At 44.9% G+C, this 71,637-nt stretch overlaps 4 protein-coding genes and 1 long non-coding RNA gene across 5 annotated transcripts; 1 reads left to right on the forward strand and 4 right to left on the reverse strand.

Moving 5' to 3' along the window:
• Positions 1–9,484: 9,484 nt before the first annotated feature.
• On the reverse strand, positions 9,485–14,153 carry LOC130204675 (trace amine-associated receptor 13c-like). Its single transcript, XM_056431577.1, has 3 exons — positions 13,984–14,153; positions 13,548–13,792; positions 9,485–10,059 (listed from the first exon to the last, which is right to left on the reverse strand). Exons 1-3 carry the CDS (start codon positions 14,151–14,153, stop codon positions 9,485–9,487), a joined length of 990 nt encoding a protein of 329 aa, XP_056287552.1.
• A 2,713-nt stretch (positions 14,154–16,866) lies between these two features.
• LOC130209596 (uncharacterized) lies at positions 16,867–18,294 on the forward strand. Its single transcript, XR_008834648.1, has 2 exons — positions 16,867–17,076; positions 18,091–18,294. It is a non-coding gene; the product is annotated as an uncharacterized LOC130209596 (long non-coding RNA).
• A 2,251-nt stretch (positions 18,295–20,545) lies between these two features.
• Positions 20,546–21,707, reverse strand: LOC130206597 (trace amine-associated receptor 13c-like). The gene is made up of 2 exons (XM_056434645.1): positions 21,535–21,707; positions 20,546–21,356 (listed from the first exon to the last, which is right to left on the reverse strand). The coding sequence occupies exons 1-2, from the start codon at positions 21,705–21,707 to the stop codon at positions 20,546–20,548; spliced, it is 984 nt and encodes a 327-aa protein (XP_056290620.1).
• A 10,564-nt stretch (positions 21,708–32,271) lies between these two features.
• LOC130206377 (trace amine-associated receptor 13c-like) lies at positions 32,272–33,434 on the reverse strand. The gene is made up of 2 exons (XM_056434320.1): positions 33,265–33,434; positions 32,272–33,091 (listed from the first exon to the last, which is right to left on the reverse strand). Exons 1-2 carry the CDS (start codon positions 33,432–33,434, stop codon positions 32,272–32,274), a joined length of 990 nt encoding a protein of 329 aa, XP_056290295.1.
• Positions 33,435–51,666: 18,232 nt separating this feature from the next.
• On the reverse strand, positions 51,667–52,751 carry LOC130206384 (trace amine-associated receptor 13c-like). Its single transcript, XM_056434333.1, has 2 exons — positions 52,579–52,751; positions 51,667–52,483 (listed from the first exon to the last, which is right to left on the reverse strand). Exons 1-2 carry the CDS (start codon positions 52,749–52,751, stop codon positions 51,667–51,669), a joined length of 990 nt encoding a protein of 329 aa, XP_056290308.1.
• Between the last annotated feature and the right edge of the window lie 18,886 nt (positions 52,752–71,637).

The following is a 71,637-nucleotide window of genomic DNA, read 5'->3' on the forward strand; positions in this document are numbered from 1 at the left end:
CTCAAGAGCTGTCAAAGGATTTATTAGCGTGTCAATCATTCCCTCGTCAGGGACACACCTATTCACAATGGTCGGTGGATTGGGGTCGTGTCGAGCTAACCATTCATTCAATGCATCCTCAAGAGCTGTCATAGGATTTATTTGCGTGTCAATCATTCCATCGTCAGGGACACACCTATTCACAATGGTCGGTGGATTGGGGTCGTTTCGAGCTAACCATTCATTCCATTCATTCTCAAGAGCTGCCAAAGGATTTATGTGTGTGTGTATAGGGCATGCCTGCTCATCATCATCATCATCATCAGTTGTATCTGATAACCTATCAACAGCAAGGACCTGAGGGCTATAACGACAAACCTTACGTGGTGGCGACATTATGTGAACAAACAATACAGTTGTAACAAAGAAAAAACTACATTAGATCGTAATAGCGTATTAAAATTTTTTTTAAAATGGAAGCAACAAAAAACAAAAAACAACTGTGGCTCCCCCCTGTGGAGGTGGATGGTATAACACTATGGAAGCAACAAAAAAAAAAAAACAACTGTGGCTCCCCCCTGTGGAGGTGGATGGTATAACACTGCAGCAGTCTACACCTGTTCAAACAGGATTGTGTCCTGTGGTTATTAGAGCACGAGTGATGGCGTTGTTGGCATTGCTTCTGTGGACTAACTGTTGTGCAATTCTGACGAGAGTTACACCGAGGGTATTTACCGCATCAATAGTGGTTTTATTCTCGACACGGTAGTAGTCAGACAGACCTACCCCAAGGGCATTGATAGCCTCTAAAAGCCTCGTGCTCACGACGGCCGTTGCTTTATCCGCAGCCCTGTGACGGGCAGATAGGTCTGTGTCTAAGGTATTGAGTGAAGTGTTTAGTGCACTAAACCCCCTGTGTATGTCGGCAGACAGTCCAACAACGTGTGCATTGATGGCCTCTAAAAGTGTAGTGTTAAAGTCGGCCACCGTTTTATCCTCAGACCGGTGACGGGCAGATAGGACGGCTACCAAGTTAATGTGTGATGTGTTTAGCGTACTAATGCACCCCTGTATGTCGCCAAGCAAACCTCTCAATTCTGTATGCTGATTATCGACAACACCCCTCCCATCAAACAGTTGCTCTGGGCATACGCTGGCCATAAGCTCTAACACCTCGGATGGTATATCATAGGCATCTAAACATAGATCTTGTGATGCCTGAACCAGTGGTAAATCATAGGCATCTAAACATAGATCTGTTGATGTATGAACCATATGTTGTATCACAATCTGTGGGGACGTAGCGTCAAAACCTGAATTTATCTCAATGTCATCGGTGAGGAAGTCGTAGGGTGTATTGTTAATGACGTTACTGCTACTGCTGCTGCTGCTGCTGCTGCTGCTGCTGCTGCTGCTGCTGCTGCTGCCTGTGGGGTTGTGGAATTGGGTATTGGAGGCTTTCACAGATCTGTGGAACAATAACAATAAGTTATTATTTTCATTTTGAAAAAAAAAAAAAGATCATTAAAAAAAAAAGGCAACAAGATAATTAAAAACACACCTTTTAACGGCTTTCTTGGGGACGGATTGAATCAGCTGCTTTGTCGGTGTAGCATATGTTGTTGTTGTTGTTGGCTCCTGTGTGGCTTTCACGGATCTGTGGAACAGCAATAATAATAATAAGTTATATTATTACATTTTCATTTTGAAAAAAAATATATATATATATATATATAATACACTGTCAGCAAGATAACTAAAACCCACCTTTTACGGTTTTGAATACCCTGCGTTGTCTGCGTAGCAAGTGTTCTTGTCGTTGGCTCCCGAGGTGTTTGTGTCTCAGAAGAGCATGTATTATCAAAAGGTGTTTGTGTCTCAGAAGAGCATGTATTATTATTATTATTATCAAAAGGTGTTTGTGTCTCAGAAGAGCATGTATCATCAATGGTCTGCGTTTCGACACATAGTATAGACGTCTCCCTTGATAATGGAATCGCCGCTCTATGGGGGGTGAAATAGCATATATATTTTATATATTGTTTATAAACAAATATGACATATCATTATGTCTACCCTTAACAGACCTGTTATGTATCAGCTTCTTCTGCTTCTTCTTCTTTGGCTTTGGTGATGAGGGTGTGTACAATTGAGCACAGCTAAGGGGGTCATCATCTGATGAGGGGGCTGATGCGATGTCTGGTCTGCTCTGAAAATCCTCTGAGAAAACACATATCTACATCTCTCTCTCTATATATATATATATATATATGGCAATAATAACAATAATGCAGTAACAGTATATTACCTGATAGCTGTGTGTAGGTGTCCTGACTGTATGCCACTGGATGTGTCAATATTTTAACACCAACATGCCTCAAAGGGGTCTTTAAAGCCTCTGAGAAAACACATATATATACATATATATCTACATATATATATATACGGAGGTAATAATACAGGTGCAATATATTACCTGATATCTGTGCACCGATGTCCTGACTGTATGCAACAGGATGTGTCAATATTTTAACACCAGGTCTCATAGGAGTCTTGAAAGCTGAAGAAATCACACAAGATAATACCACTTTTTTTAATTTTTATTTTATTTTTTTCACCATACCACACAATATTAACGTATGGATAATTAGGCAGCCATCATGTAATTAAAACAAATACTCACCGCCAACCCCAGGTATACCAGCTATGGCCACAGATAGTTCTGATGCGACGTCATTGATCGGTGGGGCGGGGTCAAACCGCTGTTGAGCACATGTCTCTGGGGGGGTTGCCTTTACGACGGGGGGCGGCCGTCTACGTTTCAGCCTGTCTAAAACAAGATAAATCATACATATAGACCGTAACAAAACGCTATTAGCACATATCATCATCATTACTATAATTATTTAATACTCACTACCGGCACATACAGCAGCTGACGGAGGCATATTTTCGTTGTTACCAGTATTTATATTATCCATGATCTGCTAGTTAATAAAAAACACAACGTCAGTGTATGTTTTATACTAATGAGTGATTGAATATATATTTATATAAAGATGTATTACAATCGAAATATTATACAACAGCATAGTGACCACGTGTGTCCCTGTAGTCCATGGGGATAGCTGTAAGGTAGCTAGCGGACACACTGCGGTACCCTCACTATCAAGTCCACAATACTATTATACAACAGCACCGGGGCTAACGACACTAGACTGCTGAGCCCCGCCATGCGGAACACGACGCTATTAAAATCGAAACATTATACAACAGCCTCGGGACCACGTGTGTCCATATAGCACCGGAGAGGCTAACGGTACGGAGGTTAACGGTTCTAGACTACTGAGCACGGCACTGTACACACACACACACACAACCAACACCATGCGGAACCATCGCCATCCTGGACACAACACTATTACATTCGAAACATTATACAACAGACTTGGGTACACGTGTGTCCCTGTAGCCTCTGGGGCTAGCTGTCCGGAGGCTAACGGCTCTATAGACTACTGAGCACCGGACAAACAACCAGCGACATGCGGAACCATAGCTATCCAGTACACTACACTATTACAATAGATATATTATACACCAGCATTGGGGACTGAGCTAGTCCATATAGTGCCGGAGGGGGTAACGGACCGGAGGCTAACGGCTCTAGACTACTGAGCCCCCGGACACTCAGCCGGCGCCATGCGGAACCCTCGCTATCCTGTACACAACCCTATTACAATAGATATATTATACAACATTTTATCAAACATAACATCACTTACCTTTTTTTTTTTTTTTTTTTTTTTGGAGAAAAATTATTCTCAAGGAATGGTCTGCTCCAACAGGTATAGCGACGTGATCCGCAGGCAGATAACGGTAGACTGTTGATGTGTGAGCGGTTCGCAGAGGTACATTTTTAATGAACACACCTCCTACATGCCCCTCCTCCCCCTCCTATTCATGAGTGGAACGCACCCAATAACATCGTTCCCTACTCCTCCGGACACACCTTTTTTCCCCATCAAACACGCCCCCCCATACCTTAGCTTCCCTCCCCTACCGCTCGTGCATGTATGATGTACAAAGTTACATCCGTGCGTGTGCTGCGGGGGTGACACACCCCTTACAGTCATTTCAGCACATTGATAAACACTTTGTATTATTAAAGACACAGGGAAGGGTTTTATAAATGTTTAAATGGTACAAACAAGAGCTCCTATATATAGGGAATTATTTTATTTTATAGATTTTTAATTTGTGATAATATTTTATATTTTTAAATAATATATTTTAATTTTTATTTAATTTTTTTTTTTTTTCATAAAAAATATGCATAATAGGGACATATATATGCGTGCATGAGAGTGCATGTGAGGTGGCGCGCGTGCACGTACGTATACGCGCATACATGTCCCTATACTACTACTCTTGTGGAATTTTAGAGGCATATTGACAAAATAATTTGGTTAACAAGTGAAATGGTGATGGTGAAATATTACACTCATAAATTGTTTGCCAATTATAGGGGAATTCTGGTGTTCAGAACCCCCTATACATATTTTATGTATTAATTTAAATGTAATCGTGGTCTGGGACATAGCACTGAATGGCTATCCTATTTCTGTTTTCTGCCCCAGAGACGTTTCCTGGAGGTGCTGGTGCTGGTTCTGGTGCTGGCTGGTCCTCTGCTGCCCTCCCAACATCTGCATCTGGCTCCAGCAGGTCACCGTTGGTGAGGCAGATGTTGTGGAGCACAGTGCAGCAGACAATGACCTCTGGCACAAACCTCACATCCACCTCCAGGGCCTTTAAGAAGATGGACCGCCATCGCGGCTTCAGTATCCCGAAGGACCTCTCCACAACAAACCTCGCCTTTGACAGGCAGCAGATGTAGCTTGGAGGTGGTTGTGGACAGGCTGCCTGAAGGGGGTCATGAGGCAGATGGGTTGGGACAGGCAGTCGTAGCCACCATCCCCAAGGATACAGTATCCTGGTGGAGGGGATGACTGCTCATAGAAGATGGGGCTGTTTTTCAGGACCCTGGCATCATGCACTGAGCCTGGGTAGCCCACACAGACATCTATGAATTTGCACTCATCATCACAGATGGCCTGCAGCTGGATGGAATGAAAAAGCTTCCTGTTAAAATAGCAGGCAGCATCCTCCGCTGGGGGCTTCACTCTGACGTGGCAGCCATCAATAGCCCCCACCACTCTGCTGAAGGCTGCCGACCCAGCTAGACGGGCGAAGCGGGCACCTAGGCGTGGGAGTTCCTCTCCTGTAGGGTGGCGGACAACGGTGGACAGGAGCGATCTGCCCACTCATCCTGTGCACCAGCCGGTGTCGAAGGCCCTGGCCACCACCCGATAGGAGGTGGCGCTGGCAAGCCAAAAAATAAAAACTAGACAGGACATCTCGGGGCCCCAACCGTGGTCACAGTCAGTGCCCAGCACAGCCATGAGGGCGTTGAATGATTCTCGGGTGAGCCTGAAGTCCACCCTCATGTCACTGTGGCCATCAAAATACAACGCCAGCAGTGGCATTGCAGCATTGATACGGCAGCGCCGCCTGGGACTGGGTGGCTGCTGTAGAGTGTGTGGGGAGGGGAGGGGAAGATTCTATTAATATGTAAGTCATTTTATCAATAAAATGTGTCATTGAGGTTTTGTAGTCTTTTATTGCGTTTTCTGATTTATATTAGAATTGATGCATGTTTGTAACAATAACTAATATACCTGTGTGTTCAATTGCTAATTGATTCCTGTATCAGGGTGAACTTCACTACAACAGAGATGTGGATAAAAGTACAGTCAGTCAAAGTAGGCCTATTACTGTGTGAATACAAGCAGATGATGCCTATCATTTCAGTGGATAATTCTTAAAACTAATTGGAATCTAGGGACAAACATGTACAGATTTGTCATGTTTTATTTCCATATGGTGTGTATGTGGATTGCAAAGAAGAAGGCTACTTCTGACAAAGATAATTGAGAATTTAGCATACCTAGCGAGGAGAATTTAATTGCAACTACTACATGAAGCTATGCTGTGAAGGTAAGGCAAAATCACACAATTAAATTTACATATACCATCTCGACTTCAGCCAGAAGGCGGAGGCTCCTGCCGCGATTGTGGAGGTATCGCAGTTTCCACATGGGGTGGAGAAAGGGGTAAACAAGGGACAACAAGAGGGCAAGAAGTGCATTCATTTTGTCACTTTAAGGGTTAGGGTATCGCAAGCTGATTTGCGTACGTCACTCCCGGCTTAATTTCGCGGGTGCCGTGAACAGATTTGCATCCGTCACTTCCGCCAAGCGGTTAACGTAAGTGTTCCATTTGATACAGCACTTATCAGCGACGCAGTGCACTACAGATGTCAGTGCACTGTATTGCAGTGTTCTTCGTAAAGTGTGCGGTAGTAGACACAGCCAAGGCAAAGACTGACACAATATATAGGGGGGGAAACAGGTGTACGACAGACAGTAACGAGACAAGAGTGGCTGAGGGCAGGTGCAGGAAATTCAACAATTAAGACAGAAGACACATAGGAGACACGGAACACAGGAGAAACAGAACAGGGTGTTACACAAAGTCTAATACCTGGAGACGCCCATTTCTATTATCATCCAATCACAAATGCTCTTAAAGACTTTATATGCATAGCTAATCTTTTTGAATTTTAGTCTGTCAGGAATTGAGCGAGCGGAGGCCCTTCCTACAGACCCGTGTACACGTATGCAGCTTGTGTGACACTCTGTTGAATAAACCTGATTAAAGTTCAATTAAAATCCTCCTGCAGTACGGCTGGTCTTTCCTGCACGCATGGTCGTGGATTGATTAAATCGCGACAATGTTCTTCCTCGTCGCTCTGAAGCTCTGTTGTCCTCCGCGCTGCTCGCCAAAAGTCCGTTCGCGCCATGTTTTTTTGCTTCCCTGATTGATGGATTGCTAATGAACCTCAGGTGTGTGTTGGGTAGGTCCTTTGTGATTTATTGAGTGTTTATTGGTTGTTTTTTTTCTCAAAATGTCGACAGACAAACGCACTGACAAATCATGGTGAAAGGTTTCGTGTGACGAGTACTTTCAGCGCCACGTCACCCGACACGTCCTCGGTCCTATCTTTCTCTGTGAATCGCGGACGAGCTCACGGGAGGAAGAAGGCGGAAGAGGAAACGCTCCTGATTGATCCAGTACTTTAAACTTATAAATTAATATTTTAGAGGGTTAAGGTCTTTTGCATTCTAGGAATAAAAAGATGATGTAACCTGTGGCTCATTTTTTATAATTTTAACCAAAGTCTACGGTCTCATCACCAGGTTCAGCTACGTAGCTCAATTCATGTGGGAAAAACACCAAATCAAATAGTTCAGTTTTAAGTAAGGGTTTTTACTGAAATGTCCTGTTAGGTTATAATAGTTTATTTTGATAACATCTGCAGAGGTCTTATGTTTTAAATTAATACATATAAAAAGATATTATCATAGAAAATATTAGGGAGAATATTGATATTGTTATTAATGTATTATGAAGCATAGGGGTAATGTTTACTGTATACAAATGTAAATGGCAAGAATTAATGTATGTTGCATGAGAGTGACTGTGTTAGTATTATAGATTGACGAAGCCGGTTGAATTCCGTGAAGTGACTTACAATAAAAAGACGGGACTTTTATTGTGAAAATACTTGTTTAGCGACTTGACCGGAAGTGACGTTTTGACCCGGGGTTCAGTGACATTCGACCCCTCCATTGTTCTAGCGGAACTTTGAACCAATCACTAGGTGTTAAAGGCTGGACTCACCTTTGAGAGAGGATTGGTTGATTTTGAGTCTAAGACTCTGTGGATTAGAGATAGCGGGTCTCTTCAATAGGTATCCCCGACGCCGGAAGGCTGAGGGGCGGAGGAGCCGATGAAGATCACGATCGTGAGGCCTTGAATGTTTGTTCTACACTTCCTGCCATTAAATGTTGATAACTTAATTCACGCGCGTCCGGAAGCCTGTTTTCCATCATTTGCGAAGTGCCAAGTTTCAGAACATCCTTATAGTCCACATAAATCAAGTAACACACACATATTTATTATGAAAAATAAACTTGAGGCAGTGGGTAGTCATCATGTTTATCCAACTTGTGGGTAGCTCGCCATCTGATACAAAGTGGTGGTCATCATCTGACCACCTCAAAAAACCCGACCGCTGTCTGATACCCAATCAAAACCGGAAGTAATCTCCCTTGACCCGGATATTTATCAGGACTCTGGTGATGGATTGGCCAATTAAATGATTTTCCTCCACGAGCCAATCAGTGGGTTACAATTAACATCCTTACAAGGTGATTTAAATGTCAGTTGGAGATAGTGTTATACAACACACTTTATCACACAGCCAGCCTCTCTTTCTCTCCCTCTGTAACAGAAACACACAGATACAATCTATTTATTCCTAGAATGCATAAGACCTAAAGGTCATTGCTTCTTCTCTCCTGATTTCAGAAGTTGGAAGGATTTACAAAATTGAAATTTAAGTAATCATTACTATTGTTCATAAAAAATAAAAAAACATCCCAAAACATCTACATTATTAGTATTTTCTTCTGGCCTAACTGTTAAGCAGGTGTCCCTCATTGAAACATGTGTCTTTCAACCCTGTAAAGCAGTTTTGTTGTACTTGCTGATTCTATACTCGCATTGAGATGGATCAACCAAACAAAAAGAGCATTATATTTGCTCTTTTCAACTCTATACCTGCAAGTCAGCCACTTGTGTCTTTCAAACCTGTGAAGCAGTTGTTGTTTTTAACCTACCGGTTACTTGTATTGAGACCTGTCATATATAACATAAACCAAATAAACAACACACAACATTTTAATATCATTTATTATCTTCTGCTGTTGGATGACAACAACAATCAAAACATGTAGCTACACCCTGTATGTTTTTGGGGGATCCTAAACTAAATACAGAACCCTGACATCTGAATGCACAGAGCAGTGGACACATCACTTGATCAATATTAAAGTTTACAAGATGATACAGCCTAACTTAAAACAATGTAAAGATTAGAGTTGGTGACTTGCAGGTATGTTATGGAAAGGAAGGAATGTAATGTTATTTTCTGAGTCAAGGTACATTGGAGTGATTTGGTAAACTTGTGTAAGGGAGAACATATTTGAATCCACCTCACTCTGCGTGGTCCAACAAAAAGGAGGAGAAGTACAGGAGCTGAACACAGTTTCAAAACTACCTGAAAGGGATCTGAACAAATCTTTGAAAGGCCTTCTTGAATGGAGACAGGCAAGAGTTGTTCGAGAGTAGCTGGAGACATTGTTGTCTTTCTATGACACTGTTGCATTGAAACAGCACACAACGTAAAGACACATTTAAGAACTGCATTTAAAGGTTTGTACACAAGGTGAATCTACCAAGACTTTTACATCTGGTCTTTAATTCTCACCCACATGAAAAAGTCAATTTTTCTGTTAGATTTCAGCCACCATGCAGTGTCTCTCTACATAATGTTGGTCATATATGACCCAGGCTGCAGTATCTTAAACGTGACAATGAACTTGATAGATTTTCTAAACCAGGGGTAAAAAAAGGCATAAATCACAGGGTTAAGACAGGAGTTGAAATTGAACAGACCTGTTACAATCGCAGCAGTTGAGGCATCATGTAAGGTGTCCTCACCGGTAAGTATTGCACTATAATATGGACAGATGCACAATATAAATACAACAATAACAACACCAAGATTCCTAGCTGCTTTCATTTCAGATTTGTTAGCAGTTACAGTCTCTGAACGCTTGAGAGGTAAAGCTACAATATGAGAGCGCATGGCACGAGCCTGAGTCACAGCCACCACAAACACTCTCATGTACAGAACTATGATGACAGTGACAGGGCCAATAAAGGAGAAAAAAAGATCTGCTAGTCCAGCAAAGTAGTTAATCATAATGACACACTCTCCAAAGCAGGAATTATACCTGCCTGGTTGTTCCAGGTTTTCCTTCAGCAGCACAGTCTGAAGGAAAACCGAACATATCCAACACAGACAATTACAGACTTTAACTCTTTTTTGTGTGACTTTGTTGGCAGATAATCACATTGATTTATGTTGCCTAACTGAAACCTGGCTGAGCCATGAAGAATATGTCTGCCTGAATGAATCGACTCCTCCAAGTCATATTAATACTCACATTCCTCGAGGCACCGGTCGAGGAGGTGGAGTAGCAGCCATCTTTGAATCGAGCCTATTAATTAATCCTCAACCAAAATTACACTACACCTCATTTGAAAGCCTTGTTCTTAGTCTTTCACATCCAACCTGGAAAACACTACAGCCAATTCGATTTGTGATTCTGTACCGCCACCAGGTCCATATTCAGAGTTTATATCTGAATTCTCAGAATTTATATCAAGTTTGGTTCTTAAAACCGATAAAGTTATTATTGTTGGAGATTTTAATATCCATGTGGATGTTGATAATGATTGCCTTAGTGCTGCATTCATCTCCTTGTTGGACTCGATTGGCTTCTGTCAGAGAGTACAGAAACCCACTCACAGCTTTGGCCACACGCTTGATCTTGTTCTTACTTATGGCGTTGACATTGAGCATTTGAACGTCTTCCCACAGAATCCTCTTCTGTCAGACCACAACCTCATAACTTTTGAATTTATACTACCGGAGTGTACTCCGTTAGTCAAAAGTTTCTACACCAGATGTCTAACTGACAGTGCTGTAGCTAAATTTAAAGAAGTGATTCCTTCTGTTTTTGATTCGATACCACGTCTCAATCTAACAGAGGACTCCTGGTCTAACTTTAGTCCGTCCCAGATTGATCATCTTGTTGACAGTGCCATAGGCTCTCTGAGAATGACACTGGACTCGATAGCCCCTCTGAAGAAGAAGACAGTGAGGAAGAGGAGGTTTGCTCCCTGGTATAACCCTCAGACCCGCAAACTGAAGCAAACGTCACGAAGCTTGAGCATATGGCGTTCAACTAATCTCGAAGAATCCCGCTTAGTTTGGCGAGATAGTCTTAAAACATATAAGAAGGCCCTCCGTAATGCCAGAGCAGCCTATTACTCATCAGTAATAGAAAAAAATAAAACAACCCCAGGTTTCTCTTCAGCACTGTAGCCAGGCTGACAGAGAGTCACAGCTCTGTGGAGCCGAGCATTCCTATAAACCTCAGTGGTAATGACTTTATGAACTTCTTTAATGAAAAGATTTTAACTATTAGGGACAAGATTAATATTCTCTTGCCCATAACCAGTGCCAATCTGTCCTCAAGTGGAATGGCCTTGGAAACCGCTGTATGCCCTGGTGTATATTTGGAGGCTTTTCTCCCATCAACCGTGACCAATTATCTTCAACGGTTTCTACTTCGAACACGTCTACCTGTCTCTTGGACCCCATCCCGACGAGGCTGCTTAAAGACATTTTGCCTTTAATTGGCGGCTCTCTATTAGATATTATCAATGTGTCTCTGCTAACAGGCCACGTACCACACTCCTTCAAAGTGGCTGTTATTAAACCTCTCCTGAAGAAGCCCACTCTGGATCCAGAGGTGTTGGCTAACTACAGACCGATCTCTAACCTCCCTTTCCTCTCCAAGATCCTTGAGAAAGTGGTCGCAAATCAGTTGTGCGACTTTCTACATCATAATAGTTTATTTGAGAAATTTCAATCAGGATTTAGAAAACACCACAGCACCGAGACGGCACTGGTGAAAATTACAAATGACCTCTTAATGGCAGCAGATAAAGGACTCCTCTCTGTCCTGGTCTGGTTAGACCTTAGTGCTGCATTCGACACCATTGACCATGACATCCTGTTACAGAGACTGGAGCAGTCGATTGGCATTTCAGGCACGGCACTACTTTGGTTTAAATCCTATTTATCAGATCGATCTTAGTTTGTATTTGTAAACGATGACGCCTCGATAACCACCAACGTTAATCACGGAGTTCCACAAGGTTCTGTGCTTGGACCAATTTTATTTACCTTATACATGCTTCCTTTGGGCAATATTATCAGGAAACACTCCATAAACTTTCATTGTTATGCAGATGATACTCAACTATACTTATCGATAAAACCAGAGGAGAGCAACCAACTCGGTAAAATTCAAGCATGTCTTAAAGACATAAAAACATGGATGACCTGCAATTTCTTGATGTTAAACTCAGACAAAACCAAGTAATTTTAATCGGCCCTGAGCACCTCAGAGATCAATTATCTGGTGATGTGGATTCTGTAGACGGCATTGCCCTGGCATCCAACACCACTGTAAAGAATCTTGGCGTTATCTTTGATCGGGACTTGTCCTTTAACTCCCACGTAAAGCAAATCTCAAGGACTGCATTCTTTCATCTACGTAATATTTCAAAATCAGGCACATCTTGTCTCAAAAAGATGCAGAAAAATTGGTTCACGCGTGTAGTAGCCCGAGACTGGATTACTGCAACTCCTTATTATCAGGCTGCTCTAATAAGTCTCTTAGGTCCCTCCAGTTGATCCAGAATGCTGCAGCTCGTGTTCTCACTAAAACTAAGAAAAGAGATCACATCACTCCTGCACTAGCTGCTCTGCACTGGCTCCCAGTAAAATCAAGAATCACTTTTAAAATTCTTCTCTTAACCTACAAAGCTTTGATTGGTGATGCACCATCATATCTTAAGGAGCTTGTAGTACCATATTGCCCCACTAGAGAGCTACGCTCACTAAATGCGGGACTACTTGTAGTTCCTAGAGTCTTAAAAAGTAGAATGGGAGCCAGAGCCTTTAGTTATCAAGCTCCTCTTTTATGGAACCAGCTTCCAATTTCAGTCCGGGAGGCAGACACAGTCACCTCGTTTAAGAGTAGACGTAAGACCTTCCTCTTTGACAGAGCTTATAGTTAGGGCTGAATCAGGTTTGCCCTGGTCCAGCCCCTTGATATGCTGCTATAGGCTTATAGCTGCCGGGGGACGTTTAGGATGCACTGAGTACCTATCTCCTCTTTTTTTCTCTCCTTAAGGATGAATTTTCATCTCTCAATCACACGTTACTAACTCTGCTTTCTCCCCGGAGTCCTTTTGACTTCACGTCTCATGGGGTCATCGGACCCTATGAGACGACATAGATCCTATCTGCCTGATGGATCATCGAGGTATGGGTCGTGGAGTTCCTGCTCCTGACTACGCCACTGTCCTGTTGAGACTCCGCCCACTGTTGAGACTCCGCCCACTCCTCCCCACCGCCATCTGCCTGATGGATCGTGGAGGTCTCCATCGTGGAATATGCCTACTATGAACTATTCATACACTCTGTCATATTCATTGAATGTATTTTAACTCTAAATCTGTCCTTCTGGTCACACGACATCTATTGTTCTGTCCATCCTGGAGAGGGATCCTCCTCTGTTGCTCTCCTGCAGGTTTCTTCCCTTTTTTTTCCCCCTGAAGGGTTATTTGGGAGTTTTTCCTGGTCCGATGTGAGGTTTTGGGGCAGGGATGTCTATGTGTACAGATTGTAAAGCACTCCGAGACAAATTTGTAATTTGTGAAATTGGGCTATACAAATAAACTGAATTGAATTGAATAATGTAGAGGATAACAAATAGCCACATATCGGTCAACTGATATGAGAACCATGGCTCCTATTGAGGCAGCAGTAATACTATACATAAGAACATTATAAAGAGCACACATATGGTCACCAAACAACCAGCAGCCGTCTATGAGCACCATATGAAAGAACATGAGGAATCCCACGAAGAAATCTGAGACAGCCAGAGACAGGAGGAGGAGGTTGGTGGGTGTGTGGAGCTGCCTGGAGAGACAAGAAAACAACAAACTTATCATTACTGGTAGCGTCAATTGTTTTTAAAGAGTTAAATACAATGCCTGAAAGAAAAACATATTTCTTTAACAGTCTGAGATCTGTAATTGAGTTATGTTTCATTCCATTATTTTTATATTTACAGCTACCAGTTAAAATGTAATGATAAAACAAATGAATACCTGAAGTGGGAGATGGAGATGATGACCAGTAGGTTGAGCGTCACAGTGACCACAGAGATGGAGGACATTAAAGTGTAAGTGAGCATAGATAGAGCGTGAGGACGCATGGCCTTCCTGCAGGAGGAGTTGAGATGTGGAAAGCAAAGCTCGGCTTCTTCGAGGGTTTTCATTCTCAGGAGGAGGAGACAAGATGCTGCTGAGCTCGCCAGACAGCTATATTTCAAAGGGAGTGACTAAACTTTGGCCTAACTGTTTCACCTCTATTCATTGGTCTCTTCCCTGTATTTCACCTCCCCTTCTCCTGTTTGTCCTTTAAAAAAACTAAATAATTACAATTGTGTTCCTGCTTTTCACATTGCAGCAAAAACACTTTTCAAACTTTTTGCAATATAAAGCAGTTGACCGAAATAGTTTGAGTTCTAACATTTGTCATAACGTCAAATTGAGAAGTGGAATCTGTGACATGATGAGTTCCAACTTAAAATTAAAGCTGTAAGCAGCACTTCAGGGGTACTAGTAGGCTGGACGCCGGCCCAGATGACTGATCTAGCCGGTCATGGCTGTGGAATGCGTGTCCAGCTTGTGTGGAATGGTGTAGCCGGCCATGGCTAACATTCTGCGCGCGCTGCTTGGATCAATGAAGTAGGCTGCGATGGCGATAATGCTGTGTGCACTGCTTGGATGACAATGTAGCCTGTGATGGCTAGCAGGCTGCCTGTGATGTCTCCTCCTGGTCAATGATTCTCGTGAAGCTGGGCAGGCTGGTGGCAACATCGGTTTTATTCTGCATTCATGAACAAGGGACGGAATAGTTAGTCATCTGCTGTGAGCAACTGCGCATGCTCTGTCGCTCAGGGGATTCCCCACAATCCTGTGCGTCTATTGTAAAAGTGCAGGTACACATTTACCACAGCCGGTGGTGTAATTTTCACTCATTTAACACTGACTCTCGTATGTTACACGCAGACATCTTGGATGCGTGCTGTGGCCCGTGATGGCCAATGGGCTGCGTGCCCTGCTTGGATGCGTGCTGTGGCCCGTGATGGCTAATGGTTGCAAGTATGCTGGGGAAGGGGGGTGAAGGCCCTCGAGCACTAGTTATATGCGATTGCTACGTGGCCGTTGGGTTTTTAGGGATTGTTAAAGGAGCCCTGTCCTGTACTTGGGCTACTGAGGCGTTTTGTTTTCCTCCGGCTTGATGGCTGGACCCGCTCTGGTCTTCTGCTCTTTGCTGTTCGGTCCCGACAATTTCCTCCGACACGTTGAATGTTTTAGAAACGTTTTAATGATGTGAAGTCCGGTATCAAAGAAAACGACAAGCTCACCGCGATACGGTCAAAACCCTTTCCCGTTCCGGGGTCAAAACACCTGCCGTCGCCAATTACCTCTTTATTAATATAGGTGTACAAAAATACCCTCAACAGCGCCACCCAGTGTATACATAAGACATACATGTACCCACACAACATTTGGCTCTTACAGGGATCTTAAGCTTTGATGATGGCCGAGTACGCGTAGGAGGCTTTTTTTCCCCTCCTCTTTTCTCTTCTTATTTTTCCTCCTCTTTTTCCTCTTCTCTTTTTTCCCTCTTATTTTTCCTCTTCTTTTCTCTCCTCTTCTTCTTTCCATCGTTTCTCTAAGAAATGACGGCGACTGATTCGGTGACATTACGTTTGTGTATCTGTTGCTTGCCCGAGGCATGAGAGCTTCATTACCCAAGTGATGAAGGTGGTGATCAGGATATATGTACATGTTGAATGAACGTTGATGTACGGGTCTATAAGTTGTATGGAAGTTACGTGCATGCCGTTTGTCCTAGCTGAAAAGCAAAAGTAGTCTGGTCTCCATGATGCAACATTGCTTGCTACTGGTTTTCATACAAAAGTAAGTGTTGGTTTCGAGCAGAACTATAGTCCATGAGGCCTGTAGAGGCTAAGGAGATAGTGGCTCACAGTGGGGAAAAGTTTGGGGTTTGAGGATGTTTTTTGGGCGACCGCCCCTCTATTGGGTTTATATACTAATTCTCAGGTTCTGTTAAAAAGCATGCTAAATAACAATCTGGAAAAAGGATGAACTATTACACCTAACTGCTGTGGAGTTCAGAGCTAGAAATCACAATTAAAATTGTTTTATCTACTTAAGCCCCATTTGAAATTGTGTTCTAAACTGTCTATAATATTATAATAAACATGAACAAATATATTGATGTTCTACATCAAATTAAAGAAGACAACTTGGGCTACAAGAAACAGTAAGCCATTTCAACACAACTCAAACACCAACTAATATCACCATAACAATTTCATAATCATAATTTTGTCAGGAGTTGGGCCACTCAAAACATCTACGTAGCTAGCGACACGGAGCTCCATGCTCTCAGAAAAAGATAGATGACAAAAAGCAAGAGAACTCCATACAGATGCTAACCATCTTTACAGAATCTATCTGCGCAAAAGCATCACGGAGATGTGACCCAAAGAACACAGCCACATGAATCGCTTTCTCGCTTTACACTCAGCAAATGTTGCTTACCTTTGCTGATTAGAAGAAGACAAAAGAATTCTGGTGGTAAACCCCCACTGATATATCTTCTCCTACTATCCAGTATGTCATTAAAATCTTCCCCGGCAAGAGAAGGGGCCGTGAAAGTAAGTTCTAAGGAAGTCACTATCAGCGTATCAGATTTGACTTTTTAAAAAGGACGACACCGTTCTGTATCCTATTGGCTCACAGTGCTGTCAATCTTCTATTTTTTAGTACCAATCGATTCTATAGGCTCTAAGGAGTCCAATGATGTGTCGCGCTCTTCAATCGGCCCATCCCCCGCTGAGATATTTCCATGCGTACTTGTCAGAAACAAAGAAGAAGGAAATCGCCATTACGCACCGCACCACTTTGTTTACTGCCGTTTTATCACCGTGTTGTTACCATGGAAGGACACAAGAAGAAATGTTATAATGTGGCTGAAGTCCTGGAAATGTTGGACAAGGACGATGATATTCAAGTGGATATTTCGGAACCATCTTCCTCGGATGATGATGATTTGATCGTTGGCCGACACGACAGTGACGACGTTTCTTCATCACCGACATGGTAGGCATTGTCTTATACATTTTATATTTATCGATTGTATATATATTTAGTTTAGGATTAGTGCTGTGAAAAATAACGCGTTAACTCAGTTTATTAAATTACAGGATTAATTAGTTTTGTTTTTTTAACGCATTTAACGCATGCGCAGAATGAGCTTCCAATCCGTCTGTTGTTGGTCGTCTCTACAGCAGCATGTCATTCTGTCTTTACGTGTGGCGTTAACACGACTCCGATCTCCGTCTCGCGCGCCGCAGAACTCGGATGCCGGCGTGTGCGCGCACATCGGGACAATGAAAAAGTCACTTGAAAGTCACTTGCACCCCCCCCCCCCCCCCCGTCGTCAACAACTCTTCTCTTGGCTCGCGCGGCAGAGCTCCGATGCTGGCGTGCGCACTGGTGAGCAAGTTATGTGCCCCCCTGTGTATAAATGCAGGGCTCTCAAGTGTCACGCATTGAGCGTGAGACTCACGCATTTCGGTCTTAACTCACGCACTCCCGCCACACATCGTATTTCTCACGCTGAAAAAAACTCTCGGCTCTTTAATGTTTTAATGCAGGGGTGGTCAATATGTCGATCGCGGTCGCCGCAGAGTTCCGATGCCGGTCTGCGCGCATCGGGACGGAGCAAAGAAAAGTCACTAGCACCCCCCCGTCAACAACTCTTCTCGGAGCTCTTCATCCACCACGGAAGAACTAACTCCTAGTTCTGCGTTATACTAGTTGGGGACATCACACAAACATCGTAACATCTAACGCCCTCTGGGTTCATAAAATCACCATAGCTCACACAGCTCGGTGAATTTCACCGACAGACTACATCTAATTTACTTCCGCTTCCGGTCCTACTCGAGTAGCAGCAGCCAGTTAGATTCACCAATGGCATGACGTCAGTGATGACGGTCGGGTCCCCAGCAGTATTTATTTTTACCACGGTTATTGCTTTTCTGTTTACATGTATTACAATTGCATAACCAGACCACTGAATACATATATTATTTTTTCTTTCACTGTTAGGTTTACAGTTCTGAGGATTGAGGACTCCACCTCTTCAAGCAGCATTTGGACACGGTGATACTAGAGTGCATCAACGGATCAGTATCCACCTCCCCTTCTAGAAGAGTTTAAATACTTTCTAGTGTTTGTACAGTTTGTGTTTTTACAGTTTGTTTGCCTAATAACAGTTTTCTATAATTAAATCTGTTCCATTTGGTCACTTCATTTGTGTCGTTGTCTTGATTCGGAAAATATCTATAATTATTATAATCTTTAGATTTTTTTAATAATATCTTTTTTTTAATTTAAATGTTAAATTTTTTATAAAGCCAAAAACTGCTGTATTTGGATGTATTGAACACTAGGAGTAATATACAAGTGAAATAAATGGTTTGGTACATGAACAAATTCAAATGGCACAGATGGTGCCCAAATGTGCCCAAATGCACATTTTGAAGATCTCGCCTAAAATCTCTTTCTAAAAAACTCTCTAGCTGCTTTATGCTTCACGTTTTCAAGTCAAACTTTGCAGAGAGCCTGTTCACAAGTGGTGTTATTATCTGGGTGATTTTAGGCCTTTGCTGTGCATCCATCCAGGAGATATTCATCCTGAAAGTGCTTTTTTTTTTGGGCGAACCTGAAATTTATATTTTTGCTGTGTTTCCTCTTTATTTATTTCTTAACCAGTAACAAATATACTGATTTTTACACATCTGATGAAAAGCTCACATGTGTTGCCTTTATTATAACACCAACATTATTCAAATAGCTTGTGTGGTTGCAGAGCTACACCCTTTTTAGTTTGGGTATGTCATTTCGAGCAGAAACCTAAAAAATCGGGTGGGGGTCAAGAGGTTAAGACAGGGATTCCCAAAGTGTGGTGCGCGCACCCCTGGGGGTGCGCGAGCTGCCTCTAGGGGGTGCGCGAGAGGAAAAATTTAATGGTGGTCTAATGGTGTAATAATTAATATTAAACATTCTCAGGGCTCTCAAGTGTCATTTCGGTCTTAACTCACGCACTCCCGCCACACATCGTATTTCTTACGCTGAAAAAAACTCTCGGCTATTTAATGTTTGAATGCAGGGGTGCTCAATACGTCGATCGTGGTCGCCGCAGAGCTCCGACGCCGGTCTGCGCGCATCTGGACGGAGCAAAGAAAAAGTCACTCGCACCCCCCCCGTCAACAACTCTTGCATTCTGTTGCGTTTTTTTTTAAGGTGTGGGGGATTGGGGGTGCGTGAACCCGGTCGGGATGCAGAAGGGGGTGCGTGGTCTAAAAAGTTTGGGAACCCCTGGGTTAAGACAACGCCTGAGCTGGGGCCTCAAAGCCTCAGGCGAGAAAACTAAGTTGCGAAACAATGAAAGTATTTTTAGTCGATCATCTTTTCAGGTACTCCACTAAATTGGTTACGGGTGATATACCTTGAATAAAAACAGATTAGCACTTGAATGGCAATTACTTATGGTATTTTTGTAGTTTTGCTTTCTTGAATAAATGTTACTTTCTTGATTCTTGTTGTTCTGAGTTTGTACTCGTGGTTGTGTGTAAGTCTCTTTTGATACAAGCGTCTGCTAAGTCACATGTAATGTAATAAATATTTGTTCATGTAAGAATCAAGCATCCAAGGTTCAACAACAACTTTGGTCTGTGTTTTTCCAAAACATCCAGTTTATTATCTTCGCTATTAACTGTTGAGGAAGTGCCCCTCTTTGAAAAATGTATCTACGGCTATGTACAGCAGGGGGGGGGGGGGGGGGACACAAACAACATTACACTTGTTTATATTACATAACATACCTGCAAATAAGCCACTTCAATCATTACATTGTTCCAAGTTTTGGTGAGACTAGTCAGATGAAGAAAAAAGAATTGCTTGTTATTAACAGATATGTGATGTTAAAGTCTCGATAGATTCTACTTTGTAATCGAGGGCCATCTGGTAAACTTAAATCAACTTTTTCTTTTTAGAAAGATGAACCTGCTAGCATCCTTTGTACGGGCCTTTCACTTAAATGGTCTGCAAACATGTTTAAATTTGACAACCTTTTTATTGATCATATCAGGTACTTGTGAAAAATTTATCAACACCTGTAATTATTTCTCCTCAAGAGTCATGTAGTGTAACTAAAGACATGTTGGTATTAAAAACAAAAGAAAATAGCTTATCTATAATAATTCAAGGGTCCTTGATTTTATTTGTACACAGGAGTCAGGCAACAGTTTTTCTATACTAATCAAACTAACTTTCAATCTATATGTTATATGTTGGCTTCACAGGCGACAGGAAACAGATTTTCAGAGTAGCTAGAGCAGCAGTGGTTTTCTTAGATGCTTCACTGACACATGATCTTCATGTAACAGTGTTCCTACAAAGGTTACTGTATCAATATTTGTACCTATTTTAATAAATTCTCACCAGTGTGACAAAGTTAATTTTTCTGTCTAATTCCAGTCACCATGCAGTGTCTTTCTCTCTACATCATGTCGGTTGCATATGATCCAGGCTGCAGTATCTTAAGAGTAACAATGATATTGATAGATTTTCTAAACCAGGGGTAAAAATAGGCATAAATCACAGGGTTAAGACAGGAGTTGAAATAGAACAGACATATTACAAAAGCAGCAGATGAGGCATTACTCAAGGTGTCCTGGCCTGTGAGTGAAACACAATAATATGGGCAGAGGCACACAAGAAACACAACAATAACAACACCAAGAGTCCTGGCTGCTTTAATTTCAGATTTTTTTGCAGTTACAGTCACTGAACACTTAAGCGAGAAAGCCGCAATTTGAGAGCGCATGGCACGAGCCTGAGTCACAGCCACCATAAAAACTCTCATGTACAGAACTATGATGACAGTGACAGGGCCAATAAAAGTTAAAAACAGATCTGCAAGTCCAGCAATAATAACAACAACACACTCTCCCAGGCAGGAATTATACCTGCCTGGTTGTTGCAGGCTATCTTTCAGCAGCACACTGTTAAGGAAAACAGAACATATCCAACACAGACAAACACAGACTTTAACTCTTTTTTGTGTGACTTTGTTGGCATAATGTAGAGGCTCACAAATAGCCACATATCGGTCAACTGATATGAGAACCATGGCTCCTACTGAGGAAGAAGTAATAATATAGTCCAGAAAATAATAAAGAGTACACATGAGGTCACCAAACAACCAGCAGCCGTCTATGAGCAAAATCTGGAATAACATGAGGAATCCCACAAAGAAATCAGAGACAGCCAGAGAGAGGAGGAGGAGGTTAGTGGGTGTGTGGAGCTGCCTGGAGAGATAAGGAAACAACATGATTATCATTATTGTTGGACACTAAAAGCAATGACTGAAACTCAAAACAATATTTCCTTCAGTGTGAGATTTGATATTCAGTTTTCTTCTATTCTGAGCATTTTTATATTTCTGTACAGCGACCAGTTTTATAAATTGATAACACATTTGAATACCTGAAGTGGGAGATGGAGATGATGACCAGCAGGTTGAGCGTCACAGTGACCACAGAGATGGAGGACAGTAAAATGTAAGTGAGCATAGATAGAGCGTGAGGACGCATGATCTTCCTGCAGGAGGAGTTGAGGAGTTGTGGAAAGCAAAGCTCGGCTTCTTCAAGGGTTTTCATTCTTAGGAAGAGGAGACAAGATGCTGCTGAGCTCGTCAGACAGCTATATTTCAAAGGGAGTGACTAAACTTCGGCCAAACTGTTTCACCTCTATTCATTGGTCTCTCCCCTGTATTTCACCTCCCCCTCTCCTGTTTGTCCTTTAAAAAAATTAAACAATTAAAATGTTCATCCTGCTTATCACATTTCAGCAAAAAACACTTTTCAAACTTTTTGCAATATAAAGCAGTTGACCGAGATAATTTGAGTTCTAACAATGATAAGTTCCAATTTAAAATTAAAACTGTAAGCAGCACTTCAGGGGTACTAGTAGGCTGGACGCCGGCCCACACAGCTGAAAAAGGTCTTTGATCAGACAAAGCGTCCACGATTTAGAGTTTTTTTTTCCTGCATCGAGTGACGCTGGAAATTATACTTTGCAAACAGTTTACCATGTGAGGGTTTGTTTTTGTCTCGACCCAAGCGCAGACACAGCGACAACAAGGTTGGGTGAAGGTAATGATTTATTTAGGGGGACACTGATGAGATGGTACGACAGGAGGGGAATGGAGACGGAATGATGTGTGGCGTGAGCTGCAGCGGCTGGGCACAAGGAGCAGAGGTTAGGATGTCAAAAACACAACAAGAAATCAATCTAAACACAAGAGGCCGAGAGTCTAAAGACCACTGGAAAGGATCAAATAATCTGGCAACTGGTGAGAGGGAAGCCGGGGTGTTTTATCAGAAAGGAATTCATGATTTGATTGAAGACAGGTGCTGGAGATGATGTGCAGCTGTGGAGATGAGGCCAGGTACAGACATACAGACATGTGAGAGGGACCAAACAGAGGACCCAAGAGAGACGTGTAAAAACAATTAAAGGACGATTCACTGCTGAGCCGTGACACACAACTTCCTGTATCCATTGTATGGCAAAAAATAATGTGAGAACACGAGGTGTAATAGCGCTCCTAGCGATTACAGTTGTGTATTATGAGTTTATATGTTGGAGCGTGTGGATGGGATCAGAGCATTGGTAAGAACCCAAGTAGTCCATACACATAAGGAACCAAAACAAATAAGCTCAGAAATTAAATTACGTGTAATAATGTGAAATGACACAGAGAAAAAGTATTGAACACGCTTACTGATATCTATTTAATACTTTGTACAAAAGCCTTTGTTGGCAATGACAGCTTCAAGACGCCTCCTGTATGGAGAAACTAGTCGCATGCATTGCTCAGGTGTGATTTTGGCCCATTCTTCCACACAAACAGTCTTCAAATCGTGAAGGTTCCGTGGGCCTCTTCTATGAATCTTGATCTTCAGTTCTTTCCAAAGATTTTCAATTGGATTCAAGTCAGGTGATTGGCTGGGCCATTCTAGCAGCTTGAATTTCTTTTTCTGAAACCAATTGAGAGTTTCCTTGGCTGTGTGCTTGGGATCATTGTCTTGCTGAAGTGTCCACCTTCATTTCATCTTCATCATCCTGGTAGATGGCAGCAGATTTGTATCAAGAATGTCTCGGTACATTTTTCCATTCATCCTTCCTTCAATGATGTCGAGTTTGCCAGTACCGCCTGCTGAAAAGCAGCCCCACACCATGATGTTCCCACCTCCAAACTTCACTGTTGGTATGGTGTTTTTAGGGTGATGTGCAGTGCCATTTCTCCTCCAAACATGGTGTGTATTATGGCATCCAAAGAGTTACATTTTGCTCTCATCTGACCAGACTATATTTTCCCAGTATTTCACTGGCTTTTCAAATGTTGTGCAGCAAACTTTAGACAAGTTCAACATGCCCTTTTTTCAGCAATGGAGTCTTGCGTGGTGAGCGTGATACAGGCCATGGCGGTTGAGTGCATTACTTACGGTTTTCTTTGGAACAATTGTACCTGCTAATTCCAGGTCTTTCTGAAGCCCTCCACAAGTGGTCCTTGGCTCTTGGACAACTCTTCTGATAATTCGTTTCACTCCTCTGTCAGAAATCTTGCGAGGAGCACCTTGTCGTGTCAAATTTATGGTGAAATGATGATCTTTCCACTTCCGTATTATGGCCCCAACAGTGGTCACTGGAACTTTCAGAAGCTTAGAAATGTGTCTGTACCCAATGCCATCAGAATGTTTTGCAACAATTAGCTTGCGAAGCTTTTTGCGCCTCCCTTTCTTCATGGGTTCAATACTGTAGCAGCTCTACTGCCGCTACCCGTGGGTTTCCCCCAAAAGCTCCAAGGATCAGCCAGGCACACAGAGGTTTCGTTGGAAGACATGTTTAATTGTCGGCACACAACACTCAGCAGACCGCAACACTGCGCCTCTGCTCACTTGCCTTCCTACCTCCAGCTCTGCTGCCCTTTTATATCAGCAGCATCGGCTGCTGACTGATTGCCGATCAGTCAGAGCAGCTGACTGATTACCAACCAGCCAGCAGCCAAGGCCAGATTGGGGACAGCTGCCACATATCACCACCACTTGATTTAGGCCGGGGCTCCATCCGGCCTAACCTACCCCCCCATGAGAGCTTGGGTGGAGGAGGGGCTCTGGGGGACCGGGCACGGGAGGAGGGGGCTCCGGGGGACCGGGCTCGGGATGTGGGGGCTCTGTGGGACCGGGCCCAGGGCGAGGGGGCTCTGGGGTCAACCGAGGCAGGGGGACGGGGAGCCGGGACCGACCGGGATGGCGACGGGGCAAGGGTAACAGGCGGCGCCACCGGGCCCCGGGGATCGGCAGCGACGTCGGGTCACGGGGAACCAGGGTCGGCCTTCCGCCGATGGGTCCCGGGGAACAGGGGTCGTCGGCAGCGCCGCCGGGTCCTTGGGTTCGGGAGCTCCGACGGTTCGGAGGTCGGCAGCTCCGACGGGTCCTGGACCTCGGAGGTCGGCAGCTCCGACGGCTCCGGGGGCTCGGAGGTCAGCAGCTCCGACGGGTCCTGGACCTCGGGGGTCGGCAGCTGCGACGGGTCCTGGACCTCGGGCGTCGGCAGCTCCGACGGGTCCTGGACCTCGGAGGTCGGCAGCTCCGACGGCTCCGGGGGCTCGGAGGTCGGCAGCTCCGACGGGTCCTGGACCTCGGGGGTCGGCAGCTCCGTCGGGTCCTGGGGGTCGGCAGCTCCGACGGGTCCTGGACCTCGGGATTCGGCAGCTCCGACGGGTACTGAGGCTCGGGAGTCGGCCGTGCCGACGGGTCCTGGGGAACGGGGTTCAGCCGCAGCACCGGTGGGTCCAGGAGGGCCTTGAGGAACAGGCGGTTCTCCTCCGCCTATGCCCGCCGCATCTCCTCTATCCGGTCCAGCATCCGCCTCAAGCTGTCGAACAGCTCCTCTTCCAGATCTGGCTGCATCCCTTCCAGGCGCTTTATTCCAGGGGGCCCCACGTTGGGCTCCAGTGTAGCAGCTCTACTGCCGCTACCCGTGGGTTTCCCCCAAAAGCTCCAAGGATCAGCCAGGCACGCAGAGGTTTCATTGGAAGACATGTTTAATTGTCGGCACACAACACTCAGCAGACCGCAACACTGCGCCTCTGCTCACTTGACTTCCTACCTCCAGCTCTGCTGCCCTTTTATATCAGCAGCATCGGCTGCTGACTGATTACCAACCAGCCAGCAGCCGAGGCCAGATTGGGGACAGCTGCCACGAATACTTTTTCCCTGTGTCATCTCACATTATTACACATAACTTACTTCATGAACTTATTTGGTTTGGTTTCTTTGTATATATGGATTACTTGGGTTGTTACCAACATCTGGTGAAAATGTCATGTCAATAGCATCTTTGGAAATATATTTACTGAGAAAATAGGTGACGTGTTCAATACTTATTTTACCCGCTGAATATATATATTTATATATATATATATATAAAACCACTTACCCGCTCTAGTTGCTATGATGCTACTAGTCAAGGCGCTTTATATGGTTATTCGCAGTTGCTGGCGGGCAGGTGCCCTGCTGGATGACTGATCTAGCCGGTCATGGCTGTGGAATGCGTGTCCAGCTTGTGTAGAATGGTGTAGCCGGCCATGGCTAACATTCTGCGCGCGCTGCTTGGATCAATGAAGTAGGCTGCTGTGGCAGCGGGGTGTGCGGAAGCACAGCTGCAGAGTGGGTGAAGCGGGGGTGTGGCTCGAGGAACGGTGCCGGAGTGGCAAAGTGGCCTCAGCTGCACCCAATTAGGTGCATTTTCTGTCCTCTATATATGCAGAGCTAGCGAGTGAGCAGAAAAAGGAGACCTGGCAGCAGAGCAGCAGCGTCCTGAGAGATGGAATATAATAAAACGTTATTCTTCCAGTCAAACCCGCATGTGCGATTCCACTTTGTGCCCATTGACACCCACAGTCGTGCTACAGCTGCGATGGCTATAATGCTGTGTGCACTGCTTGGATGACAATGTAGCCTGTGATGGCTAGCAGGCTGCCTGTGATGTCTCCTCCTGGTCAATGATTCTCGTGAAGCTGGGCAGGCTGGTGGCAACATCGGTTTTATTCTGCATTCATGAACAAGGGACTGAATAGTTAGTCATCTGCTGTGGGTAACTGCGCATGCTCTGTCGCTCAGGGGATTCCCCACAATCCTGTGCATCTATTGTAAAAGTGCAGGTACACATTTAACACAGCTGGTGGTGTAATTTTCACATTTAGCTGGATTTAACACTGACTCTCGTATGTTACGCAGACATCCTGAATGCATGCTGTCGCCCGTGATGGCTTATGGGCTGCGTGCCCTCCTTGGATGCTTGCTTATACCTGTATTAGCCAATGGGCTCCGTGCCCTCCTTGGATGCGTGCTGTGGCCCGTGATGGCTAATGGGCTGCAATTCAATTCAGTTTATATATATATAAATGTATAGCCCATTATCACAAATTTACCTCAAAGGGCTTTGCAATCTGTACACAAAGACATCCCTGTCCCAGAACATCACATCGGATCAGGGAAAACTCCCAAACAACCCTTTCACAGGGAAAAAAGGGAAGACACCTTCAGGAAAGCAACAGAGGATCCCTCTTCAGGATGGACAGGTGCAATTGATGCCATGTGTACAGACGGACTCATTATAGTTAAACACTGCTGGATGCCCTGCTTGGATGCTTGCTGTGGCCCGTGATGGCTAATAGTTGCGAGCCCTGCCTGGATGCGTGTTGATGCGTGCTACGGACTTGCTTAGTTGATGCTAGCTTGAGCGTTATGGTTTAAGTATGCTGGATGTAACACTGATTCTCCTATGTTACACGCGTACTGCTTGGATGCGTGCTGTGGCCCGCGACGGCTAATGGTTGCGAGCCCTGCATGGATGCGTGATGATGTGTGGTACGGCCAATGGGATGCGTGCCCTTCTTGGATGTGTGCTGTGGCCTGTGATGGCTAATGGGCTGCACACCCTGCTTGGATGTGTGCTGTGGCCCCTGATGGCTAATGGGCTGCACACCCTGCTTGGATGTGTGCTTTGGCCTGTGATGGCTAATGGTTGTGAGTATGCTGGGGAGTAGTCGTAGTTACTATACGACTCGTTCATTCATGTCCCGGAACCCCTTTGTTATCCTTCCTACCCGTTCTACTCATACCCAGAACCTCGTCACAGGAGGCCTCTGGAACTATCAGTCAGCCAACCGCAAGGCCGATTTCATCTCTGGCTTTGCTATGGAGCAGTCGCTTGACTTCCTGGCTCTCACTGAGACCTGGATCACAGCAGACAACACGTCTACCTGCTCTCTCCTCGGCCTTCTCCTTTAGCCACACACCCAGACCCTCTGGTCGGGGTGGAGCTACAGGTTTACTCATCTCACCCAAATGGTGTTTCTCTCCCTACCTGCTTCCACTCTTTATCCCACTGACTTTTGAGTTTCATGCTGTGACGGTTATTCATCCGGTTCAACTACACATTGTTGTTCTCTACCACCCCCCTGGTTCTTTGGGAGATTTCTTGGAAGAGCTAGACGCCCTCCTGTCGAACTTCTCGGAACACGGCCCCCCGCTCATCCTTCTGGGTGACTTGAACATCCAGACAGAGAAGTCATGTGATCTTTTACTCTTACTGTCTTCCTTTGACCTCTCACTCAGTCCCTCCCCTCCTATTCACAAAGCCGGCAACCACCGTGACTAGATTTTCACTAGAAACTGCTCTACCTCCAAACTCACTGTAACTCCTCTCCATGTCTCTGACCACTTCTTCATCTCTTACTCTCTGGTTCTGACAACCCACCCATATCTACAGACTCTGCACCTGTACGCCACAACATTCGCACCCTCTGTCCCTCCTCCCTGGCCTCCTCTGTCCTATCTGCTCTCCCCTCAACTGACTGCTTCTCACTCATGCAGCCTAACTCTGCCACAGACACTCTCCTCTCTTCCCTGTCTTCATCTCCTGATTCTCTTTGTCCTTTTAAGACACGACCGGTTCAGAAATCCTCACCGGCTCCGTGGTTGTCGGACTCTGTGCACGCCGTAGAGCCACCCTGCGAGCAACGGAAAGAAAATGGCGCAAATCGAATCAAGCGGAAGACCTGCTCTTCTATCAATCTCTTCTCATTCTCTACCTCTATCTCTACAGCAAAAAGCTCTTTCTATCTGACCAAAATTCAGTCTTCCTTCTCTAACCCCAAAAAACTCTTCTCTATCTTTTCCAACCTCCTTGATCCTCCTTCCACCCTTTTGCCGAGCCACTTTGTCGACTACTTTACAATCAAGATAGACGACATATGCTCCTCCTTTACCAATCCATCTTCTATCACCTCACCAACACTAACTTCTTCATCCCCCTCCCTTTCCTCTTTCACCCCCGTCTCCCAATCAAGTTCTTAGCTTGGTGACCTCCGCTCGACCGACCACCTGCGCCCTTGACCCCGTCCCGTCTCCCATTCTCCAGGCTATTGCTCCTGACCTTCTAACCTTTCTCACCCATCTTATTAACAGCTCCCTCTCAACTGGCTGTTTCCCTAACTCTCTGAAGGAGGCGAGAGTCAACCCTCTCCTGAAGAAACCCACGCTCGACCCGTCTGAAGTCAGCAACTACAGACCGGTCTCTCTTCTTCCCTTTCTCTCCAAAACTCTGGAGCGAGCTATCTTTAACCAAGTGTCCTCCTATCTCCACAGTAACAACCTTCTTGACCCTCACCAGTCTGGATTCAAGGCCGGCCACTCGACAGAGACTGCCCTCCTTGCTGTCTCCGAGCAGCTTAACACTGCTAGAGCAGCCTCTCTCTCCTCTGTCCTTATCCTTCTAGACCTTTCTGCAGCATTTGACACCGTGAACCACTAGATCCTGATCTCTTCTCTTCAGGACCTGGGGATCTCAGGCACTGCACTCGCTCTTTTCTCTTCCTACCGCAACGACCGCACTTACCGGGTAACGTGGAGAGGATCTGTGTCTGATCCTTGTCCTCTCACTACTGGGGTTCCTCAAGGCTCCATCCTGGGTCCCCTCCTCTTCTCTCTGTACACAAATTCTCTCGGCTCTGTCATTCGTTCGCATGGCTTCTCCTACCATAGCTATGCCGATGACACCCAACTGATCTTCTCGTTTCCACCGTCCGAAACACAGGTGGCGGCACAAATCTCTGCCTCTCTGACCGACATCTCTCAGTGGATGTCTGCTCACCACCTGAAAATCAACCCTGACAAGACCGAGCTCCTATTCCTTCCAGGGAAAGGATCCCCGACCCATGACGTGACTACCACCTTCAACAGCTCTGTGTTGGCCCCTACCCTGACTGCCAGGAACCTCGGGGTGACACTAGACAGTCAACTCTCCCTGACGGCCAACATCACTGCGACGACGCGTTCCTGTAGGTACATGCTGCACATCAGGAGAATACGTCCTCTTTTTACTCAGAAGTCGGCACAGGTTCTGGTCCAGGCTCTGGTCATTTCACGTCTTGACTACTGCAACTCCCTCCTGGCTGGTCTACCCGCTAAGGCCATCCGACCTCTGCAGCTCATCCAGAATGCAGCAGCTCGACTGGTCTTCAGTCTCCTGAAATTCACCCACACCACTCCGCTCCTCCGCTCTCTCCACTGGTTACCGGTAGAGCCGCATCCGCTTCAAAACATTGGTTCTGGTGTACCATGCTCTGAACGGATCGGGCCCCGTCTACATCCGGGATATGGTCACACCGTACACCCCGGCACGTTCGCTCCGCTCGGCAACAGCCAATCGACTTGTGCCTCCTGCACCTCGAGCTAACCGCTCTACATCCAGACTGTTTGCTGTCCTGGCTCCTGATTGGTGGAACCAGCTCCCCACTGACATCAGGACAGCAGGAAGTCTCTACATCTTCCGCCGGAGACTGAAAACACACCTTCTCCGACTATATCTGGATTAAAACACAGATTTGCACTTCAGTGGCACTTAAATAGCACTTACTTATGGTACTTTTGTAGTTCGACTATGTTGAGGAAATGTTACTTCCTGTATTCTTGTTGTTCTTAGTTCATACTCTAGGTTGAAATGCACTTATTGTAAGTCGCTTTGGATAAAAGCGTCTGCTAAATGACATGTAATGTAATGGAAAGGGGGTGAAGGCCCTCAAGCAATAGTTATATGCGATTGCTACGTGGCCGTTGGGTTTTTAGGGATCTTAAGCTTTGATGATGGCCGAGCACGTGTAGAAGACCGTATGGTCTTCCACTCTGAACTTGAGCTTTACCTTCATATGGGTTATATAGTGGAAACTATATGCTCAATTTAATAAAACAAACACCTGGCATAATTATCGTGTAATAATAGTTATTTTCTGGATATTTCAATGAACTTTTGTTTATGTTCATACATTGCTTGAGATATATTTATGTAATTAAGTCAAATTCAATGATGAAATAGAGAGGGGTTTTTAGTAAATTATTTATATACACATTGTAAAGAAAGACATATTACAGAAAGACTCAACCACTGAATATTCCAACAGAATGAAGTTTGGATCATATTGCAACATTTAACTTGATTATCATGTATTATAGCTTGACAAATATTTTTCATCATTTTTATAAATACCCACAAACATGGTTATAAAACATCTTATCATCCAATGTTCTGCTATCACACATCTTAACTGCACATTAATAGATCAAGAAAATCATCTTTTTTTCTGGAGGCATGACCCCAGAGCCCCCTTCCAACCTCATTTTTGGGATCCGAGTATATTTATATATGTAAACACATTAATAAAGAGCTTTAAGCTATCCTGCTTATTGTGTAATCAAGGAAATAAAATACATAAATATCTTTTCTGTGAGAACTACACTAAATGAATTGCAATTGTCACTGGTATTTGTAGAGAGTGAAGACTGTTAACATGTGTTACGTCAGCTACGGAAGGGTTGGTAGCCTTCTGGTCAGCAGAACAAAGGAGAGAGATAGTTATTGTATCTGTGTTTCTAAGAGAGGCTGGCTGTGTGATGAAGTGTGTTCTATAACACTATCTCCAATTTACATTTAAATCACATTGTAAGAATTTTAATATTTGTATTCCTAGAATGCACAAGACCTAAAGGTAATCAGTCATTGCTTCTTCTCTCCTGATTTCAGAAGTTGCAAGGATTTACAAACTTGAAATTTAAGTGATCATAACTATTGTTCATTCAAAAGAAAACACATCCCAAAACATCTACATTATTAGTATTTTATTCTGGTATAACTGTTAACCCTTGTGTTGCCTTCGGGTCATTTTGACCCGATTCAATATTTAAGCAGGTGTCACTCATTGAAACATGTGTCTTTCAACCCTGTAAACCCTCTTTTTTTGTACTTGCTGATTCTATACTCACATTGAGACGGATCAACCAAACAAACAGAGCATTATATTTGCTCTTTTTAACTTTATACCTGCAAGTCAGCCACTTGTGTCTTTCAAACCTGTGAAGCAGTTGTTGTTTTTAACCTACCGGTTACTTGTATTGAGACCTGTCATATGTAACAGAAAAACCAAATAAACAACACACAACATTTATATATATATATATATATATATATATGTTTCATTTATTATCTTCTGCTGTTGGATGACAACAACAATCAACAAATGTAGCCATACCCTGTATGTTTTGGGGGATGCTAAACTAAATACAGAACCCTGACATCTGAATGCACAGATATTGTTCAATATTAAAGTTTACAAGATGATACAGCCTAACTTAAAACAATGTAAAGATTAAAGTTGGTGACTTGCAGGTATGTTATGGAAAGGAAGGAATGTAACGTTATTTTCTGAGTCAAGGTACATTGGAGTGATTTGGTAAACTTGTGTAAGGGAGAACATATTTGAATCCACCTCACTCTGCGTGGTCCAACAAAAAGGAGGAGAAGTACAGGAGCTGAACACAGTTTCAAAACTACCTGAAAGAGATCTGAACAAATCTTTGAAAGGCCTTCTTGAATGGAGACAGGCAAGAGTTGTTCTAGAGTAGCTGGAGACATTGTTGTCTTTCTATGACACTGTTGCATTGAAACAGAACACAACGTAAAGACACATTTAAGAACTGCATTTAAAGGTTTGTACACAAGGTGAATCTACCAAGACTTTTACATCTGGTATTTAACTTCCACCCTCATGACAAAGTACATTTTTCCGTTAAATTTCAACCACCATGCAGTGTCTCTCTACATAATGTTGGTCATATATGATCCAGGCTGCAGTATCTTCAATGTGACAATGAACTTCATGGATTTTCTAAACCAGGGGTAAAAAAAGGCATAAATCACAGGGTTCAGTAGGGAGTTGAAATAGAATATACATGTTACAAAAACGGCAGTTGAGGCATTAAGTAAAGTGTCCTGACCAGTAAGTATTGCACTAAAAAATGGGCAGATACACAAAAGAAAAACAACAATAACAACACCAAGATTCCTGGCTGCTTTCAATTCAGATCTTTTCGCAGTTACAGTCACTGAACGCTTGAGAGGTAAAGCTACAATATGAGAGCGCATGGCACGAGCCTGAGTCACAGCCACCACAAACACTCTCATGTACAGAACTATGATGACAGTGACAGGGCCAATAAAGGAGAAAAAAAGATCTGCAATTCCAGCAATGTAGTTAACAACAATGATACACTCTCCCAGGCAGGAATTATACCTGCCTGGTTGTTCCAGGTTTTCCTTCAGCAGCAGACTGTGAAGGAAAGCAGAACATGTCCAACACAGACAATTACAAACTTGAACTCTTTTTTGTGTGACTTTGTTGGCATAATGTAGAGGCTCACAAATAGCCACATATCGGTCAACTGATATGAGAACCATGGTTCCTATTGAGGCAGAGGTATTAATATAGATAAGAACATTATACAGAGCACACATGAGGTCACCAAACAACCAGCAGCCGTCTATGAGCACCATATGAAAGAACATGAGGAATCCCACGAAGAAATCTGAGACAGCCAGAGAGAGGAGGAGGAGGAGGTTGGTGGGTGTGTGGAGCTGCCTGGAGAGACAAGAAAACAATATAATTATCATTACTGGTAGCATCAATTGTTTTTAAAGAGTTAAAAACATATTTCCTTAACAGTCTGGGATCTCTAATTGAGTTGTGTTTTATTCCATTATTTGTATATTTACAGCTACAAGTTAAAATGTATTGATAAGACATTTGAATACCTGAAGTGGGAGATGGAGATGATTACCAGCAGGTTGAGAATCACAGTGAGCAGAGAGATGGAGGACAGTAAAATGTAAGTGAGCATAGATAGAGAGTGAGGACGCATGGGCTTCCTGCAGGAGGAATTGAGATGTGGAAAGCAAAGCTCGGCTTCTTCGAGGGTTTTCATTCTCAGGAAGAGGAGACAAGATGCTGCTGAGCTCGCCAGACAGCTATATTTCAAAGGGAGTGACTAAACTTCGGCCTAACTGTGTCACCTCTATTCATTGGTCTCTCCCCTGTATTTCACCTCCCCCTCTCCTGTTTGTCCTTTAAAAAAACTAAATAATTAAATAATTACAATTTTCATCCTGCTCATCACATTGCAGCCAACACACTTTTCAAACTTTTTGCAATATAAAGCAGTTGTTAAGGTGGGGGCAAGGTTTGGACCCAAAAGCAGCAGGCAGAGTTTACAAAAAACAGGGTTTATTCACTGGCATCAAGCAGGAACATGGAGAAAAACCAGACGGGAACAAAAAACGATCAGACACCGAACAAGCAGAAAGACACAGCCTAAATACATTGGGAAACGAGACACAGGTGGAGACAATCAGGACCGAAACAGACAATCACAAGGAAGGAAGAGCAGGGAAACAGGAAACGAGACGGAGACTTCAAAACAAAACAGGAAACACACAAGATCCTAACAGCAGTTGACCGAGATAGTTTGAGGTCTAACATTTGTCATTACGTCAAACTGAGAAGTGGGATCTGTGAAATGCTAAGTTAAAGCTGTAAGCAGCACTTCAGGGGTACTAGTAGGCTGGACGCCGGCCCACACAGCTGAAAAGGTCTTTGATCATCAGACAAAGCGTCCACGATTTAGACGGTTTTTTCCTGCATCAAGTGACGCTGGAAATGATACTTTGCAAACAGTTTACCAGGTGAGGGTTCAGTTTTTGACGGAGATCACAACTTCCAGGATGCACAAACCTCATAGAGCACCAGATTGAGACACCTCCGGGCGTGACTGTGCGGTTCAGAGGGAATTGGCTGCAATGCTGGAGATGGGGGTAATAGAAGAGTCTCACAGTGCCTGGTGTAGCCCCATTGTTCTTGTGGTAAAGAAGGATGGGTCTATACGGTTCTGCCTGGACTATCGCAGGGTGAATGATGTGTCACGGTTCGATGCTTACCCAATGCCCCGGGTCGACGAACTCCTGGACCGACTGGGCACTGCGCGTTTCTTTACGACCCTGGATTTAACCAAGGGCTACTGGCAGATTCCTCTGTCGCCAGAGTCCAAGGAAAAAACGGCCTTCTCCACTCCGTTTGGTTTATACCCATTCACCACGCTTCCCTTTGGGTTGTTCGGGGCCCCGGCCACCTTTCAGCGCCTCATTTCAAGATTCAAGATGTTTTATTTGTCACATACACACACAGGGTGTGCAGTGAAATGAAAGTGGGTGCTGCGGCCGCACGCTGCATATGCTGCCACCTACTTGGATGATGTGATCATACACAGCACCGCCTGGGCAGAACATGTTTGGCGGGTGGGCGCGGTGCTGGAGTCCCTGAAGCAGGCGGGGCTTACGGCCAACCCGGGGAAGTGTGCAGTTGGACAAAGGGAGGTACGGTATCTGGGGTACCACTTGGGCACCGTGCAGATTCGCCCTCAGATGGACAAAACTGCAGCTATCGCAGCCTGCCCGCAGCCCAAGACTAAAAAAGAGGTGAGGCAGTTTCTGGGGCTGGCGGGTTATTACAGGCGGTTCATCCTGAATATTGCAGAGCTGACCAGCCCCTTGACTGAGGTGACCCGGAATGGTGCCTCAGATCCGGTCCAGTGGACGGAGCAGTTTGAGGAGGTAAAGCAAATTCTTTGTGGGGAACCACTCCTTCACACACCTAACTTCTCTCTCCCTTTTACTCTGCAGACTGATGCGTCGAACAGAGGGCTTGGGGCCCCAGCAGGTCAAAAGGGATGACCGCCCTGTTCTGTACATCAGCCGGAAGCTGTTGGAGAGGGAGGGCAGGTGCAGCACGGTGGAGAAGGAGGGCCTGGCCATCCGGTGGGCGGTCGACCCCCTGCGCTACTACCTCCAGGGACGCTCATTCACCCTCTGGTCGGACCACGCCCCGCTCCAGTGGCTCCACGGCATAAAGATACCAACACCCGGATCAATTGGTGGTAGCTGGCTTGACAGCCTTTTCATTTCAAGGTGATCCATAGGCCGGGGAGACAGATGGTTGTGGCTGACTTCCTCTCCCGCTCTCATGGGGGGGAGGGGGAGTAGGTTCGTACAGATGTTGCCCTGACCTAAGTCGGGCGGTGGGGGTATGTGGCAGCGGGGGGTGTTCTCTGCTGCAGAGTGGTTGGAGTGGGGGTGGGGTTCAGGGAACGGTGTCTGATTGTCCTTAGCTTGTGGCTGATTGGTAATTAGCCCAGCTAAAGGACTATATGCGTGTGTGTATCTATGCGTCGGTCTCCGTAAAGGAGCAGGAGGGACTGAGGAGCGAGAGTGGAGAGCAGAGACACACTCTGGGTGTTGAAAATACTAAAAGATATAACCAAATATTCCTCTGGTTGCTGATCTGTTGGTGCTTAGGGGGGGAACCTACTGGTGACAGCCTGAAGCCTGTTAATTCAATTCAATTTCAGTTTTAATTCAATTCAGTTTATTTGTATTGCCCAATTTCACAAATTAGTCTCGGAGTGCTTTATAATCTGTACACATAGACATCCCTGTCCCAAAACCTCACATCCGATCAGGAAAAACACCCAAATAACCCTTCACGGGAAAAAAAGGGAAGAAACCTTCAGGAGAGCAACAGAGGAGGATCCCTCTCCAGTTACAATGTCATTCTGCTTTAACTTGGTTTTCCCAATGAATCTTTCCTCCCAGCCGAGTCTGGAGGTTCTGTTTGTTCTTTAAGCCTGCCAGCATACTTAGTAGTAATGACTTCATTAACTTCTTTAATGAAAAGATTCTAACTATTAGAGGCACGATTAATAATCTCTTGCCCTCAACCAGTGCCGATCTGTCATCAAGTGGAATGGCCTTGGAAACCGCTGTATGCCCTGGTGTATATTTGGATGTTTTTTCTCCCATCAACCTTGACCAATTATCGTCAACGGTTTCTACTTCAAACACGTCTACCTGTCTCCTGGACCCCATCCTGACGAGGCTGCTTAATGACGTTTTGCCTTTAATTGGCAGCTCTCTATTAGATATTATCAACGTGTCTCTGCTAACAGGCCACGTACCACACTCCTTCAAAGTGGCTGTTATTAAACCTCTCCTGAAGAAGCCCACTCTGGATCCAGAGGTGTTGGCTAACTACAGACCGATCTCTAACCTCCCCTTCCTCTCCAAGATCCTTGAGAAAGTGGTCGCAAATCAGTTGTGTGACTTTCTACATCATAATTGTTTATTTGAGGAGTTTCAGTCAGGATTTAGAAAACACCACAGCACCGAGACAGCACTGGAGCAGTCGATTGGCATTTCAGGCACCGCACTAAGTTGGTTTAAATCCTATTTATCAGATCGATCTCAGTTTGTATTTGTAAACGATGACGCCTCGATAACCACCAACGTTAGTCACGGAGTTCGACAAGGTTCTGTGCTTGGACCAATTTTATTTACCTTATACATGCTTCCTTTGGGCAATATTATCAGGAAACACTCCATAAACTTTCATTGCTATGCAGATGATACTCAACTATATCTATCGATCAAACCAGAGGAAACCAACCAACTAAGTAAAATTCAAGCATGTCTTAAAGACATAAAAACATGGATGACCTGCAACTTCTTGATGTTAAACTCAGACAAAACCGAAGTAATTTTACTCGGCCCTGAGCACCTCAGATCAATTATCTGGTGATATAGTTTCTGTAGACGGCATTGCCCTAGCATCCAACACCACTGTAAAGAATCTTGGTGTTATCTTTGATCGGGACTTGTCCTTTAACTCCCACGTAAAGCAAATCTCAAGGACTGCATTCTTTCATCGACGTAATATTTCAAAAATCAGGCACATCTTGTCTCAAAAGGATGCAGAAAAATTGGTTCACGCGTTCGTTACTTCGAGACTGGATTACTGCAACTCCTTATTATCAGGCTGCTCTAATAAGTCTCTTAGGTCCCTCCAGTTGATCCAGAATGCTGCAGCTCGTGTTCTCACTAAAACTAAGAAAAGAGATCACATCACTCCTGCACTAGCTGCTCTGCACTGGCTCCCAGTAAAATCAAGAATCACTTTAAAATTCTTCTCTTAACCTACAAAGCCTTGATTGGTGATGCTCCATCATATCTTAAGGAGCTTGTAGTACCATATTGCCCCACTAGAGAGCTACGCTCACTAAATGCGGGACTACTTGTAGTTCCTAGAGTCTTAAAAAGTAGAATGGGAGCCAGAGCCTTTAGTTATCAAGCTCCTCTTTTATGGAACCAGCTTCCAATTTCAGTCCGGGAGGCAGACAGTCACCTCGTTTAAGAGTAGACTTAAGACCTTCCTCTTTGACAGAGCTTATAGTTAGGGCTGAATCAGGTTCACCTGGTCCAGCCCCTTGATATGCTGCTATAGGCTTATAGCTGCCGGGGGACGTTTAGGATGCACTGAGTACCTATCTCCTCTTTTTTCTCTCCTTAGGGATGAATTTTCATCTCTCAATCACACGTTACTAACTCTGCTTTCTCCCCGGAGTCCTTTTGACTTCACGTCTCATGGGGTCATCGGACCCTATGAGACGACATATATCCTATCTGATGGATCATCGATGTCTGTGTCGTGGAATTCCTGCTCCTGACTGCGCCACTGTCCTGTTGAGACTCCGCCCACTGTTGAGACTCCGCCCACTCCTCCTCCCCACCGCCATCTGCCTGATGGATTGTGGAGGTCTGGATCGTGGAATATGCCTACTATGAACTATTCATACACTCTGTCATATTCATTGAATGTATTTTAACTCTAAATCTGTCCTTCTGTACACATTACATCTATTGCATCTGTCCATCCTGGAGAGGGATCCTCCTGTTGCTCTCCTGAAGGTTTCTTCAATTTTTTTCCCCCTGAAGGGTTATTTGGGAGTTTTTCCTGGTCCGATGTGAGGTTTTGGGGCAGGGATGTCTGTGTACAGATTGTAAAGCACTCCGAGACAAATTTGTAATTTGTTAAATTGGGCTATACAAATAAACTGAATTGAATTTAATTGAATCCCGACGAGGCTGCTTGAAGACGTTCTGCCTTTAATTGGCAGCTCTCTATTAGATATTATCAATGCGTCTTTGCTAACAGGCCATGTACCACATTACTTCAAAGTAGCTGTTATTAAACCTCTCCTGAAGAAGCCCACTCTGGATCCAGAGGTGTTGGCTAACTACAGACCGATCTTTAACCTCCCCTCCCTTGAGAAAGTGGTCGCAAATCAGTTGTGTGACTTTCTACATCATAATAGTTTATTTGAGGAGTTTTAGTCAGGATTTAGAAAACACAGCACAGAGACAGCACTGGTGGAAATTACAAATGACCTCTGAATAGCATCAGATAAAGGACTCATCGCTGTACTGGTCTTGTTAGACCTTAGTGCTGCATTCGACACCATTGACCATGACATCCTATTACAGAGACTGGATCAGTCGATTGACTTTAAAGGTATCGCACTGTGACAGGTTCCTAGCCTTCACCAGTAGATTCCCCCTTCAAGCACCAAAGAATGAGCAGCCAGAGTGATATTCCGTATAACGTATAACGTTTATTATTTTCGGCCCGCAGACTGTATCTCTGCTCTCCACGCTCCTGGTCTTCCGTCTGTCCAGCTCCTTTATGGAGACAGACTCTCAGATACACAAACACAGATCGTCATCAGCTGGACTGATTACCAATCTGATTACCAATCAGTCCAGCTGATGCCAATCAGACACCGTTCCCTGAACCACACCCCCGCTCCACCCACTCTGCAGCCGAGCCTAAACACACCCCGCTGCCACACGCACTAAGTTGGTTTAAATCCTGTTTATCAGATCGATCTCAGTTTGTATTTGTAAACGATGAAGCCTCGATAACCACCAACATTAGTCAGGGAGTTCCACAAGGTTCTGTGTTTGGACCAATTGTATTTACCTATATATATATATTGCTTCCTTTGGGCAATATTATCAGGAAACACTCCATAAACTTTCATTGTTATGCAGATGATACTCGATTATATCTATCAATCAAACCAGAGGAAAATCAAGAATCACATTTAAAATTCTTCTCTTCACCTACAAAGCCTTGATTGGTGATGCTCCATCATATCTTAAGGAGCTTGTAGTACCATATTGCTCCACTAGAGAGCTATGCTCACTAAATGCGGCGCTACCTGTGATTCCTAAAGTCTTAAAAAGTAGGATGGGAGCCAACGCCTTCAGTTATCAAGCTCTTTTTTTATGGAACCAGCTTCCACCTTCAGTCCGGGAGGCAGACAGTCACCTCATGTAGAGTAGACTTAAGACTTTCCTCTTTGACAGAGCTTATAGTTCGGGCTGAATCACACTGTAAAAAAAGATCCTAATTTTACGGTCAATAACTCTAAATATTTACAGTAGTTTATTTTGAATTTTTATTATATACAAAACTCTGAAATTACAGACATTATCCGTAAATTAACAACCCAACTGTTAATTTAAGTATTATGCTAATAATACAAAATAACATTTTTTTCCCATTTTTGTAAAGAAAAATGACTTATTAATACAGTCTTTTTACAGTTTTCTTAAATGACATACAAATTCATGTAAAATAACAATTATTACCTGTAATTAAATGTGTAGCTCCTTATATGAAGGTTTATGTACATACTAACAATTTAACGATTTTCTTTGTAATTTTAAGGTAGATCATATTATATTTATATTAATGTGTTCTTTTACATTCAAATTCTGTAATTCTAACTCTAAATTTAGCTAACTTTTTTCAATACATTAAACATATTGCAGTTTTTTTAAGAGTACAAAGTAGGAGAAATAATGATAAGTTTTGATACTTGTTCTTTAGGGGAGCATTATAGGGCGACCGTGAGTATTTGCTGTTATGGGTCCAGAGTCCAATAGTTGTAATCAGAACTGATAATAAATTAAAAGAAATTCTGACACACTAAAATCTTTATAAACACACACATGCGCGCACACACACACACACACACACACACACACACACACACACACACACACACACACACACACACACACACACACACACACACACACACACACACACACACACACACACACACACACACACACACACACACAATTCAATTCAATTCAGTTTATTTGTATAGCCCAATTTCACAAATTACAAATTTGTCTCGGAGTGCTTTACACATAGACATCCCTGCCCCAAAACCTCGCATCGGACCAGGAAAAACTCCCAAATAATCCAGAGTGGGCTTCTTCAGGAGAGGTTTAATAACAGCTACTTTGAAGTAATGTGGTACATGGCCTGTTAGCAAAGACGCATTGATAATATCTAATAGAGAGCTGCCAATTAAAGGCAGAACATCTTCAAGCAGCCTCGTCGGGATTCAATTAAATTCAATTCAGTTTATTTGTATAGCCCAATTTAACAAATTACAAATTTGTCTCGGAGTGCTTTACAATCTGTACACAGACATCCCTGCCCCAAAACCTCACATCGGACCAGGAAAAACTCCCAAATAACCCTTCAGGGGGAAAAAAATTGAAGAAACCTTCAGGAGAGCAACAGGAGGATCCCTCTCCAGGATGGACAGATGCAATAGATGTAATGTGTACAGAAGGACAGATTTAGAGTTAAAATACATTCAATGAAAGTGACAGAGTGTATGAATAGTTCATAGTAGGCATATTCCACGATGGAGACCTCCACGATCCATCAGGCAGATGGCGGTCGAGAGGAAGAGTGGGCGGAGTCTCAACAGTGGGCGGAGTCTCAACAGGACAGTGGCGTAGTCAGGAGCAGGAATTCCACGACCCAGACCTCGATGATCAGGCAGATATGATCTATGCCGTCTCATAGGGTCCGATGACTACTTGGCCAACTGACCCTTAACCTCCTAATTGTCTTTAAAATTAATCTTACATATTATATTTACCTAAATATAATACATTGACATCATGGGGTGAAATCGCCTCCAAAAACTTTACAAGAGGAAAATTCTTAAAACCAAACTTGTAGTTAATTTTTCCTACTTTCAACCAACTTAGACATGTGGATCCTCTTCAGATTCAAAGAGGAACATCTGAATATAAATACCATAAAGTTTGGGACTGATAGCTGCAAGTTAAGGGCCTCAAAAAAAGGTCCAAAGGGTCAAATTGGGCCTTATTCTCTTATATTCGCATTGACAAGTGCAAAAATGGTCATAATCTCCTAAATATTAGTCCTGGATATCCAAGATTGAACACAGACACTCACGACAGGGCCTACAATGAGGTGATGGGGTGAAATGTTCCCCAAAACACCCACAAGAGTTAATTGGCTGTCTGAAATCCAGGACTTGAAGAGGGTGTGTGGCTTTGCAAATCTGAGACCCTGTTAAGAGTTTGGGCAGATTTTAGCATCTTTTTTTCGAAACATGTCAGAGCTTAGCTTTCTTTACAAGGTTGTAGCCACTCCCAAATGGGACCCAACCATGTAGGCTGGCAATATCTAGCACTTAGCATCCTTGCTTGGCAGCGGTTTAAAAACCGAGGAAGAAAAAAAATGCACTCCTTCAAAGGTTCACAAGTCCTCAAATGTTTGTAATATGACAAATCTCAATTATGATGTTTTACCAGACTGTTGGACCAGTACTCTGAGAAGTTGGAGATGTTCTACCAGTCTGTTGGACCAGTGCTCTGAACTTCTCCGTACTCTGCTGGCGGAGCAGCATTGTAACTGGAGAAAACCAATCGACTCACTAAACTAGTGTGGAAGGCCAGCTCCATCATTGGCTGCAAAGAGGACGATCCGGAACAGGTGGAGAGGAGGACATGAAGAAATGTTTGTCCATATTGGAGAACCGGACCACCCTCTCCACCACCTACTGCAGGGACAGCGGAGTACGTTCTCCAACAGACTGCTTCAGCTCCGCTTCACAAGGACAGACAGGACAACATTCCTGATACAGGAGAACATTCCTGATAGAGGAGAACATTCATGATACAGGAGAACCTTCCAAATACAGGAGGACATTCCTGAGACATGAGAACATTCCTGACACAGGAGAACCTTCCAGTTACAGGAGAACCTTCCAGATACAGGTGAACCTTCTAGATACAGGAGAGCATTCCTGATACAGGAGAACCTTCCAGATACAGGAGAACCTTCTAGAAACAGGAGAACCTTCCAGATACAGGAGAACATTCCTGATACAGGAGAACCTTCCAGTTACAAGAGAACCTTCCAGAGACAGGAGAACCTTCCTGATACAGGAAAATCTTCCAGATATAGGAGAACATTCCTGGCAACTATTAGACTTTACAATAAATCACCTCTGGCCAGATCCTCCTCAAATTGAACAACATTAATGAACATTGCACGGCTTTCACTTTATATACACTTAGATACACTGTATTTACTTTAATTTTTATTATTTTTTAAATTTCCTTTATTATTTAACTTCATAAATGTAATATGTCCTGTCCTACTATTTTATTGTATTGTATTGTAATCTTCTAAGAATCTAGTTACTAGAGAAGAAAACAGCACAGACAGAGACAGACAGACAGCCCGTCCTACAGAGAGAGAGAGAGTTCAAAGGAGAGGCCAGGTGGCAGTGATCAGACTGATCACAGCAATCAATAAAAAAAAGCAGATTGAACTGTTGAACCCGGTTTCGCGCCTCTTCTCCGCAGTTTGAGCGGCGCGCTGCTCTCCTGCTTCAGTGACTCAGGAAACGCCACAGAAGGAACGACAGCCTCCTGACATGACATCTCTTCTTGAGGTAAGAATGCCAACTTAATTTAATTTCAGAGAGTAACGTTGTATTGAACGGGCAACGTTAGTGGCACTTTAAGGTTTCTACTCGGCTCTCTGGTGAGGAGTTGAGCTAGCCTCGTGTGAGCTAGCGGGTAGCTACTTTTGAATTTGAGTCATGGTGTTCTGCAGTTCTGTGTTGCCTTGGACATCAAGAGTAAATTAACTTGGCTATCTGATAAGTGTGTTCATGTTTCTTTAACATCGTCGATGTAACGTAGGTTGTCGGTTTCTGTGTTGAACGAGCTAACATTAGCTTACTTTACACATGTTAGCCCAAGTAATTTTTAGCTAACGCTCGTGTTATAGGTTCATTACTGTGGCAGGTGGGTTAAGACACCGAGGGGTCACGTGGTTCACACTTTATCTAATAACCACAACTTTATTGAAGTGCTTTGAATCTGGTTCCAAGCAGACATGTATAGACAAGCTCACATATACCGGAGCGGTCAGTCCGGACAGTCACGTGACCAGACACGTTATTGTACAGGTCTGTTCACGTGACGTCGGGACTCTGTTCACGTGACCGCTTTAAACTGCGCTGTGGCATATGCTGTCGGGATGGCTGTTAACGTGACGCTCTTAACGTGATGCTGTTGACGTGGTCGGGACTCTGTTCACGTGACTGTTGTTAACATGACGCTTATAACTGCGCTGTGGTGGACATGACAGCTCACAGCTCCTCAGAAGCTCCGTGAGCTGTCCAGTGAGGGGATGGTTTCATGTTCAAAACTTCATTTACTGTCCACATTATCAGATGAGGACGTCACCAAAGAGTGTCCTTTGAGTCAATGTTTACATTTATGTAATTAATAACATTTAGTTAATCGTAAAATGCTAATTATTTTCTCCTGCCACCTTTCAGACATTGTAATCCAATTTGGATGGAACAACTTCGTGACATTAATGACACCCAGCAACATGGTGAGATTATAATTCATTTAAATGCCAGAAGCATGACATTTTTTAAGATGTTTTTTCTTTATTTGTATTAGAGACGCACACAAGCGCCACAGGGGAGGATCTGCAGCAAAGGGCCCACCGGAAATCAAACCTTGGCCGCTATGATGACGACAACATGTGGCACTTGAGTGTGAATCTAGCCTTTTCATTTTGATTTACAACCTTGGCATTGAAAAGAGCAAAAGTTGATGCTTGAGATGATTTTGGTTTTACTGAAGAGGATGTACGTCTTCCCCTTGTCCTTTATCTCCTTACTCTTTCTTTTTAGGTGTGACTACGACTACCAGCATAAACCTCAACACCTTCTTTGCTGTTCCACTAGTGTGATCCATGATCGGATACAAGTTGTCAAGGATAAACGGTGGTAAGTGGTTTTAAGTTCAGTGTGTTAATTTAACAACAGAATACATTGTTATTGTTAGAACCACCTAGTCATGTTGTAAATGCTATTAAAAGTTATATTATTGTTGATCTTTTCTTTTGTCTTTTTTCTGGCTGTAGAGACAGCCGATTGACCTGTGAGTCTTCAAGCAGTAATGATGACTATGCCTTAAGTTCCAGTTTCCTGAACATCATGGCATGTCTGCAGGAGATTCGGTCCCCACCTGTCTTCAGTCTGGACCTAATGACTCAGACACCAGTCTTGTCGAGGCTAAATCGAGGTAAGCGGTGATGTAGTTCAGTATAGACATGTACTATAAATGTAATGGTAAATGCAGGAGGGCATTGTTTGCAATTGGACTGGGTCTCATTAAAACAATTTAAATGTAAGGCGGAGGAAGATATCAGCTATTGTACACTGAGTATTTCAGTTATACAAATCCACAACAGGCTACAGACGACTGTAATCTAGTTAATCCTTTTTTTGCAATAATAATTGTGTTATTGCTTATAGGGGTACATCAAAAGGTTTTATGTTAGTGTATCTTAAAAAAATACAAACATGTTTTTAAATGATGGAATGAATTGGATGGGCTGTTACCCTGGTTGGAAACCCGAACCACGTGAAACGTGATGATGGTCTTGATTGCCTGAGTGGACTCATCTGTAGGCTGCACGATTACAGACATGTAACGCATTGTAATGATGCCTTTATGCTAAAATATGTCCTTATTCAACATTGAACCTGACTTATTAATATTGTTTAACTATAAAGGTGACTTTATCATTGGAGCTCAGTTTACCAGAAGGCAGTGAATGTGTATCTGTTTCAGCATCATGCTCAAGCACTGCATCAATCTAACTTTGCCTTTGCTTTTTTTTTTGGCTGCAGAGAGGATCACCTGATGTCAACATACGAGTTTTCAAGAAGAACTTCCTGAACTTTGTGTCCGTGTGAGACTCTACCATGCTGGGTGCCCTCTTCAGTCGTCTGGACACAGCGACTCATTGCTTTTAATCAATTCTGGGCAAGTGGCTAATCTTTTGTTTATTCATGGGATATCCTTCATGTCCACATCCTGTTTCTTCAAGATCTCAACAATGCTTTGTGAGTATACAACACATGTGAGTGGATCAGTTCAACCTGTTTTTCACAGAATGTTAGTTTCTTAAGGTTTTCATCAACGATGGTTTGTATCTTGTTTTACAAAAGGTGTTATTAAGATATTTCCATTTGTAATTTACAATAATCAAATGTTGACTGTAAAATCTATGCCAACCTATTGTTATACACTGTACCATGTTTTTGCAAAGGAATTCTGGTAACCATAGTTACCAGCAACTTCCTTTGATCTTTGTAATAAAATACCGTAACTGTAATAAAGTTTACAGTACAACTGTTGTTTTTACAAAATTTACTGTCATGTCTTGTATGTTCACCGTTAATTGGAACTTTTCAATGAAGTACCATAATATATTATACAGTTGTACTGTGTTTTTCATTGGGTTTACAGAAGAACTACACATTTCTAGTATTATATACATTGTCAGATTACTGATTTTAAGCATATTATGGTATTTTTCTCTGTAAATTTCATGGTATTCCAAGAATATTGCATGAGCATTGGATGCTAAATTTAAGGAAACTTTCCTACATATTGAGAAAACAATTCTTAAATTTGTCATTGTATCAAGACGAATGTTCTTGTTTTTAGTGTAACATTACTTATTTTAAGATATATTACCTAACGTATATCCTTATTGCAAGATGATGGTACTTGCATTTTCTGAATTTCAGCACATTTTCCTACAAATTAAGAAAATAATTCTTAAATCGTTTCATTGTATCAAGACAAATCTACTTGTTTTTCATCTGGCTACACTAGTTTTAAGATATTTGTGGGTTCTTCAAGGCTAGATACTTTTACTTGTTTTAAGAAATCTTGGCAAGTAAAATTTTCCTGTTCTGTTGGCAGATAATTTGACTTATTTCAAGTAATATTCCCTCATTTTATTACTTTTTTTTCTTGTTTTTTTAGGCTGAATTTTTGCAGTGTGCCTCTCTGCTGTTTGCAGATGATGTCGTCCTGTTGGCATCATCGGACCATGACTTGAAGCATTCAGTGTGGTGTTTCACAGCCGAGTGTGAAGTGGCAGGGATGAGAGTTAGCACATCCAAATCTGAGGCCATGGTGCTTTGCCGGAAATGGAGGATTGTTCCTTCCAGGGTGGGACAGAGTGTCTACCCCAAGCGAAGGAGGTCGAGTATCTTGGGGTCTTGTTCACGAGTGTTAATATGAATCAGAATTATTGAAGGGACTGTTGTATTCAAGTTCTTGCAAACTCAAAATAAACAGCAAGTAGCTGCTGGATTATGGGTCTGATAAGAAATATTTTGTCCGCCTCTCAAAGTTTAGCTACGCGCTGAACAGATATCAACACTCACTTGTTATCAGCATTTTCACATGAGAAGACCGATGGACGGCCCCCACCTGGGAGAAGGGGTGAACTTTCCTCATACATTAGGCCTAATACGAGGTCAGGGGAATGTGATATGTACCTTTGATGAAATCTGTGTATTAAGAGTTGTACCTTACTTGGGGGAAGACAGTGTTTTGGCCTTCAACCTGCGCGTTTAGAGAGAACTCCCCTTGAAAGCAATCGCTGGTAAGTGTTTGTACTTTGCTTGTGATCAGTGAATAAAGTCTCTAGAAAAGAAGGAAACGAGAGAAAGTCGTTGGCTGAATAATTCCGAAAGCACTTCCAGGCATCCAGCTCTGATACACGCTTTTACGAGTGAGGGTAAAATGGAGCTTGAGATTGACCGGCAGATCGGTGCGGCTTCACCGGACTGTCCTGGTGAAAAGGGAACTAAGCCGAAACGCAATGCTCTCAATTTATTTGTCGCTCTACGCTCCAACCCTCACCTTTGGTCACGAACTGGATTGCGACCGAAAGACAGAGGCCTCGGCCAAAATGAGTTTCCTCCGTAGGGTGGCCGGGCTCAGCCTTAGAGATAGGGTAAGGAGCTCGGACATCAGGAGGGAGCTTGGAGTCGAGCCCTACAGACTTGTGCTTCGGGGATCCTGTCCGGGGCATCAGGGGCAACTCGGCGTTTGAGTTTCGGGCAGTTTGGAGCTTTTTTTGGGGGTGAAATAGGGGTCCAAGTGTGGCTTTTTAATCGAATTTACCCCTTTTTAAAAAAAATGTTGACTCTGAGTGCTTGGGAAGTAATTTTTATTTTATTTAAAGACTGCACTGTTCTGGGCATGACAGCAGCATGAAGGGCCCTGACTCTGGAGGAACCAGGGACCTTCGCATCGAAAAGAGTCAGCTAAAGTGGTTTGGGCATTTGATTCGAATGCCTCCTGGACACCTCCCAGGATAGGTTTTCCAAGCACGCCCCGGGGAAGAACCAGGACACGCTTGGAGGGTTTATATGTCCCGGCTGGCCTGGGAACGCCTCTGGATCCCCCGGAAAGAGCTGGAAAGTGTTGTGGGTGAGAGGGAAGTCTGGATCAGCCTGCTGGGTCTGCTGCCATCGCAACCCGACCCCGGATTATGCGGATGAAAATGGATGGATGTTTGTCATGAAAGACCAATATTGCTTGCAAATCATAGTGTTGGCCTCAGTTAGTAGTTTAGGAGAAGGTTTTATTGCAGTCGGTCTATCCGTTATCCGTGTTTTTTAAAATTTAGGGTCAGGTCACGGTGCGGCAGATGGCATCCCAAACATCTCTTTGTCGAACAGCACTTTCCAGATTTTTGGGGATTTTTGTACTGGGGAACCCCTGAGGTGCCCCTTTCGACCTCAAGGGGCAGCGACTTTACTCTGAGCTCACTCTTCTCGCCCTATCTCCAAAACTGAGCATAGCCACCCTACAAAGGACGGTTCATTTTGCTACTAAGAGGAAGAACATTAGACTGGGTTGAGTCCGTGTTGGGAGATGGAGGAATCGGTGTGTATACCTTTGGCCGGTTCATGAGTGAACTAAAACAAGTTTTTGATCATCCTGTTTGTGCTGAAGATACTTCTAAATGTTTGCTTAATTTAAGACACCACCAAAGGAGTATTGCAGATTACTCTGTGGAGTTCCGGATTGTGGCAGCGGGGTCCGGATGGGGCGACAAGTCTCTACGAGGAGTTTTTCTGCACGGGTTTTCGGAGCAACTCAAGGATGAACTCGCGGTTCATTATGTGCCCGACTCCCTGGACATGGTGATTAATCTGGCGATAAAGTTAGATTATCGTATTCGAGAGAGATGTCGGGAGAGGAACGGCCCTTCCCACTCTTCTGGGAGCATCCATGACACACCACCTTTCGTGAGACCTCCCTCCGGTTTCTCTAACGCCCATGACCCAAACCCCTGTTCGGATTGCATGTCCCCAACCTCCCTGAGGAGGGATGTGTGAGAAGTTCATCAGGAGGTGGGAGTTGAAGACCTCCCAGACAGGATCCTCCACCAGACGTTCCCAGTTCACCAGCACTACGCGTTTGGGGTTGCCAGGTCTTTCTAGCCGACTCCCCGCCATCTGGGTACTGTCGATCATGATCGAAGCTATATCACCTATGTATCAAAAGTTATTTGATACCTCATTAAGATTATGTATGGACCAATGAACCTGTGTGTCTTGTTTTGTTTCACTATTGGGACTAATCACTCCAACCTTGCAGTATATGTGCACATTGCATCCTGTAAAACGCACAATACATCTCCTGCGATTTGAACCAGAGGAGGAGATACACTAATTCGCAAAAGTAGTTTTTTTGCTTTTAGGGATTTCTCCCACAAAAACTTGTCCGATCGACTTCACTCTTCTTCAAGGATGATCTAACGGCCTTGAAGATGAGTAGTGAAAAATAACCTTGACGTTAGGTGGAGCCCAATAAACACCCACTTTCTGCGATTTATTCTGATATAGACTGTTGCTTAAACTAATACAATCCTTCCAAAAATAATCATGCATGATGCCAGTAAAGGCCTGAACAGATTTACATGAATAAACTTTCAATTTTGTCATAGTAACACATACTTACAAAATAAAATGACAAGTTTTAGACCATAATGTTATCTCTATAGTCAGTAAAACCAGCACGATTTTTATCTGATCGGCAGCGCAACATTTTACCAATTTGCTCTGTGATCCAGAGACATGGGTATGATTTAAATCCAGATCTCACAACCCTCCTTCTTTTACACTCTTAGGATTAGCCCTGTGATTACTACAGAAATATATATGCAATTCATAAAGTTCTCACGTTTGCTTCGAGAGAGAAAATTGGGCTCAATTTTACAATAGAGTGCAATGGAGCACAGTAGTGGACTTCCTCCCTCGTTAAGGCTTCTTTAGCTTTTTTTTAATCTGTTGGATTCCAGTGGCCTTCTTGCACAACAAGCATATGATTTGCTACGTTTTGTACTGTAAATATACCTAGAAAACTGCTAGCTATGTCCAATTGGGCAAATTAACTCCAGACTTTTTAATGTTTTAACTTTAATTCATTTCTTTATTTTTAAAGTATGGTGAGTCACTGTGGGCACAAAGATTAGTAATTGTTTCACGGTGAAACCCTATTTAAGTTAATCAAACAATTTTAGCGCCGCTTGACATTTTTCGAGGCTAAGCGTCTGTTGAATCTCTTAGATTCCCGATTAGGCCGCACGTTTTAATGTATTTTTTACGCATGTGCTAGCAACGCCGCCTAACGAGTAGTGCTCCAAAGTTTCAGGCGGATTAATAATAATAAACCCACAGAAGGCCAGTCAGTGTGTCATGCAGCAGCATGGCTGTGTGAGTCTGGCTGTTTCACATAGCCACAACCGATAATGTATACTAATGCCCACTGACATGTTTTTAAAACCTTTGGTTATACTTTATTTGGCTCTTTAACATATTAAAAGTACACATTTAGTTTTTTTGGGTGGTGGGGGCAAGGTCCCTACGCCTCTTGGTGAGCTCTGCTTTTGAATCATTTGCGTGCAAACACAACATTAATGACAGTGAAGCTGTTTTTTGGTGTAAAAAAAAAGTAATAGCTTCTTGTTGAGAACTACACAAAATAAACGCAAATGTGTCAGCAGACCAAAGTTGAAAGGAAAACCTAACCTGAACTGCAACTTAAACAAAGCGATGTGCAGATAAGAGAATGACAGGAAAGAGAGACATACATATTGTATCTGTGTATTTCTGTGACATAGGGAGGGGGAGAGAGATGCAGGCTGTATGTGAGAGTATTAATTACAATTCACATGTAAACCACATTATCAGGATACTTGTCTTTATTCTTAGAATGCATAACACTTAAATGCAATCAGTATGTTTTTGTTTTCTCATTTCAGAAGTTGTAAGGATTTTCAAAACTTTCAGTTCAATTAAATATTATTTTAGAAGGAAACACTGCAGGCCACCATTTGAATGCATTTGCCATCATGCGGTGCACAACACATCTACAGCTTATTTTCTTCAGTATTAACTGTTGAGGATTAGCGATTTTCATTACACTCATTTTCCTTGACATAACATACCTGATAGTCAGCCACTTCAATCTTTAAACTGTTACAAGTTTGTTACGAGTCATCTTTTCAGGTACATTGGAGTGATTTTGTAAACTTGCATAAAAAATAACATTTTAATCCACCTCACACTTTGTGGGCTAATAAAACTGAGAGAAAACTACAGGTATTGATCAGTTTCACAACTGCCTGGAAGAGATGATCAATAAAAAGATCATCTAATTAAAATATTATTGCAGACCATTTGAAAAAGGCTGTTGAAAGAAAGCTGGCTCTCACTAAAGACATGTAGGTATCCAAGAAAAAATTAAAAAAGCATTTCTGTCTGAGGGACTTTCAACTTATTTGTACACAGGATTCAAGCAACAGTTACTCTAGAGTAGCGAGAGTCATTGTGGTTTTCAAACATGCGTCACTAGTGCAATGACACAGTATACGATGTATATACACACATATGACATGCATGTAAAAGTGTTTTTACAAAGGTCACTATCACAATACTTTTTCATCTTTTACTGAATTGTGACCAGTACATTTTTCTGTCTCATTCCAGCCACCATGCAGTGTCTTTATCTCTACATCATGTTGGCTGCATATGATCCAGGCTGCAGTATCTTAAGAGTAACAATCAGTTTGATAGATTTTCTAAACCAGAGGTAAAAAAAGGCATACATCACAGGGTTAAGACAGGAGTTGAAATAGAACAGACATATTACAAAGGCAACAGATGAGACATTACTCAAGGTGTCCTGGCCTGTGAGTGAAACAAAATAAAATGGGCAGATGCACAATAGAAACACAACAACAATAACACCAAGATTCCTGGCAGCTTTCATTTCAGATTTGTTAGCAGTTACAGTCACTGAACACTTGAGAGGTAAAGCTGCAATATGAGAGCGCATGGCACGAGCCTGAGTCACAGCCACCACAAACACTCTCATGTACAGAACTATGATGACAGTGACAGGGCCAATAAAGGAGAAAAAAAGATCTGCAAGTCCAGCAATGTAGTTAATAACAACAACACACTCTCCCAAGCAGGAATTATACCTGCCTGGTTGTTCCAGGTTGTTCATCAACAGCAGACTGTGAAGCAAAGCAGAACATATCCAACACAGACAAATACAGACTTGAACTCTTTTTTGTGTGACTTTGTTGGCATAATGTAGAGGCTCACAAATAGCCACATATCGGTCAACTGATATGAGCACCATGGTTCCTATTGATGCCGAGGTAATGAGGTATGCTAGATAAACCGAAAGAGTACACATGAGGTCACCGAACAACCAGCAGCCGTCTATGAGCAATATATTAAAGAACATGAGGAATCCCACGAAGAAATCTGAGACAGCCAGAGACAGGAGGAGGAGGTTGGTGGGTGTGTGGAGCTGCCTAGAAAGATAAGAGAACATGCTGATCGTTATTAGTAGTGTCAATGGTTATATTAGGACAGAAAAGCAGTGACTGAAACACTAAAAATATTTCACCTGAAGTGGGAGATGGAGATGATGACCAGCAGGTTGAGAGTCACAGTGAACAGAGAGATGGAGGACATTAAAATGTAAGTGAGCATAGATAGAGAGTGAGGACGCATGGTCTTCCTGCAGGAGGAGTTGAGGAGTTGTGGAAAGCAAAGTTCGGCTTCTTCAAGGGTTTTCATTCTCAGGAGGAGACAAGATGCTGCTGAGCTCGTCAGACAACTGATTGATCCCTTTTATTCTTCCACACCCCACCTTCTTCTTTTTCTATGGTGACAACTTTCTTGGGAGTGACTGAACTACGCCCTGACTGTTTCACCTATCTTCATTGGACTTTTCCGTGTGTTTCACCTTTCCCTCCTCCCTTTGTCCTTTAAAAAAAACTAATTACAATTTCCATCCTGTTCTTCAACAGGGAACAGCAAGTCAAATCACAACGAAAGCCAAAGTTGATTTTTTAAGACAATTACATTCAGGACAAGAAGAAAGGGGAGTACAGCTTATGGTTACGAATGCAATGAACCCGAATAAGCTATAGATGAAAGTATATTTTCAAATGTTTTGCAATAAAAAGGATTTTTCTTATTATGTTCTAATTTCATGTATTGTTGAACTCAAGCCATTGCAGATGCGAAAAACCGGGCATGGGAGGAATTCGGGGTGGCCATGGAAAAGGAACTTCGGTTGGCCTTAAGGAGGTTCTGGCAAACCATCTGCAGCCTCAGGAAGGGAAAGCAGAGCATACCCCAGGCTGTTCTCAGCCAGAGGGGGGTCACATCCATATCCCTGGCAGTGGCCGCTAAGGTGGTCAAAAAGTTCTTTGTTGGCAAGGTACCGGGGGTGGATGAGATCCGCCCTGAGATGCTGAAGGCGCTGGACATTGTTGGGCTGTATTGGCTGAAATGTCTCTTCAATGTGGCATGAGGGTTGGGTACAGTGCCCATGAACTGGCAGACCGAGGTGGTGGTTCCCATTTTCAAAAAAGGGGACCGGACAGTGTGCTAGAACAATCGTGGTATCACACTACTCAGCCTCCCGTGGGAAAGCTTATGCCAGGGTGATGGAAAGGAGGCTCTGACCGTTGGTCAAACCTCAGATTCAAGACTAGCAGTGTGGATTCCATCCCGGTCATGGAACAGTGGACCAGTTCTTTACCCTCGGAAGTCTACTGGAGGGGTCCTGGGAGTTTGCCCAACCAGTCCACATGTGCTTTGTGGATGTCGAGAAGGTTTTCGACCGGGTCCCTCTGGGGTTATTTTGGGCGATTCTGCGTGAGTATGGGGTGCCAAACTCGTTGCAATGGGCGATGCGGTCTCTGTACTTCTACAATAAGAGCTGTGTTTGCATTCTCGGCATTAAGTCAGACATGTTCATGGTGGGTGTTGTCCTCCGCCAAGGCTGCCCTTCATCACCGGTCCTGTTTGTGATTTTCATGGACGGGATATTTATGCGCAGCCTAGGGGTGGAGCAGGTTAGGTTTGGGGGTCTCGGGATTGCCTCTCTGCTGTTTGCAAATGATGTGGTCCTGTTGGCATCATCGGACCATGACTTCAAGCATTCAGTGTAGTGTTTCACAGCCGAGTGTGAAGCGGCGGGGATGAGAGTTAGCACATCCAAATCTGAGGCCATGGTGCTTTGCCGGAAATGGTGGATTGTTCCTTCCAGGTTGGGACAGAGTGTCTACCCCAAGCGAAGGAGTTCAAATATCTTGGGGTCTTGTTCACGAGTGTTAATATAAATCAGAATTATTAAAGGGACTGTTGTGTTCAAGTTCCTGCAAACACAGAATAAACAGCAAGTAGCTGCTGGATTATGGGTCTGACAAGAAATATTTTGTCCGCCTCTCAAAGTTTAGCTACGCGCTGAACAGATATCAACACTCGCTTGTTATCAGCATTTTCACATGAGAAGACCGATGGACGGCCCCCAACCGGGAGAAGGGGTGAACTTTCCTCACCCATTAGGCCTAATACGAGGTCAGGGGAATGTGATATGTACCTTTGAAATCTGTGTATTAAAAGAGTTGTACCTTACTTGGGGGAAGACTGTGTTTTGGCCTTCAACCTGCGCGTTTAGAGAGAACTCCCCTTGAAAGCAATTGCAGGTAAGTGTTTGTACTTTGCTTGTGATCAGTGAATAAAGTCTCTCGAAAAGAAGGAAATGAGAGAAAGTCGTTGGCTGAATAATTCCGAAAGCACTTCCAGGCATCCAGCTCTGATACACGCTTTTACGAGTGAGGGTAAGATGGAGCTTGAGATTGACCGGCAGATCGGTGCGGCTTCACCGGACTGTGCTGGTGAAAAGGGAACTAAGCTGAAATGCAACGCTCTCAATTTATTTGTCGCTCTATGCTCCAATCCTCACCTTTGGTCACGAACTGGATTGCGACCGAAAGACACAGGTCTCGGCCAAAATGAGTTTCCTCCGTAGGGTGGCCGGGCTCAGCCTTAGAGATAGGGTAAGGCGCTCGGACATCAGGAGGGAATTTGGAGTCGAGCCCTACAGACTTGTGCTTCGGGGATCCTGTCCGGGGGCTCAGGGGCAACTCAGCGTTTGAGTTTCGGGCAGTTTGGAGCTTTTTTGGGGGGTGAAATAGGGGTCCAAGTGTGGCTTTTTAAATCGAATTTACCCCCTTTAAAAAAAATGTTTGACTCTGAGTGCTTGGGAAGTAATTTTTATTTTATTTAAAGACTGCACTGTTTTAGGCATGACAGCAGCATGAAGGGCCCTGACTCTGGAGGAACCAGGGACCTTCGCATCGAAAAGAGTCAGCTAAGGTGGTTTGGGCATCTGATTCGAATGCCTCCTGGACGCCTCCCAGGATAGGTTTTCCAAGCACGCCCCGGGGAAGAACCAGGACACGCTGGAGGGTTGATATCTCCCGGCTGGCCTGGGAACGCCTCTGGATCCCCCGGAAAGAGCTGGAAAGTGTTGTGGGTGAGAGGGAAGTCTGGATCAGCCTGCTGGGTCTGCTGCCAGCGCAACCCGACCCCGGATTATGCGGATGAAAATGGATGGATGTTTGTCATGAAAGACCAATATTGCTTGCAAATCATAGTGTTGGCCTCAGTTAGTAGTTTAGGAGAAGGTTTTATTGCAGTCGGTCTATCCATTATTCGTGTTTTTTTAAATTTAGGGTCAGGTCACGGTGCGGCAGATGGCATCCCAAACATCTCTTTGTCGAACAGCACTTTCCAGATTTTTGGGGATTTTTGTACTGGGGAACCCCCGAGGTGCCCCTTTCGACCTCAAGGGGCAGCGACTTTACTCTGAGCTCACTCTTCTCGCCCTATCTCCAAAGCTGAGCGTAGCCACCCTACAAAGGACGGTTCATTTTGCTACTAAGAGGAAGAACATTAGACTGGGTTGAGTCCGTGTTGGGAGATGGAGGAATCGGTGTGTATACCTTTGGCCGGTTCATGAGTGAACTAAAACAAGTTTTTGATCATCCTGTTTGTGCTGAAGATACTTCTAAACGTTTGCTTAATTTAAGACACCACCAAAGGAGTATTGCAGATTACTCTGGAGTTCCGGATTGTGGCAGCGGGGTCCGGATGGGGCGACAAGTCTCTACGAGGAGTTTTTCTGCACGGGTTTTCGGAGCAACTCAAGGATGAACTCGCGGTTCATTATGTGGCCGACTCCCTGGACATGGTGATTAATCTGGCGATAAAGTTAGATTATCGTATTCGGGAGAGGAACGGCCCTTCCCACTCTTTTGGGAGCGTCCATGACACACCACCTTTCGTGAGACCTCCCTCCGGTTTCTCTAACGCCCATGACCCAAACCCCTCTTCGGATTGCATGTCCCCAACCTCCCTGAGGAGGGATGTGTGAGAAGTTCATCAGGAGGTGGGAGTTGAAGACCTCCCAGACAGGATCCTCCACCAGACGTTCCCAGTTCACCAGCACTACGCGTTTGGGGTTGCCAGGTCTTTCTAGCCGACTCCCCGCCATCTGGGTACTGTCGATCATGATCGAAGCTATATCACCTTGTAACAGCTCCATGGCCACTACCCGTGGGTTTAACCCTCCAGTACCAAGGATCAGCCCGGAACCACGAGGTTTGGTTACAAGCCATCATTTATTTGTCAGCAACAACGCACAAGCAGACCGCACAACTTGCGCCTCTGCTCACCTCCCTGCTCCACTCTCCACTGAGGGCTTTTATGAGCGTGGCCTCGGCTGCTGACTGATTGCAAATCACCAGCAACCGAGGCCAAATTAGCGACAGCTGCCACACTCTCCACCACCAGATTTAGGCCGGGGCTTCATCCGGCCTAACCTACTCCCCCTCCCCCCCCTGAGAGCTTGGGCGGAGGAGGGGGCTCTGGGGGACCGGGCTCAGGATGTGGGGGCTCTGGGGGACCGGGCTCAGGACGTGGGGGCTCTGGGGGACCGGGCTCAGGACGTGGGGGCTCTGGGGTCGACAGGGACGGGGGGACAGGGAGCTGAAGCCCGCCGGGACGGGGTACGGGCCGCTGGGGCCGGCCGGGATGGAGACGGAGATGGGGTAGCTGGCGCCGCCGCCGGGGCCCGGGGATCTGGGGTCGGCCTTCCACCGACGGGTCCTGGGGCTCGGAGGTCGGCAGCTCCGACGTGTCCTGGACCTCGGCGGTCGGCAGCTCCGACGGCTCCTGGACCTCGGGGGTCGGCAGGTCCCGGGGCTCGGAGGTCGGCAGCTCCGACGGGTCCTGGACCTCGGAGGTCGGCTGCTCCAACGGCTCCTGGACCTCGGGGGTCGGCAGCTCCGATGGGTCCTGGGGCTCGGAGGTCAGCAGCTCCAACGGCTCCTGGACCTCGGGGTTTGGCAGCTCCGATGGCTCCTGGACCTCGGGGGTCGGCAGTTCCGACGGCTCGGAGGTCGGCAGCTCCGACGGCTCCCGGGCCTCGGGGGTCGGCTGCGGCGACGGGTCACGGGGAACGGGAGTCTGCCAAAGCGGGTTTTGGAGGGTCTTGAGAAACAGGCGGTTCTCCTCCGCCTGTGCCCGCCCCATCTCCTCAATTCGGGCCAGTATCTGGCCCAAGCTGCTCATCAGCTCCTCCTCTGGTTTCCCAGGCTCCATCCCTTCCAGGTGCTGGGTTTCCGGGTTCCCACGTTGGGCTCCAGTGTAACAGCTCCATGGCCACTACCCGTGGGTTTCCCCCTCCAGCACCAAGGATCAGCCCGGAACCACGAGGTTTGGTTGCAAGCCATCATTTATTTGTCAGCAACAACGCACAAGCAGACCACACAACCTGCGCCTCTGCTCACCTCCCTGCTCCACTCTCCACTGAGGGCTTTTATGAGCGTGGCCTCGGCTGCTGACTGATTGCAAATCACCAGCAGCCGAGGCCAAATTAGCGACAGCTGCCACACACCTATGTATCAAAAGTTATTTGATACCTCATTAAGATTATGTATGGACCAATGAACCTGTGTGTCTTGTTTTGTTTCACTATTGGGACTAATCACTCCAACCTTGCAGTATATGTGCACATTGCATCCTGTAAAATGCACAATACATCTCCTGCGATTTGAACCAGAGGAGGAGATACACTAATTCGCAAAAGTAGTTTTTTTGCTTTTAGGGATTTCTCCCACAAAAACTTGTCCCATCGACTTCACTCTTCTTCAAGGATGATCTAACGGCCTTGAAGATGAGTAGTGAAAAATAACCTTGACATTATGTGGAGTCCAATAAACACCCACTTTCTGCGATTTTGTTATGAAATAGACTGTTGCCTAAACTAATACAATCCTTCCAAAAATAATCATGCATGATGCCAGTCAAGGCCTGAACAGATTTACATGAAGAAACTTTCAATGTTGTCATAGGAACACATACTTACATAATAACATGACAAGTTTTAGACCATAATGTATTTTACTTAGACCGTAATGTTATCTCTATAGTCAGTAAAACCAGCACGATTTTTATCTGATCGGTAGCGCAACATTTTACCAATTTGCTCTGTGATCCAGAGACATGGGTATGATTTAAATCCAGATCTCACAACCCTCCTTCTTTTACACTCTTAGGATTAGCCCTGTGATTACTACAGAAATATATATGCAATTCATGAAGTTCTCACGTTTGCTTCGAGGGAGAAAATTGGGCTCAATTTTACAATAGAGTGCAATGGAGCACAGTAGTGGACTTCCTCCCTCGTTAAGGCTTCTTTAGCTTTTTTTTAATCTGTTGGATTCCAGTGGCCTTCGTGCACAACAAGCATATGATTTGCTACGTTCTGTACTGTAAATATACCTAGAAAACTGCTAGCTATGTCCAATTGGGCAAATAAACTCAAGACTTTGTTATGTTTCAAACTTTAATTCATTTCTCTTCCTTTTAAAGTACGGCGAGTCACTGTGGGCACAAAGATTAGTAATTGTTTCACGGTGAAACCCTATTCAAGTTAATCGTTCAATTTTAGCGCCGCTTTTGACATTTTTCGAGGCTTAAGCATCTGTTGAGTCTCTTCGATTCCCGATTAGGCCGCACATTTTAATGTATTTTTTACGCATGTGCTCGCAACGTCGCCTCACGAGTAGTTCTCCAAAATTTCAGGCGAATTAATAATAATAAGCCCACAGAAAGACAGTCAGTGTGTCATGCAGCAGAAAGGCTGTGTGAGTCTGGCTGTTTCACATTGCCACAACCGATAATGTATACTAATGCCCACTGACATGTTTTTAAAACCTTTGGTTATACTTCATTTTGCTGTTTAACATATTACAAGTACGCATTTAGTTTTTTTGGGTGGTGGGGGCAAGGTCCCTACGCCTCTTGGTGAGCTCAGTTTTTTAATCATTTGCGTGCAAACACAACATTAATGACAGTAAAGCTGTTTTTTGGTGTAATTTTTTTTTTTATAGCTTCTTGTTGAGAACTACACAAAATAAATGCAAATCTGTCAGCAGACCAAAGTTGAAAGGAAAACCTAACCTGAACTACAACTTAAACAAAGCGATGTGCAGATAAGAGAATGACAGGAAAGAGAGACATACATCTAATCAAAATATTATTGCAGACTATTTGTAAAAGGCTGCTTGAAAGGAAGCTGGCTCTAACTAAAGACATGTAGGTATCCAAGAAAAAATTAAAAAAGTATTTCTGTCTGAGGGTCTCTCAACTTATTTGTACTGTTAAGAGAGACGCGTACGTGAACCGATTCGGTCGCCTCGGGTGGGAGACGGAAAGAAAAGTCACGCCGCAGTCTTCTCGTGTAGGGGAAACGGGGGAGGAAAGGAACGGGGGGGGGGGACGAGACGGGAGAGGAGAGATGGAGAGGAGGGGGAAAGGTTTGAGGTGCGAGTCGGCTCACACCGGGTACTTTATTGAGGGAAATAATCGTGCTCTAAGGACAGACGTGTAGCAAACTGTCGTAAAAGCACGTCGGCGACGCCCAGGCGCAGCGCGTCACCGCGCGCTGCTAACCTGTCGCACTGGAGAGGACGCGGGTCCACGGGTCACGATGCCCGGCCTCTCTTCTGACGAACGGCCCCGGTCACGGTATCCTCGCCTTTAGCTTCGAGGGGGAACGGGAAACTCGAGCGAGGGCGAAGACCGAGTTAAGGGGGAGGGAGGCGGAGATCAGTAACTCCCTCTATATGATTCTGCGATCGTTCGGGCCTGATGAATGACGCGCGTGCACATAGACAGTGGTAGCTGTTATTCTCGGCACGCGGCACCCCGGATGATGTCGGAACGATCTCCGCGGAGAGAAATGCTGGGTATTCAATTATCTGGTCTCCTCCCAACCCGCTCGAGGGTACAAGGCTCGTAGAGCGGCTGGCGGGACACTTATTAATATTCTTATTCTTAGGACAAACTCCGCGACGAGGACTCAAGTGTTACGAGTCCCTCTCTTGGTCCAGGAACCAACCACGGCTCGGCCGAGAGCCGGAGGTCTACCAGCTGCAGCGATTTCTCTCGTCAGTACAAAATGTCAGTGGAGAGTGTGAGGGCTCAGAATGGTCCCTGGGGGACTGAGGTCAGTAGGGGTAGCCGTGCAGACTCACCTCGGAGGCTGCGGGGTCCGCTCTCGGGTCTCCGCCTTCCGTCTCCTCGGGTGGGTCGACAGGTGAAGAAATAGGTCTCACAAACAAAGTAGGTCCACAAACCGAATGTAAAGTTTAAGACTGCAAGGCAGCCAAGTATTTTATTCAAAAAAAGAAAGAAGAAAGAAACAAAGTACAATTACAAGTCAGTTCCCTCACGGAAGCCTGACGCTAAAACACAACCACTAAAAACTCCTTTTTTTTCTTCTGACCCTCTCATTTCCTCTGTTCGTCACCTTTATACCTTCGGCTCCTCCCACTTTTACCGGATATCCGTCCCTCTTTGGGGTGCTGATGGGGGGTTCATCCCCCCCCCCTCTCTTCCTGAGAGGTTCTGGAGAGACTCTCTGTCCCACATCAAAGAGGGGGACCGTTGTCTTAGCTGGTTTAGATGAGCTCGGTCACCTCTGTGACCTGTCTCCGGGTGTCTCCTCTTATCTCTCAGGCACTTAGGGTCCCCTCTTTATGATCCTTTCAGACCTGGTGAGACTTCCCGATGCCAGTGACATCAAACACACTCTAACCGGGGGTCAGGATACAGAACATATTGGGAGACATATATTACATTATCATATCAAAGACCATTGATCTACAGGCAGGTTAACACACATGAATCCAGGTTTGTGTTTATTCACTTCGTAGTAACATCCTCTTGGGCCCATATGGTGCGGATATGGGCTCCGAACACACAATCAACCAGGTCTTCATTTGAATATCACCAGAGGTGCAATGTTTACATCTGGTGTCGGCGTGGGGCCCCTGAGTGAGTTCAGACAGAGGGTCACCGGTTGTAAACGCCAAAGATGACCACTCAGGACCCTTGTTCTGTCACACCTGACCCTCTGCTTATCGTCCCAGCGATGGCCTCGACGCTTTCATTTGATCTTACAGCCACTCTCCCCGTCGGCCGGCCTGATGGATGCCTTGTTGCTTTCCTGTTGTTGTAGTCTAATGGAACTGGGGTCCCCTTTGATCTGTTTTATTACTCACATTCCGCATTCGCTCTTCCCGGCCTGGTCTACGGATCCTCGTGCTAATCCCAGAAAAATTCGCATTTATTTGTCCCACTTCTAACACCCTCTCTTGTGAATTTTGATAAACCAAGCCTCTTTAATATTCCAATTACTTTTATGCAAATGGTACTTAATTTGTTTCCCTTAGTATCAGTTATCTGTGTTAACCCGACTACTCCTCACACCCTCTCTCGGATTAGCCACAGATACTTAACATCAAAACCAGAATTATGCCTCAACCAAAACTCCTACATGTTCATTAAAAACCAAAATACAACATAAACCATTGAAAACCTTGAAATCAGTAACAGGCTCGCACCTGTTGAATGTAGTGCACTTGCTAGAGCCACTACGCAATATTTTAACATACGGAACAGTATGATAATGGTGTGTTTGATGACATAACATATCCCCTTCAGAATTTTAGCCGTGATGTATCGGGCTAAGGGTAACAAACCTAATTTATGCAGCAGACTAATTATGGTAACCAATATCACCATAATCAGAACAGGTATCAGATATTTCCGCCACCAGAAATATCCTGTGAGGTCAAAACAATAAACAAAACAGAATAAAAGTATCAAAGAAAAATAGGAGGCTCGTCCTTAAATCGTCTATCAAAGTTATTATTGAGTCGTTACAACATAACGCCCCATTACTGTTCTTAGGCCAAACGTGGTAACGCAGGGCCCACAAAAAATCATGCGACAGGAGGGGAGGCCCTCTCTGGCCAAACCCACAGGGGGTTTGGCTGCCTTTGAGAGACAATTTCAGGTTACTCAGGCTTTCGCCTTCCCAAATTTAGTCCCCCGAGCAGCTGAGCGTCCACATGGCTTGTGTTGTGTGTGTGGTCAGGTCACCGATGTCAAGTTCAGGTTCAGGATTGATGGGATAAGGACTTGCCATTCGACTTAAGTCGCTACGGCGTAGCTTTCTTAAACCCATCTACCATGGCACATTGCTGACATCGTGATCTGACCTGTGTTGTGTGTGTGTTCAGAGCAGGGATGCCGATCATGTTTCAGAACCTTTAGAATCTTCTCATGACCCACATGCCCTAGTCCTTCGTGCATTTCAGTGACCACCCGATAGGCATCGTCAGGTGGCACCTCAGTGAATGCGTCTTCTCCCTTCCATCCCGGTGGAAATATCAGGGAGAGTTTGGCCACCTTGAGTCGTGTCTGGGCCATTAGGTTAACTTGTCTATTAGAATCAGAATCAGAATCAGAATCAGAATCAGCTTTAATGGCCATGTAGGTTTGCACATACATGGAATTTGACTCCGGTTACACTTTGCTCTTCCGTACTTATACACACACACAATATACAATAAGCGGGATAAATATAAAAAAGACATTAAAGACAGTAGTCAAAAAGTGCAGATAGTGCAGATGGAAGAGTCTGATTAATTGTTCATCATGGTGACGGCCAGTGGAAAGAAGCTATTTCTGTGTCTGGTGGTTTTGGCGTACAGTGCTCTGTAGCGCCTACCAGAGGGCAGGAGTTGGAACAGCTTGTGTCCAGGGTGTGAAGGGTCTGCAGTGATCTTTCCTGCCCGCTTCCTTACTCTGGCGGTGTACAAGTCCAGAATGGAGGGGAGGCTGGAACCAATGGTTCTTTCTGCAGACCTGACGATCCGCTGTAGTCTGACTCTGTCCTGTTTGGTGGCCGATCCAAACCACACAGTGATGGAAGAGCAGAGGACAGACTGGATGATGGCGGAGTAAAAAAGGATCAGCAGCTCCTGAGGCAGGTTGAACTTCCTGAGCTGGCGCAGAAAGTACAGCCTCTGCTGGGCCTTTTGCGGATGGTGTTAATGTTGGAGGCCCACTTCAGGTCCCGGGAGATTGTGGATCCCAGAAACTTGAAGGTCTCCACCGCAGGAACAGTGCTATTTTGAATGGTGAGCGGGATAGTGTTGGGGGGCTCCTCCTGAAGTCCACTGTCATCTCCACAGTCTTGAGCTTGTTCAGCTCCAGGTGGTTCTGTCCACACCAGAGGACCAGCCGTTCAACCTCCCGTCTGTACGCAGACTCGTCACCGTTCCTGATGAGGCCGATGACCGTTGTGTCGTCTGCGAACTTCAAGAGCTTAACAGACGGGTCCTCTGAGGTGCAGTCGTTGGTGTAGAGGAGAAGAGCAGTGGAGAGCACACATCCTGGGGGCGCCAGTGCTTATGGTCCGGGTGCTGGATGTGGTTTTCCCAGCCTCACCTGCTGCGTCCTGTCTGTCAGGAAGTTTGTGATCCACCGGCAGGTGGGGCTGGCACGGGAGCTGGGAGAGTTTGGGTTGTAGAACCTCCGGGATGATCGTGTTGAATGCAGAGCTGAAGTCCACAAACAGAACCCTTGCATATGTCCCTGGGGAGTCGAGGTGTTGCAGTAAATGGTGCAGTCCCATATTTATTGCGTCATCCACCGACCTGTTTGCACGGTAGGCAAACTGCACGGGGTCCAGCAGGGGCCCTGTGATGTCCTTCAGGTGGGTCAACACCAGCCTCTCAAAGGACTTCATGACCACAGATGTCAGGGCGATGGGTCTGTAGTCATTTAATCCTGTGATGGAGGATTTCTTGGGCACCGGGATGATCAAGGAGCGCTTGAAGCAGGAAGGGACTTCGCACAGCTCCAGTGATCGGTTGAAGATCTCCGTGAAGATGGGGGACAGCTCGTCAGCACAGACTTTCAGGCAGGAGGGGGACACGCCGTCTGGGCCCGGAGCCTTCCTGATCTTCTGCCTCTGAAAGAGCCGACTCACATCCTCTTCGCAGATCCTCAGTGCCGGTGGGGGGTTGGATGGGAGAGGTGAGTCAGAGAGTGGAGGTGATTGTTCGATGATGGAGCAGTTGGGCGGGGTGGAAGTGGGCTTGTCGAACCTACAATAGAAGACATTCAGGTCGTCAGCCAGTCGGTGATTGTCCTCAGTGGGGGGGGATGGTCTCTTGTAGTTGGTGAGTACTTCCAGGCCTCTCCAAACTGACGAGGGGTCGTTGGCTGAAAACTTTTTTTCCAGCTTTTCAGTGTAGCTCTTCTTAGCTACCTTGATCTCCCTCGTCAGTGTGTTTCTGGCCTGGTTGTACAGAATCCTGTCCCCACCTCTGTAGGCCTCCTCTTTAGCCCGGCCAAGCTGCATGAGTCTTGCAGTGAACCAGGGTTTATTGTTGTTGTATGTGCAGAAGGTTTTGTCGGCACACATGTCCTCACAAAAGCTGATATATGATGTCACAGTGTCAGTTAGCTCATCCAGGTCTGTAGCAGCAGCCTCAAAAACACTCCAATCAGTGGAGGCAAAGCAGGACTGTAGCTCCAGCTTGGCCTCGTTGGTCCATCTCTTCACAGTCTTCACCACAGGCTTTGCAGATTTTAGTTTCTGCCTGTAGGACGGGAGAAGATGAACCAGACAGTGATCAGAGAGTCCCAAAGCTGCACGAGGGACTGAGCGATATGCGTCCTTTAGTACAGTGTAGCAGTGGTCCAGTGTGTTTTTGTCCCTGGTGCTACACTTAATGTGCTGTCTGTATTTTGGCAGTTCTTTGCTGAGGTTTGCTCTGTTAAAGTCCCCAAGAACAATGAGCAGGGAGTCTGGGTGTTTGTGCTCCATGGTGGTGATCTGCTCTGCCAGGTGTTGGAGTGCCTCACTCACACAGGCCTGAGGTGGGATGTACACACCGACCAGGATGAATGAGGAAAACTCCCGCGGTGAATAAAATGGTTTGCAGTTTATTAAAAGTTTCTAGGTGAGGGCTGCATGATTCCTTTAACACCGTGACATCTGTGCACCAACCTTCATTAATATAAAAGCAGATTCCGCCTCCCTCGTTTTCCCGACAGAGCCGTTCGCGGTCCGCTCGGTGGAGTTGGAAGCCCGACAGATGCAGTGCGCTGTCCGGGATGTGCGCACCGAGCCAGGTTTCGTGAAGCACAGGGCGGCAGATCTGCTAAAGTCCTATTAGTTTTGTTCAGGAGCAGCAGTTCATCAATCTTGTTCGGCAGAGAGCTGACGTTCGCCTGATGAATTGACGGAGCGCAGTTCGAAATCCCCGCTGACGCACTTTAACAAGCGCTCCTGCACGCTTCCCACGCCGGCGTCTCCGGTGAATTCCGAGAAGAGCAGCTGCTCCTGCAACCAAAAACCCAGTAAAGTCATCCGGTTCATTGAAGACCGGTGAAAAAAATTGTCCAGTGGATTCACGGAAGTTTAAAAGTTCCTCCCTACTGAATGTGATCAGAGAGAGAGAGCTGGAGACGAGACAAACAAACAAAAACAGGAAAAGTACGAGAGAGCGCAGTACCGAGGCTACCATCTGCGGCGCCATCTTGTGTATACCATCATGATCGTAATCTCTAACGTCGGTGTGACCATTAACATGATTCCAATCTAGGTATATAGAACAAGTTATTTCTGCTATCCGACTCCACAAATGTGCGTGGGCGAGTGGTTCGCCTTTTACATTTGTAAAATCTCTTTGTGTCCAGTTCTCCAATTCCTGAGTACCTGTTTTGTGACAGTAATCTCTGTCAGTTACAAGTCTTGGTTTAGAAGTGTTGTTCTTCTTAGCTGCTAAGAGGCCTTCCAAAATGGCAGTTACTTCAGCCGTCTGTGCCGTGCCTGTGCACCGGCCTGTTCTTTTTATTAGTCTCATTTTATTTAAATTTTTTTTGGGGTTTCACGATCTGTCAGTTTTATTTTGAACGTTAGTAGTTATGTCGCAACTGATTAAAACGGTCAAAAATATAATTTGCAATCAATGGATCAACTGGAACAAAAACACTTCATAGGAATCAAGTCAATAAATCAAATCAAAGTCAATTAATCAAATCAAACTCAATAAATCAAATTAAAGTCAATAAATCAACTCAAAGTCAATAAATCAAATTAAATTCAATAAATCAACTCAAACTCAATCGGTAATTTTAATGTAAGCGATCAACTAAATTAAAGTCAATAATGTGTGTTCAATCGAACACTCACAACCTAGGAGGATCACACCTGTTCAAGGTAGTCCCACTCGCTTTGGAAATAAAAGGAGGATATGTTATCCTATTCTAGGTTACTGGTATATTTTCCTGTATAACTAGGACGTCCGAGTGTCCATAAACTGATATATTCGGTGATATCGTGAGGATGAGGCATGATGCTTTTGACAACAGCCTGTTTGGGAAGAGGGGGGGAAACAATGAAAACAAAGCTCCAGCATGTAACACACTGCAGCCTCCTATAGGGATTTAGTCAGATATTTATCACCACATGTCCTGGGGGAACACAAGGATTGTTTATCCAACACTGCCAGATTTATCATAGATGGTCAAAACAACACTGCCGTTATTACAGTATTATTCGCCACCCTGCACATCAATATGCACAATAAAGAGGGAGACCAGTGTCTGAGCGATACAACTGTGGTGGGGTGGGACGTCACTTACCGTGGTGACGATGTATACGGCCCTCTTTCTCCTCTCAGCCTCCGCTTGAACCGCGCACCTCTCTTCCAAATAAAAGGCTGTGATCACACTTGAATATGTTTGAGTTTGAGGGATTTCGACCCCTATAGTTATTAGAGTAATTGTTACAGCCGCAGTCTGGTTAGAACGGCGTTACTATAGACAATCACACCCACACGTCAGTCGGAATAAATGGTGATACGCTCACTCGGTTCATTCGTGGTTAATTATTTAAACACACATGCCAAGCGACGGAGGAAGCGCTGTGCCAACGGCTGCTTGTTTCAGTAGTGGCGTTTTGCTTTTATTTTATTGTCTTTTTTTGCTTTTCTTCTTTTTCTTCTTCTTTTCTTTCTTTTGTCTTAGTTACGGACCATAACTACTTTTTTGATACTTCTACTGTGGCTTTTGTTCACTTTGTCGTGAGTATCGTGAGCCGCAGCATAACAATGACTGGGACCGTGCGTTCACTCGCTACCAGCTGATCTGTGCAGGCGCCTGCCTGGAGAAGACCTGTGATCCGCTGAGAAGGGCTCATCGGGTGTCAGCGGGGGCTCGAGGAGATACAAAAACGGAAACCGAGGCATTGAATAAGACGAGGTCGGCTGAATAAGACGGACCGAGGGCGCTGGTAGCCGTCTCTTGGATCTTCCGTGAGAGCAGTCTTGGCTTCACGCGAGACGCGATCCGGATCACAGCGCCTTGCGCCGGCTTCAGGACTGCCGGCTGACAGAGCCACAACAGAGCGGTAAGAAGAGGGGGCGGATCGCTGTGAACTGGATCAGGCTGGTCTTAAAGTCAATAATGTGTGTTCAATCGACCACTCACAACCTAGGAGGATCATCTACCTGTTCAAGGTCAGTCCCACTGGCTTTGGAAATAAAACTGAGGATATGTTATCCTATTCTAGGTTACTGGTATATTTAACACCATCCAGCCACTGCTGCTGAGTGAGAGATTCCTGTATAACTGACTCCTCACAGTGTCCATAAACTGATATAATCGGTGATATCGTGAGGATGAGGCATGATGCTTTTGACAACAGCCTGTTTCAGAGGGGGAAACAATGACTTCCAAACACGGAAGCTCCAGCATGTAACACACTGCAGCCTCGGGTGTATAGGGATTTAGTCAGATATTTATCACCACATGTCCTGGGGAACACAAGGATTGTTTATCCAACACTGCCAGATTTATCATAGATGGTCAAAACAACACTGTCCTGGAGTTATTACAGTATTATTCGCACCCTGCACATCAATGAATGCCAACATCAACGCTGTAAGAAGGGATGAGACCAGTGTCTGAGAAAGCTCGATCCTTCAACTGTGCAGCAAGATGCTGGAGTTATTCTACCCGTGGTGACAGTGTGCTGCATTTGCCATTGTCTGCTGGGGAGCAGCATCGCTTGACACCAGCACCTCTCTTCCAAACTGGTTAAAAAGGCTGGATCCATCATCGCTGCCACACCTCTTGGAATATGGTGGAGAGGAAATCGTTGAAGAAACTGGTGTCCATATTCGACAACCCTATAGATATTAGAGAAATTGTTACAGCCGCAGTCTGGTTAGAACAGTTCACCTATTGCCAGATCACCCTACCCCACTTATATTTTGTGTCGGAATAAATGTGTGTTGCTGCTCACTGACGACAAATTTCATTGGGGATTAATTATTTAAACACACATCTATCTATCTATCTCCAAGCGGGGAGCCTAACTCATCGGCTTGTGTTTAAAGTTTTGTAATTAAACTCAATTAATTACAAGTACTAGGAGAGTTTTTGTGCCTTTTTTCGTCTCTTCAGTTCCTGGGCCTTTATCGCATTGAGGGATCTGCTCAGCTCGGCTTTCTCTGTGTGCCAATAACGCATTTTTAGGGTTAAACTGGGTTTTAGACGGGAGACGAGCGTAGAAATTTACGCCCTCGCCAAGCGGGTTATTCCAACGAGCAAGGTAACTCTTCAACCTATTGCGCACTGATTTATTTACTTTATGCTAACTTCCTTTAAAACGCCCTCTCGTGAAGTACTTCTAGTTTTAAAGGATTTCCTCCTCTCCGGAAGTACCAAAACGCTGAAAATCGATCGGTACCGCGTTAAATGGACGGTTCCTTTTCCAGGGAAAAGGACGGCCAGATTACGGGCTTCGATTGCCCCGATAAACAGGTGGAGTGCCTCGGTGATGAGGGCAGAGGGGAGATAATGGGTGTTCGCCGGCACGGGGGCCGAGCATACAGGTAGTCCGAGTGCTCGGAAATCACCGGTTACCTTCTCTGGCTAAGTAAATAAATCAATTCAGTTCGTTTTCACTGGTTTCATACAGTTTTTTCGTCGGGGAGGGTTCGTGTGTTTTAACCTGAGAGAGAAGAATCCGCTCCTTGTGCTCGAAGTTAAAATAAGATTTCAAAATTGAATCGTTATTTTCCATTTAATTAACCGCGTATTGATTAATTAAGGTATCATACACAAGCCTATCTACCTCTCAGGTCCCTGTTCGGGCGCCATGTTAAGAGAGACACGTACGTAAACCGATTCTGTCGCCTCGGGTGAGAGACGGAAAGAAAAGGCACGCCGCAGTCTGCTCGGGTAGGGGAAACCGGGGGGGGGAGAGGAGCGGGGAGAGGGGGGGGGGAAACGGGGGAGGAGCGTCACCGCGCGCTGCTAACCTGTCGCACTGGAGAGGACGCGGGTCCACGGGTCACGATGCCCGGCCTCTCTTCTGACGATCGCCCCGGTCACGGTATCCTCGCCTTGCGCTTCGAGGGGGAACGGGAAACTCGAGCGAGGGCGAAGACCGAGTTACGGGGGAGGGAGGCGGAGATCAGTAACTCCCTCTATATGATTCTGCGACCGTTCGGGCCTGATGAGCGACGCGCGTGCACCTCGACAGTGGTTGCTGTTTGGCTCGGCGCGCGACACCCCTAGATGATGGCAGATCGATCTCCGCGGAGAGAAACGCTGTTTCTTCAATTATCTGGTCGCACCCCAACACGCTCGAGGGTACAAGGCTCGTAGAGCGGCTGGCGGGACACTTAGTAATATTCTATTTTTAGGACAACCTCCGCGACGAGGACTCGAGGGTTAAGAGTCCCTCTCTGGGTCCCAGAACCAACCACGGCTCGGCCGAGAGACGGAGGTCTACCGGCTGCAGCGATATCTCTCTTCAGTACAAAATGTCAGTTACAGGTGTGTGAGGAATCAGTATGTGCCCTGGGTAACTGCGGTCAGTGGGTGTAGCCGTGCAGATGTCGCTCAGACTCACCTCGGGGGCGGCGGGGGTCCGCTCTCTGGTCTCCGCCTTCGGCCTCCTCGGGTGGGTCGACAGGTGAAGAAATAGGTCTCACAAAAAAGTAGGTCCACAAACCGAATGTAAAGTTTAAGACTGCAAGGCAGCCAAGTATTTTATTCAAAAAAAGAAGAAAGAAATAAACAAAGTACAATTACAAGTGAGTTCCCTCACGGGAGCCTGACACAAAAATCACCAACTCAAAAACTCTCTTTTTCTTAAGATCTTCAGAAAAAAGAAGAAAAATAGACAAAGTACGTCAGGCGTCCATGAGTTCTTCACGGACGCCTGACGCAAACCACAACCTATGAAAAAACCTCTTTTCTTTTCCAAAAACTCCTTTTCTTAAGCCCTTTTTTTTCTAAGATCCGAAGAAAAGAAGAAAAATAGACAAAGTACGTCAGGCGCCCGTGAGTTCTTCACGGACGCTTGATGCAGACCACAACATATGAAAAAACCTCTTTTCTCAACAAAAACTCATTTTCAAAAAGCCTTTTTTCCTTTTCCCTGTTCGTCACCTTTATACCCTCGGCTCCTCCCACTTTTACCGGATATCCGTCCCTCTTTGGGGTGCTGATGGGGGGGTCATCCCCCCCCCCCCTCTCTTCCTGAGAGGTTCTGGAGAGACTCTCTGTCCCACTTCAAAGAGGGGGACCGTTGTCTTAGCTGGTTTAGATGAGCTCGGTCACCTCGGTGACCTGTCTCCGGGTGTCTCCTCTTATCTCTCAGGCACTTAGGGTACCCTCTTTATGATTCTTTCAGACTTGGTGAGACTTCCCGTGGGCAGTGACACAGAACACACTCTAACCGGGGGTCAGGATACAGAACATATGGGGGACATAGGTTACATTATCGTATCAAAGACCATTGATCTACAGGCAGGTTAACACACATGAATCCAGGCTTGTGTTTATTCACTCCGCAGTAACATCCTCTTGGGCCCATATGGTGAGGATATGGGCTCCGAACACACAATCAAACAGGTCTTCATTTGAATATCACACGAGGTGCAATGTTTACATCTGGTGTCGGCGTGGGGCCCCTGAGTGAGTTCAAACAGAGGGTCACCGGTTGTAAACGCCAAAGATGACCACTCAGGACCCTTGTTCTGTCACACCTGGCCCTCTGCTTATCGTCCCAGCGATGGCCTCGACGCTTTCATTTGACCTTACAGCCACTCTCCCCGTCGGCCGGCCTGATGGATGCCTTGTTGCTTTCCTGTTGTTGTAGTCCAATGGAACTGGGGTCACCTGATGGCGCCGCGGACGGCCGCCTCGGTGCGTT

This window comes from Pseudoliparis swirei, chromosome 2 (genome assembly GCF_029220125.1).
Source record: "Pseudoliparis swirei isolate HS2019 ecotype Mariana Trench chromosome 2, NWPU_hadal_v1, whole genome shotgun sequence".
In the NCBI taxonomy this organism is placed as follows: Eukaryota; Metazoa; Chordata; class Actinopteri; order Perciformes; family Liparidae; genus Pseudoliparis; species Pseudoliparis swirei.

What these genes read in the sequence shown, in the direction of transcription:
- LOC130206384 (XM_056434333.1), bottom strand. Translation starts at nt 52,751, where the DNA reads ATGAAAACCCTTGAAGAAGCCGAACTTTGCTTTCCACAACTCCTCAAC. An exon ending in ATCTCCATCTCCCACTTCAG is followed by an intron (nt 52,484 to 52,578) that starts GTGAAATATTTT and finishes TTATCTTTCTAG; the next exon opens with GCAGCTCCACACACCCACCA.
- LOC130204675 (XM_056431577.1), bottom strand. Translation starts at nt 14,153, where the DNA reads ATGAAAACCCTCGAAGAAGCCGAGCTTTGCTTTCCACATCTCAACTCC. An exon ending in ATCTCCATCTCCCACTTCAG is followed by an intron (nt 13,793 to 13,983) that starts GTATTCATTTGT and finishes TTGTCTCTCCAG; the next exon opens with GCAGCTCCACACACCCACCA. An exon ending in ACATTATTCAATTCAATTCA is followed by an intron (nt 10,060 to 13,547) that starts GTTTATTTGTAT and finishes CTGCCAACAAAG; the next exon opens with TCACACAAAAAAGAGTTAAA.
- LOC130206597 (XM_056434645.1), bottom strand. Translation starts at nt 21,707, where the DNA reads ATGAAAACCCTTGAAGAAGCCGAGCTTTGCTTTCCACAACTCCTCAAC. An exon ending in ATCTCCATCTCCCACTTCAG is followed by an intron (nt 21,357 to 21,534) that starts GTATTCAAATGT and finishes TTATCTCTCCAG; the next exon opens with GCAGCTCCACACACCCACTA.
- LOC130206377 (XM_056434320.1), bottom strand. Translation starts at nt 33,434, where the DNA reads ATGAAAACCCTCGAAGAAGCCGAGCTTTGCTTTCCACATCTCAATTCC. An exon ending in ATCTCCATCTCCCACTTCAG is followed by an intron (nt 33,092 to 33,264) that starts GTATTCAAATGT and finishes TTGTCTCTCCAG; the next exon opens with GCAGCTCCACACACCCACCA.